Source organism: Chelonia mydas, chromosome 17 (assembly GCF_015237465.2).
Source record: "Chelonia mydas isolate rCheMyd1 chromosome 17, rCheMyd1.pri.v2, whole genome shotgun sequence".
Lineage (NCBI taxonomy): Eukaryota > Metazoa > Chordata > Testudines > Cheloniidae > Chelonia > Chelonia mydas.
In genome coordinates, this window is record NC_051257.2 from 24955154 (window position 1) to 25026465 (window position 71312).

The window sequence follows — 71312 nt, forward strand, 5'->3', positions numbered from 1 at the left end:
GGGATCTCACCAGATGCCCCAAAGGATGGACCAGGTCACCACTGGAAGGGATCACTCTTAGAACACTTTTTCAGACCCATCTCTTTGTGAGGGCTTCCCACAATGAGAAATGAAAAGCACCCCCCCACCCAGCCACCCACACAGCTCTTGGTGGTGGGAGAGGAGCAGGGGAAAAGGACAAAAGAAGCAAGAGAAGAAAAGAAAGGAGGGAGGGACGGAGGAAGGAAAATAAAAAAGAACAAACCCCAATGTCCTCCGTGATTCTAAGAGACAAAGTCCTAGGTGGGAAATAAAATTCTGCCACCTTAACCTCGTGTTTGCTGTGCCTAGAATTCAGCTGGTACCTGGCGGATCAGACTGAGCAGGCTCCAAACCTCTCTGAGACTCTTTCCTGCTAAACCAGGGATGTTTGTTTTCTAGCAAAATCAGTAGTAGGAAAGGAGCAAACTCCGAAGAGGTTCCTCCTCATACTCACGTACGTGAACCTGAATTCTCTCTCAGTCCTCAAGGAGAGACCTTGAGAGAGAAACTTGCTGCAGCAAAGCCACAGGGGTCTCTGAGGTTGCCCCAGCCCTGCACCCCTTTCTTGCCTGGCTGTCAGGGGCTCTCTGTGAGGTCACCGCCTCCCCACCACCTTTGGCTGAGGAGGTGAGGTTGAGGTCCTGAAAAAGGCTTTCGTGATGTCACTGTCACAACCACCCCTTCCATGCAAGGCTGATGTCCTGCCCCTGGCCAGCCTCTTTGGATGTTTGAGCTGCTCCCTGTGGATCATGCTGCACATTCACTGTTGAGAGTGGGGAACAAACCAGCTACCCAGAGGCTGCTCCCCCTGCCACACTGTTTTTCATAGATTTGTAGACTTTAAGGCCAGAGGAGACCAATAGACTAGAGCGTCTCATCTTAACCCCTACATATCACAGGCTTCCTGTATAGCACAATAACTGTTTTCTGACCAAAGCACCTCCCAGAAAGGCATCTAGTCTTCATTAGAAGACATCAAAAGATGGAGAATCCACTACTTCCTTTGGTAGTTTGTTCCGGTGGTGAATCATTCTCACTGTTAAATATCTGTGCCTTATTTCTAATGAATTGGTCTGTTTTCACCTTCCAGCCATTGGGTCTTTTTATGCCTTTCTCAACTAGATTAAAGGGCCCTTAAATACCTGATATTTTCTCTCCATGAAGGTACTTAAACACTGCAATCTGTTCACCTCTCAATCTTTTCTACAAGCTAAACAGATTGAACTCTTTCAATAGCTCACTAGAAGACATTTTTCTCCAACCCTCAAAATTTTTGATGACTCTTTGCTGCACCTTCTCCAATTTTGCAACATCTTTTTAAATACATGGCCACCCAAACTGGCTGCAATATTCCAATAACAGTCTTACTAATGCTGTGTCACCTCCCTACCCAATCAATACTCTGTGCATACATCTAATGGTGGCTTTCACCTTGTTCTCCACAGCATCACACTGGGAGCTCATGTTGAGTGGCTTGCCCAGTAAGACCCCTAAATCCTTTTCAAAGTCACTGCTTTTCTGGTGTGACAGGGTCGGGCCAGATGGCTATAGGAGAGTAGTAGAAGGCAGATATATTAGCCCCAGGCTAAGTAGGTCCCTTTTCCCTGGGTAAGGTAACAGGGAAAGTTCCAGAACAATCAGGAACCTTCTGGAGACAATTAAGGCTGGCTAATCAGGACACCTGGGTTTTAAAAAGGAGCTCACTTCAGTTTGTGGTGTGCGTGTGAGGAGCTGGGAGCAAGCGGCACGAGGAGCTAAGAGTGAGAACGTGGACTGTTGGAGGACTGAGGAGTACAAGCATTATCAGACACCAGGAGGAAGGTCCTATGGTGAGGATAAAGAAGGTGTTGGGAGGAGGCCATGGGGAAGTAGCCCAGGGAGTTGTAGCTGTCGCACAGCTGTTCCAGGAGGCACTCTAGACAGCTGCAGTCCACAGGGCCCTGGGCTGGAACCCGGAGTAGAGAGTGGGCCCAGGTTCCCCCCAAATCCTCCCAACTCCTGGTCAGACACAGGAGGAGTCGACCCGGACTGTGGGTTCAGAAAAGTGGCCAAGCTGAGGGCTGCCGTGAAGCTCCAAGGCGAGCAAATCTGCCAATAAGCGCAAGACCCACCAAAGGAGAGCAGGAACTTTGTCACACTGCATACAGTTCCCCATAAGTGAGCTGTAGCTCACGAAAGCTCATGCTCAAATAAATTGGTTAGTCTCTAAGGTGCCACAAGTCCTCCTTTTCTTTTTGTGAATACAAACTAACACGGCTGTTACTCTGAAACCAGTTCCCCATTTGTGTGGCTGGCATGCTTTGTCATTAGGTATATCACTTTGCAGTTGGTGCTGTTAAAACATGTTTTGTTTGAATGGGTCCAGCTTACCAAGTGATCCACTTCACTCTGTATGACTGCCCTGTCATCGTTATATACCACTCTGCCATCCACCAATGGTATCAACAGTTATTTTATATTTTCTTCCAGTTCAGATAAAAATCATTAAAAAAAAATTAGTTCTTGAGAGCATCTGCAGACCCCTAGTACCAAGAACTTGCTCCCCACAGCACAGTAGGAAAAGGCCATCCAGCCCTGCTCTTACATAGGGGCTAAGCATAGAACAAACAGATGCTCAGGAGCTGTCTTACCCATAGGCTCTGAACAACATGTGGGGTCTGCAGCTTATAGATGCACTACAGACCTGTAGACTAGACAGGTCTCAACTGTTAGTATAAAATGGGAATAATGAAACTCGATTTTCTCTATTTTATAGTTGGGGAAACTGAGGCACGCAGCGGTAAAGAGACCTGCTCATGGTCACAAAGGCAGGAATAGAAAATGGCAGATTTTCTGATTGACAGTTCTGGGCCCTTGCCCTGGTTACACTGGCCTCTCTGCTCTAACTTTAGTCACAGCCCAACAAAATGTTTTCTTCTCTATGTCCCTTAACTCCACACCGCTGCAGAAGAGATTCTCTGCTGGCCAGCTGGCTCTAATGCAACGGGTGTCTTTCCGAAAGATGTGCTCTGGCTCTGACATGTTATGGGTTCGATGGAGGAACCACTCGGTGACACTCTACGACCAGTGTTGTGCAGGAGGTCAGACTAGATGGGCATAATGGTCCTTTCTGACCTTAAAGTTGATGAATCTATACATTTCTCTGCTGCTACGAAGAAAACTCCGGATATATTTTCTCTCATTCAGTTTTAGTTGGAATAATTTAAATCCAGTCTAAAGCATTTCCTTTTCAATTGTGTCTTCAGCCACTTTGATCGCAAACAGTTACTGTTAGACTGAAGCTTTCCAGTTTCAGATGTCCCAGGGTTAGATGGCCATTAAAGGGGCTGGAGCTCAACTGCCCTATCCCAGGTTATGTCAACTCCCCAGGTGAAGGGAATAAGTGTAGGGGTCACATGACAAGGAGCAGCATGTGACTAGGACCCAGGCCTGCTGCAGATATAAGAGCAGCCTGTGCTCAGCCAGGAGAGAGACCCCAACAGGACCAGTCTTGGGAGGGGCTTGGATAGTCCTTTAAAGGTCAGGGGAAAGTCAGGAAGGGCCCAGGCTGAGCACATAGGACAAGGACCTAATTGGAAAAGACAGGACACTTTAGGTGATGGGGCAGATAGTCCAGTTGGTTTAGGCTCCAAGGTCCAGACACCCACAGGTGAAGGTGATTGTTGGGACATATGTCCTACTTCCCTAGGGTAGATTTTGTAGTGGAGAAAACAGATACTCCAAGGGGAAGTGAGTTAACCACCAAGGTCACCCAGTGAGTTTGTATTACAGTACATGCTCACAAGGGGGCTGAATTAAGAGTTCACAGCCAACCTTAAATCTGGCATTTCCTAACTTCTGAGTCGTCAAACATGCAACCTTAATGAAGTTCTTTTAATTCAGGTTTTGTGTAATATCCTAGGTTTGCAAAAAGCAAACAAACAAATTCCATCACATGGCATTGTATTGCCACACATGGGTCATCACCAGGGCTGGAGCCTTTTGATCTGTTCCACATATGAGCCTCTATTATGGTGTTTTTAAAATAGTTTCCATGCAGCTTGCAGGCATTTCACTCTTTTGACTGTTCCTTTTAATTTCCATTTAACTAGCTTCCTCATTTTTATATAGGTTTCAGAGCAGCAGCTGTGTTAGTCTGTATTCGAAAAAAGAAAAGGAGTACTTGTGGCACCTTAGAGACTAAACAATTTATTTGAGCATAAGCTTTTGTGAGCTACAGCTCACTTCATCAGATGCATTCAATGGAAAATACAGTGGGGAGATTTATATACATAGAGAACATGAAAAAATGGGTGTTACCATACCCACTGTAGCAAGAGTTATCACTTAAGGTGAGCTATTACCAGCGGGGGGGGGGGAGGGGAGGGAAACCTTTTGTAGTGATAATCAAGGTGGGCCATTTCCAGCAGTTAACAGGAACGTCGGGGGTGGGGGAATAAACATGGGGAAATAGTTTTACTTTGTGTAATGACCCATCCACTCCCAGTCTCTATTGAAGCCTAAGTTAAGTGTATCCAGTTTGCAAATTAATTGCAATTCCACAGTGTCTGGTTGGAGTCTGTTTCTGAAGTTTTTTTGTTGAAGAATTGCAACTTTTAGGTCTGTAATCGAGTGGTCAGAGAGATTGAAGTGTTCTCCAACTGGTTTCTGAATGTTCGCAAAAAGAAAAGGAGGACTTGTGGCACCTTAGAGACTAACCAATTTATTTGAGCATGAGCTTTCGTGAGCTACAGCTCACTTCATCGGATGCATACTGTGGAAATCGCAGAAGACATTATATACACAGACACCATGAATTCCCTTGAGGAATTCCACCATGATTTCAACAATTTCCATCCCACCATCAACCTCAGCCTGGTCCAGTCCACACAAGAGATCCACTTCCTGGACACTACAGTGCTAATAAACAATGGTCACATAAACACCACCCTATACCGGAAACCTACTGACCGCTATTCCTACCTACATGCCTCCAGCTTTCACCCTGACCACACCACACGATCCATCGTCTACAGCCAAGCTCTGCGATACAACCGCATTTGCTCCAATCCCTCAGACAGAGACAAACACCTACAAGATCTCTATCAAGCATTCTTACAACTACAATACCCACCTGCGGAAGTGAAGAAACAGATTGATAGAGCCAGAAGAGTTCCCAGAAGTCACCTACTACAGGACAGGCCTAACAAAGAAAATAACAGAACGCCACTAGCTGTCACCTTCAGCCCCCAACTAAAACCCCTCCAACGCATTATTAAGGATCTACAACCTATCCTGAAGGATGACCCAACACTCTCACAAATCTTGGGAGACAGGCCAGTCCTTGCCTACAGACAACCCCCCAACCTGAAGCGAATACTCACCAACAACCACATACCACACAACAGAACCACTAACCCAGGAACCTATCCTTGCAACAAAGCCCGTTGCCAACTGTGCCCACATATCTATTCAGGGGACACCATCACAGGGCCTAATAACATCAGCCACACTATCAGAGGCTCGTTCACCTGCACATCCACCAATGTGATATATGCCATCATGTGCCAGCAATGCCCCTCTGCCATGTACATTGGTCAAACTGGACAGTCTCTACGTAAAAGAATAAATGGACACAAATCAGATGTCAAGAATTATAACATTCATAAACCAGTCGGAGAACACTTCCATCTCTCTGGTCACGCAATTACAGACATGAAGGTCGCTATCTTACAACAAAAAAACTTCAAATCCAGACTCCAGCGAGAAACTGCTGAATTGGAATTCATTTGCAAATTGGATACTATTAATTTAGGCTTAAATAGAGACTGGGAGTGGCTAAGTCATTATGCAAGGTAGCCTATTTCCCCTTGTTTTTTCCTCCCCCCCCCCCCCAGACATTCTGGTTAAACTTGGATTTATGCTGGAAGTGGCCCACCTTGATTGTCATGCACAGTGTGGGGAGAGTGGTCAGTTTGGATGAGCTATTGCCAGCAGGAGAGTGAGTTTGTGTGGGGGGGGGGGGGTGAGAAAACCTGGATTTGTGCTGGAAATGGCCCACCTTGATTATCATGCACATTGTAGGGGGAGTGGTCACTTCGGATGAGCTATTACCAGCAGGAGAGTGAGTTTGTGTGAGTATGGGGGTGGGGGAGTGAGAAAACCTGGATTTGTGCTGGAAATGGCCCACTTTGATTTTCATGCAGGTTGTAAGGAGAGTGGTCACTTTGGATAGGCTATTAAAAGCAGGAGAGTGAGTTTGTGTGTGTGGTTTTTGGAGGGGGGTGAGGGGGTGAGAGAACCTGGATTTCTGCAGGAAATGGCCCACCTTGATTATCATACGCATTGTGAAGACAGTGGTCACTTTGGATGGGCTATTACCAGCAAGAGAGTGAGTTTGTTTGTGGGAGGGCGGAGGGTGAGAAAACCTGGATTTGTGCTGGAAATGGCCCAACTTGATGATCACTTTAGATAAGCTATTACCAGCAGGAGAGTGGGGTGGGAGGAGGTATTGTTTCATGGTGTCTGTGTATATAATGTCTTCTGCGATTTCCACAGTATGCATCCGATGAAGTGACCTGTAGCTCACGAAAGCTCATGCTCAAATAAATTGGTTAGTCTCTAAGGTGCCACAAGTCCTCCTTTTCTTTTTGCGAATACAGGCTAACACGGCTGTTACTCTGAAACCTTTCTGAATGTTATAATTCTTGACGTCTGATTTGCGTCCATTTATTCTTTTACATAGAGACTGTCCAGTTTGACCAATGTACATGGCAGAGGGGGCATTGCTGGCACATGATGGCATATATCACATTGGTAGATGTGCAGGTGAACGAGCCTCTGATAGTGTGGCTGATGTGATTAGGCCCTATGATGGTGTCCCCTGAATAGATATGTGGACACAGGTGGCAACGGGCTTTGTTGCAAGGATAGGTTCCTGAGTTAGGTTTCAGAGTAGCAACCATGTTAGTCTGTATTTGCAAAAAGAAAAGGAGGGCTTGTGGCACCTTAGAGACTAACCAATTTATTTGAGCATAAGCTTTCGTGAGCTACAGCTCACTTCATCGGATGCATTCAGTGGTAAATACAGTGAGGAGATTTATATACACACAGAACATGAAAAAATGGGTTGTAGATCCTTGATGATGCGTTGGAGAGGTTTTAGTTGGAGGCTGAAGGTGATGACTAGTAGCGTTCTGTTATTTTCCTTGTTGGGCCTGTCCTGTAGTAGGTGACTTCTGGGTACTCTTCTGGCTCTGTCAATCTGTTTCTTCACTTCAGCAGGTGGGTATTGTAGTTGTAAGAACGCTTGATAGAGATCTTGTAGGTGTTTGTCTCTGTCTGAGGGGTTGGAGCAAATGCGGTTGTATCGTAGAGCTTGGCTGTAAACGATGGATCGTGTGATGTGGTCTGGGTGAAAGCTGGAGGCATGTAGGTCGGAATAGCGGTCAGTAGGTTTCTGGTATAGGGTGGTGTTTATGTGACCATTGTTTATTAGCACTGTAGTGTCCAGGAAGTGGATCTCTTGTGTGGACTGGTCCAGGCTGAGGTTGATGGTGGGATGGAAATTGTTGAAATCATGGTGGAATTCCTCAAGGGCTTCTTTTCCATGGGTCCAGATGATGAAGATGTCATCAATATAGCGCAAGTAGAGTAGGGGCGTTAGGGGACGAGAGCTGAGGAAGCGCTGTTCTAAGTCAGCCATAAAAATGTTGGCATACTATGGGGCCACGTGGGTACCCATAGCAGTGCCACTGATTTGAAGGTATACATTGTCCCCAAATGTGAAATAGTTATGGGTGAGGACAAAGTCACAAAGTTCAGCCACCACGTTTGCCGTGACATTATCGGGGATACTGTTCCTGACGGCTTGTAGTCCATCTTTGTGTGGAATGTTGGTGTAGAGGGCTTCTACATCCATAGTGGCCAGGATGGTGTTTTCAGGAAGATCACCGATGGATTGTAGTTTCCTCAGGAAGTCAGTGGTGTCTCCAAGATAGCTGGGAGTGCTGGTAGCACAGGGCCTGAGGAGGGAGTCCACATAGCCAGACAATCCTGCTGTCAGGGTGCCAATGCCTGAGATGATGGGGAGTCCAGGATTTCCAGGTTTATGGATCTTGGGTAGCAGATAGAATATCCCAGGTCATGGTTCCAGGGGTGTGTCTGTGCGGATTTGTTCTTGTGCTTTTTCAGGGAGTTTCTTGAGCAAATGCTGTAGTTTCTTTTGGTAACCCTCAGTGGGATCAGAGGGTAATGGCTTGTAGAAAGTGGTGTTGGAGAGCTGCCTAGCAGCCTCCTGTTCATATTCCGACCTATTCATGATGACGACAGCACCTCCTTTGTCAGCCTTTTTTGATTATGATGTCAGAGTTGTTATATAGTTCCCCTTTTTGAAGTTAAATGCTACTGTGATGGTATTTCCCCCCCCCCCCCAAAGATGGTGAGTTTAATTACATTATTGTAATTACTATTACTGAGTGGTTCAGTTACATTCATCTCCTGTACTCCACTTAGGACTGAATCAAGAATCGCTTCTCCCCTCGTCGGTCCAGGACTAGCTGCTCCAAGTTTGAGGTTCTCATTTGTAGTGAGATATGTTTATTTATATTTTAATTTTAAGTATTTTTTATCTTTCCTACTATGAAACAGTATATTTTCATGAGAAAGGAGTATGCTTTCTGTTTACAAGGTAACCACAAACTCTCTAAAGAGAAATAAATTAAAAAGCACCAGTAAGTTAGTATTATACTACTATTGTTTTCATTAATAGACCAAATCCTTCTGTCTTCACCATAGGCAAAACTTCCAGTGAATATCATATTAAATATTTAAAGATATTAGCCATAGTTAAGCTCTAATTAGTTTTGAATTACAAGCCAAATTCTGCCTTCAAAACTATGGTCCATTTCTACTGATTTTGTTCGCAGCACATATATGTACATGAGGGCAGAAGTTGGATCCAAATTTATTTTGAAAGGGAAGTAAAGCTAAAATAATAGCTAGATGAAACAAAAAGTTGAGGTGCCCGTATTTATTTTGGGCATATGGATAGTGAGTTCTGAGGACAGGACTGAATCAGAGTGCAGGGCTTTGGTTACTAGAAACACCTGTTTATTGATGGCCACTAACAGCAACTTGCAATTAAATAGCCAATCAGACATCTGAGTTTTACTGAGGCCCAATTTTCACAGGTAGGGACCTTAATGAAATGTCCAAATCCCACATTTGGATGCTGAAATAGGTGCTAAGGTGCATAAAGTGAGCAGCATTACATAGTCAGTGGGACAGAAGTAGAGCTGCTGTGTAATTATTTATTAATACTTTATATTGACTGGGTTATCAGGATGGTCACTCTATGGATACGCTGGGTCAATTTAATAATGGGATGTGACGCTGTATGGAATATGTGGGATACTTTAGAATATTGTTGATACCAATATTATAAAACTGCAAGGAATCTGACTAGATATGACATGTGTGGTATTTGTGAGATGTTATAATTTGCCAAATATGGTAATCTTGCATATATGTTTGTATCATCTTTGTATTATGAGTTAGATGAGTAGGATCACAGAATATCAGGGTTGGAAGGGACTTCAGGAGGTCATCTAGTCCAACCCCCTGCTCAAAGCAGGACCAATCCCCAACTAAATCATCCCAGCCAGGGCTTTGTCAAGCCTGATATATCTGTATTTCCAAACTTGTGTTGTGTTTCTGGGTGATGGCCCACTAAGGGTCATCAACTGTACAATGAACCCATTGAAAGGAACCAGGGAAGACACCTTATGAGTCAGCAAGGCATGTGGTATGCCTGTGGACAGAGAACTCTAAGGCTTTCATGCCATGTGCTGGGCAGCTTATGTTTGGGACAAAGCTGCATGGCAAAAGACTATAAAAGGCAGCTGCATCGTCTCCATTTGTCCTCAATCCTGCTTCTTACCTCTGGAGTAACTTTTCTACAAACCAAGCTCTGAACAAAGGACTGACCGACCCATCCAAGCTGTGGATGTGTTCCAGACGGACTTTCAAGCTAGCAAACTCACCAATACTGCTAAGAATCTGATATAAGGACATATGTATGTATGTGAATGCTTTACCATTTAACAACCCTCTTCTTGTTCTTTTTTTTTTCTTTGTAATAAACCTTTCGTTTTAGACACTAAAGGATTGGCTGGCAGAGTGGTATTTAGGGTAAGATCCAAACTAACATTGACCTGGTAACATGGCTGATCCTTTGGAGTCAGAAGAACATTTTGTATAGTGAGCAAAGTTTTCAAATAACCTCTCACTGTACTGGACCTATGTACTGAGTGGGGTCCAGAGACTGGAATGCAATGAAGGGGACTGTGTGATTCCTTTTTCTTTTTTTTTTTTGGGGGGGGGGAGGGGGGGCGGCTTCTTGATAATCAGTGTGGGGAATCACAGTTTGTGACTGGTTGAAGAGTTTAACTTCAGTGTTAACCACCAGTTTTAGGAGTGTCTCCTCTCCCTTTTGCAGCCTTCCCTGACCATGGCATTTCCAGTGAGGGCTGCCCCAGGCACCCCAGGTCACATGGGACATAAAGAAAAATAAGCAGGAAGGGAAGAAGAGTGCCTCAAGATAAGATGAAAAGGAGTACTTGTGGCACCTTAGAGACTAACCAATTTATTTGAGCATAAGCTTTCGTGAGCTACAGCTCACTTCTTCGGATGCATCCGATGAAGTGAGATGTAGCTCACGAAAGCTTATGCTCAAATAAATTGGTTAGTCTCTAAGGTGCCACAAGTACTCCTTTTCTTTTTGCGAATACAGACTAACACAGCTGCTACTCTGAAACCTGTCAAGATAAGATGCCCCTCAGCAAACACTTGAGGGTTGTTACAAGACAGTGGCAGAGCCATTGGCTCCGAGGAGTCTGGCTCAACTTCCTGAAGGACCTACCAAACTGGTTTAGAGAAGCAGGGCTGGAATTTGGGAAATTACAGGAACAAAGAAACTTGCTGGATAAAAAGGGACTCTTTCTAGGAGGCTGTTTGGGAAAACCAGACTAATGCAGGCACCTCCTGGGGTGGCTGAAGAAGATTGGCTTGTGTAGGCCTCTATCATACAAGATTAGGGTTGGAAGAGACCTCAGGAGGTCATCTAGTCCAACCCCCTGCTCAAAGCAGGACCAACCCCAACTAAATCATCCCAGCCAGGGCTTTGTCAAGCCGGGCCTTAAAAACCTCTAAGGATGGAGTTCCACCATCTCCCTAGGAAACCCATTTCAGTGCTTCACCATCCTCCTAGTGAAATAGTGTTTCCTAATATCCAACCTAGACCCCACCCCCCACTGCAACTTGAGACCATTGCTTCTTGTTCTGTCATCTACCACCACTGAGAACAGTCGAGCTCCATCCTCTCTGGAACCCCCCTTCTGGTAGTTGAAGGCTGCTATCAAATCCCCCCTCACTCTTCTCTTCTGCAGACTAAACAAGTCCAGTTCCCTCAGCTTCTCTTCGTAAGTCATGTGCCTCAGCCCCCTAATCATTTTCATTGCCCTCCGCTGGACTCTCTCCAGTTTGTTCACATCCTTTCTGTAGTGGGGGGGCCCAAAACTGGATGCAATACTCCAGATGTGGCCTCACCAGTGCCAAATAGAGGGGAATAATCACAGGCTGGACATGTATGTAAGACTGTTATTCTAAAACCTCTCTTCTCTTAGTCTTTGTCCTTATGGATAAAATAAGTAACACTTTTATTTTAAGAAGGCTGTCTGGTCACTGTGTCACAGTTACCAAGTCTCATGAGATAAACAGGTTACCCTGCCTTTCAAAAACAAGCCCAAGCTACCCCAAAACAACCAGCTTGATAAGAGGTGACTTGAGCTCACCCCGGGCCAGTCGGCCACCTGCGGGCTCCTGGCTGGTTCCCCTCCACCTCTTCACATATCCGCTCCACCCCTCACACCTCTCAACCCCTCCCCCATCCACTGCTCACACCTCTCTGGCCCCTCCTGCCAGGTTCCCAACCGCCCACCCCTCACCCTCTCCAGGCCCTCCATCCAGGCTCCCCCATCCACTGCTCACACATATGTGGCCCCTCCCCCCAACTGCCCACCGCTGGCTCGCTCCTTTCTCCACTTCCCCCCCCCCCACCACCACCGTAGGAGCACTAAGTAAACACATGGCCTGCAGATACAGCGCTACGGTTTTAATTTAAAAGACGGGGTGTGTGTGGGGGGGAGTAAACTGGCCCCTTCTAGTTGAATTTAGAAACCTGCCAAAGGCACTAATCAGAGTTTCCCACAGATTAGGTTCCTTTGAAACAAATGGTTATGAAAGGACTAAACCTCCCATAGTTTAGCAGAAAGGGAACTCTGAGCCTTCCTCTGCACCACGTGCAGTCCTCCCCCCACAGCTGCTAAGGCATCAACAGCATGCCAGGCTCTTTAGAAGGGTAATAAGATCCAGTCCCTGTAGGTTTACAGGAGGTAGGCAACATACCACTGAAGGGAGATGGAAAGAAAGGCAATAGACAGCCACATACCTGAACATCAAAGTAAGGCACAGTGCCTGGTTAGTTCCCTAATTTTTTTTTTTTTAAACCATGTGTTGGGTGGGAAGTCAAAGGAATGGTGGGAAAATAATGGTTTGAAGGAAGACAAGCTTATTAAAGTAGGGCATGGAAGAGACAGTGGGTACATGGCAGCTTGGTGCTGAAAGGGGGATCCAAAGAGCCTGGAGTAAGAGTTGGGGCTGCTATTTCTCCTTCCACCCTTCCCCCAAAAATCTCTATGGCTCCTGAGGGGTGGGAGACGAGTGCCTGTCAGTCTGTCCCATGGAGCACCTGGCACCTGCCTGTCTTACCCCATGGAATGGAAGCTTCTTGCTGCTGGTTCTCATACTGCGCCTTGCATAATGGGGCCCCAAGCCTGACTGGGGCCTCTAGGTCCACCCTAAGACAGCTTATGACAGCCAGGGCTCAGCAGTTCTGGTCTCACTCCTCAGTGTCCCTTGGCAGGCCAAGGAAAGGGTTTGGATGCAGAGTTCAGATAATAGGCAGAGACCCTGGTCGCCAGGGAGGCCCCACTACTGCTGAATGGCTCCCATGGCAGCACAGAGAGCCCCTAGCCATGAGTGGAGCCATGACAGCCAAGATGCAGAGAGCTCCCTGTGCTGCTGCTTCCGCCTCTCAATTATCCAAACTCCCAATTATCTCAATGAAATCCATGTCCCCTCTGGTGTTGTCTGGACTGGTGATCTGAGAGATCACACCAATCCTTGACCCTGGGAGCCAGCCTGACCCTGCTCTGCTGTGAGAACCCCCACTCCTGGGCTGTTCATGCTCAGCCTCTGGCATGTCAGCTGCTCCTTGGATTGTGCAACCGAATGACATTAGCCAATATCTCCGGTCCTCGACACAACCTAGGAACCTCCATCTTGCAGTGTCCCGTTATGCCTGTTGGACGCTGCAAGCTTATATGAGTTAATCAATTTAACAAAGAAATTGATATGTACCAGGCTTGTTATCCTAAGGGGAGCCTCTGGCGTGGCCTCACACAGGTGAGTCACTGCATTGTAGCTCCCTTGCTGGACAATGGCTGTTGATGGGTTGTTTCACACCCCACCTGGGCATTGGTCACTTTCCTTGCTGTTGCCTCTGGGGAGCTAATATCTGGCTGATTCCCCCAACTTACAGCATGTTTTAGTGATAACCATACTACACAATTCTCAACTTCATATGCATTAATGATACACATCTATGGATAGAGAAATGACTTTCAGCAGATCATGACCTTTCCCTGATACCTTACAAGGCATGCTTTATACACAAGATCACGACTATATGAAAATGAGGAATATGGGGGCTACAGCACGCTCCCCCAAGGTATAGACTGTCACACCCTGCTATTTGGCTAACTGGGAGAATTCTGCACTTAACTGGCTAATCAATCCTAAGTGAATAGACTCCCAAGATAAGGTCCCTTATATTACTTTGGACAGTAACATAAAAGAACTGATACAGCTGGTGCCAGGGTAGGGCATCCCCTTTCCCAGGTCGCTCCGCAGGGTGGGAGATATGACACTCACCTCCCCAATGCATCTCTGCTGGATGCGCATGGCAGCCATGGACTCTGCCGACAGCAGCACGGAGACGCCCAGCACCAGCTTGAAGACCATCAACATCCCCCTTCCCCACCTGGCTGCTGAGCACGAGCCCAAATGGTCAGCATGCACATGCTTCTGCTGCCTGGAGCAGGGCTAGCTGCACAGGCCACCCCTGCCAGCACACCAACAAATAGAGCACAGACTGCATCTAGCCCTCCCCCTCCCAGGCCAAAAGAAGAGACACCAGAGAAAGGGATGGGGGTGGCTGGGCCAAGCAGGAGAGGGGGCATTGCTGTTGTGGGAAACAGCATTATTAAATCAAGCCAAGAAGTTGTTTTGCTTATGAACAGGCGTGTTCTGACATACTAGAACTTACACAGCAGGTAACCTGCTCAGTCTGGAACGGTCTCTGCCAGTCTGAGACAACTGGAGGCCACCTAAACCAAAATTCTGGCAGGTGACCCCAAACTGCAAGATTCCCATTTTCTGGGTGCACAGTGAGAGACAGCTGAGGCCTGGTTTGCAAAAGTGCTGAGTGCTCACAGCTGAATTCTATTGGGACCATAATTGCTCAACCCCTCCAGCAGTGTGCTATAGAGGAATAAGTACAGGGTTGGGAAGCAGGAAGTCCCAATTTCTAATCTGCACCCACTCAGCATGTGGCATCAGGCCAGTCTATTTGTGTCTCCCCCCGTAAAACAGGGACAATATTCTCCTCATGCATTGCTGGCAAGCTGTGAGGAGAAGTTAATGCAGGCTTGTGAAGCACTCACATCATGATAAGCACCATCGAGGAAACAATTCTGTATTTGGAGAAGGGTTTGGAGGGTGTGCAGGACATACAGTTCAGGGCAACACACTGAATGATAGGGATAAAAATAAAGAATAGCTACCCACTCAGCAAGCACTGTCAATCCTATGCATTGAATGAGGCAGTCTCCTTTACAAAAAATAGTTTTATGTCATTAAAACTGTAACAGTTACACACAAGAAGGATTAATTAAAATTGCCCAGGCAACCTTAATTCTCACATTTTCTAACATATGAGTCCTTTATTTTGAAACTTTAATAACTTTAATGTACTTGTTGGTACGTGATATATTTCAAGAGAGAAGACTGGGCTTGTACCATTCTGACCCAGCCCAGGGAGATTACACCCTCCTTGGCTGGCCACGCTGCTTTTTGAGAGAACATTTTCTTCCCTCAAGGCTGGTTGGGAATGGAAACCCTCTTCCAGGGTAAAATCTCCAGGTAGATGCCAGGTTTGGATCTGGAAGCAGAGCTCAGAACCAAGGTTTTTGCACTCTCCACATAAGCTGAACCCACTACTAAGTTTAGGGCTATCCAGGGCTGGAGCCCACCTTAGAAAATCCAGATGTTCCATTGCCCCAAGGACGTCTTGCACTGGTGATTCCCAATCCTGTCCAAGGCGAAAGCAGACATGGAGAAGGAGAGAGGCCAATCCCTATTTTACAGCTAGCCCATAGGTTGTAGTTCTGTGGCCCATGTGGCATATTTTGCAGAAACTCAGTTTTTTTCTATCTCTCATTTACAAAAAGTTTAACCAGATGGAGCAGTGTCTGCCTGGATTTGTGTGTTCCCCCATTAATCTCATTGCAGAGTTAGCATTAAGGCCTAATTATGGCCCGTTCCCTTGACTCTTTCACCACTAATCATTTTTGCGGGTGGGATGGGAGTGATGTACAGAGGCTAGGCACTGGGAGTTCCTGAAGTGAAGGAGGGAAGACAGACACAGGGAAGATGGAAAGAAACAGGTTGATGGTAATTAAGACCAACAAAGGACAGAAATAGTGGGATCCCAGAGGGAAGCATGTTTCCACACAGTGACTGATGGGGCACACTCACCTCTCATGAGCAGCTCCAGTCGACTGGGTGTGATCCTGCATTCTTTCCCTTTCCTCCTCCCCCCAAAATCAGCTGTTGCCCTCATCAGGAGAATCTTCAGTGCTTCAGCTCTCCAGCTAAGTCATACAAAGTCTAAAATGGATGGACCCCTTCCAGAGTAACACAGTCCAACAAATGATTGGCCCTTTCTGGGGTTTTCAGCCCCATGGCTAGGCCTGTTTAAATTCTAGTTCCTTTCTCAGGCTTTTGGTATCGAGTCTGATCCCCTTCTTGGGGCTTAGGCCTCCTTCCTCAGTGGCAGGACCCAGGCCTGCCCACTACTCTGGATCTCAACCCAGGGACCCTACAAATAGCAGCTACGTATTATTTTAATAGCTGCTGCAGCATTCCCTGGCTGCTTCCCATTCAGTCCCATCACCTTCTTGCATTCTCTGTCCGTTCCCTGTTTGAGCAGGGTCTCTCCCAGATGTCCTTGCCTGGAGAGTGTCTCTGTCTTTGTCCTGATGTCTCAGGGTCTTCTCTAAGGCATCTCTGCCCCCTTTTTATCAGGGTTCGCTCTCCCAGGCCGCTGCAGAGCTTCCCAGTCCTGTCCCTGCTTGAGCAGGGTTTCTCCCCAGTCCTTTTACCTGGGGAGTGTCACAGCCTCTCAGTCCTCGTCACTCTTCTGATCCTAGTAAGCAACTGACCTGCTCAGGCCCTTCAGCTCCTTTGGCTCTGATTGGCTGCTTCCCTGCAACCTTTCTAGGCTGGCCTGGAGGATCTACCTTTACTGCTCTTCTTTTGGGCAGGGTGTAATAGGATTGCAAGCAGAGAGCCTCAAAGGGCCTCAAAGGGCCCAGTGCACCCTGTCACAGTGAGATGGAACAACTAATAGAATGGCGATAACTGAAACGGCCAGGCAGAGCTCTGCTGTGAACTGAGGGGAACAGGGAATTCTGCATTTATAACCCAGTCCAAAGGTCCTTTCTGCGAACAACTTCACAGACTACAGGGCAGACACACTCTGGATACAGCAGCATAATGGGGTCTTGTACCCTTGGGAGCTTCAGAGACAGAAGCTAGAGTATATGAGCCCCGAACCCACTCCTATCGTGATTCTGAGTCCATGTCATATTTTTGGCTGGCTTGCAGGTATAACTGGTAGGCAGCAGCACTGCACTTGAGAAATGATCCAGTCATAAGGCTCAGGTGGAGACAATCACTTTTAGTAGCAACAGACTTGGTTTCTACAAAGAACTGTATCACTGCCAACAACTAGCATTTCTCAAGGACCTACCTGCTTACTCATTCAGTTAAACAGAACTTCTGCAACGTCACCATCCCGTGACCTCCACCATCATCCCCCTTCACACAGTAGGAAAGAGAACTTATCAGGTCAGTTACTAATATAGCCCAGAGATTTGCTGCTTGCTCACTAATCGCTATAGAAATAACAAGTGCTCCTCCATCCAGTCTCTCAGACGGTTTCACAGCCTGCCCAGCAGGGATGATGGAATGATTGTCCATGGCTTTTAGGCTTTGGCAACAAATCTCTAAATGTGGCCAGCAGTGAGTGCTGCTGGTAAAGAGAACTGCCATGTGGTCAGGAAAAAGGATTCCTCAAGTGTCATCAGAACCATTCGGGCTAGAATTAACTCTTGGCAATTTGATCAAACATCTCATTTCTATTGCACAGTCCTCACTGTACATGTACAGCAGGGAGGATCGCAGGGGGTGTGACATGATTCTGACAGTGCAGAGATGCCACTGCCCATCAGCATTCTGCATGCATGCTCTCACCTTGGCTGGGCATCTGTGCTCCTACTGTAACCCCAGCACTCATGGACCTGGGGCCTCCAGTTTTCCCCAACTTGATGGGTCTGGAAGGAGGGGATTGCTGGTACCAAACCCTGGGGGTTGCTGGAAAGGAAGGGGAGGGGCTTGTTTGCACCTATCTTTGGTGATATATGAAACTTCACTTAGGCACTACCCTAGAGGAAACAGGGTGCTACCGAAGCCAGGGCCTGAGTGCCCCTCAAGGCTTTGGGAGGCTCTCTGAATCCCTCCCGTGAGCAAGTGAAAGCCCAGAGCTTTAACCTCATACCAAACACGTATGGAGTTCTCTAAAACACTGCTTGGACATCAGCACCAGCCATTTTGGTGGGGTGTGCCTCTGGCTCTAGTTTGGACACCAGATGGGATCCAGAGGCAGACATCACCTTACAGGGAAGATGCCCCCTTTACTGGGGCCAGTAGGGATGCAAGAGAAGAGTATGGAGGCTGGGCATCCTAGAGACACTGACAACTGCAGTGGGAGGCACTTGCAAAGCCTGAAGGGGCTGGAGCTGAGACTCCTGCAGCACAAGGTGCTTTTAGAAGAGAGGCTGCTGCGCCCAGCCAGGCCTGGTGCCAGTGGCGCTGCTGGGAACACAATGCTCATGGCTGCTGCACGGTGGAGGAAGAGGTGCTGATCAGGTCCTGGGGGAGGCTCTCACGTGCTTCCTGCATCCGGCGCCGTGCCCTCTGGAATGCCTCTGCAACAGAGCATCCAAGAAGGGGCTCAGCACCCACTGACACTCCTGCTAAGGCAGTCTGTCGGGGGAGGGGAGGGATGGGGGCCTGTCTAGCTAACACGGTCGCTCTCTCTCTGGCTGGCTATGACAAACTCTCCCATCCACAAAGCATGAGACCTTGGGTGCTCTCTCGGCCTTCCTTCCCCTCCTACCGTGACTACACCACAGCACCCCACAGCCAGCCTGCACGACATAAATGCCGACTACTTACTTGTAACTGGTGTTCTTCGAGGTGGACTTGGCACATTCACACTCTTGGAACTTGTGTGGACCAGTGCAGCATGACGGTAGAACCTTCCGGAAGCAGTGCCCTGTTCGGTTGCCCACAGGCCCTTCCCTGCTGCAGTGCTCGAGTGCACTCTGAGAAAACGGGTATAAAAAGGGCATAGCCCCGATGCCAAACTCAGTTGCTTCCACTGCTGAAGCGTAATACCAAGATACTTGAATTTGGACTCCGCAGTAGTAAGGAATGTGAATATACAGAATCCATCTAGAAGAACTCTGGTTACAAGTAAGTAATCTTCCTTTCTCCTTTGTGTGTCCTCTGCATATTCCCACTCTTGGGATAATCTGGTAAGCAGTACAGTAGATTGGAAGGAGGGATGTGGAGTCTTAATTAAACAGAGACTGGAGCACTGCTTAATGAGTATCAGACCTGTGAGCCAAATTCAATGCATAATGTGCGGTCAATGTCCTCCATGTAGCAGCTTTGCATATTTCAGTAAGAGGAATATGTTTAGCAAATGCCATAGATGCAGCCACAGCTCTAGAAGAATGAACTCTAGGCCTCTACAATGCTCTTCAATATGCTGGCTAACCCATCTAGAGAGGGACTGGGATGAAATGGCCTTACTCTTGCAGTTACATACATACAAAATAAACAATCTGGAAGAGGACCTAAAGCTTTTAATTCTATCCAGATCTGATCCCAAAGCACCAGATGATACCACTGAGGTAGGGATCTGAGATATATAAAGAGGTGATTAATTCTTTCTTAGTGAACTCACTGGGTCTTAGGTGCTGAAGATCCCGCTTGCTGGGGATCCTCCTCACTCAACGTCCTGTTTCAGTTTCTTCTTGGGAGAGCAATGCGATATGGATAGCCATCTGTCTCGGATGGTGTAGACCAGGGGTCTCAAACTCAATTTACCTTAGGGCCAGTGCCAGTACTCAAATCCTCCCAGCACGCCAATAATGTCATTCATGCTGCCCAGAACCTGCACCCGCAAACTCCGCCCCCCACCTGCCTAAGGCTCTGGGAGGCAGTTGGGTGGGGGGGGAGAAGATCTGGGGTAAGGGATTGGAGTGCAGGCTCTGGGAGGGAGTTTGGGTGCAGAAGGGGTGAGAGGTTGGGCTCTGGGAGGGGATCTGGGATGCAGGCTCTGGGCTGGGGTGCAGCAGGAGGGGGTGGGGTTGCAGGCTCTGGGAGGGAGTTTGGGGGTGGGAGAGGGTGCAGGGCTCTGGGAGGGAGTTTGGGGGCTGGGGGTGTGTGGGAAGGGGGCGCAGGCTCTGGGAGGGAGTTTGGGGTCGGGATGGGGTGTGTGGGAAGGGGGGAGGGATGCAGGCTCTGAGAGGGGGTCGGGGGGTGTGGCGCTTACCTGGGGCTCCAAGGTGGGGCAGGCCGGGGGGGCCTCTGTGTGCTACTGCCCCAGGCACTGCCCCCGCAGCTTCCCATTGGCTGCAGGGGCGCTCGGGGTGGGAGCAGCATGCGGAGGCAACAGCCACTGCCCCAGGGCCGCAGGGAAGGGCCGGCAGCCACGTGGAGCAAGCAACAGGAAGCCGCTCAGTTCCACGGGGCTGCCGGTGGTGGGTGGGGCCCCGAGCCATTGTAAATCGCCCAGGGGACACGTAGGGCCAAGGGAGAGATCCAGCCCCAAAACTGCTGGAGCCCCGCAGGCCACACTGGGGAGATTCTTGGGCCGCAGATGGCACATGGACCAGGAGTTTGAGACCCGTGGTGTAGACACAACAATCCTGAAACTTGGCAGGGGGTTATACTAGATGACTGTTTGGGTCCCTTCTAACTCTATTATTCTCTGAATACAGCTGGATCTGAGAGAAGATGCAGGTCTGAGTGATTCTGTGCTGTGACTCTGATCGTATGCTGTTGAGCTGCCATGCTTGGATCCGATGGTCTTTTCTTCAGGTTTGAGTAACTGGAACAATCCAGAGATCTAACATTGCTAGATCTCAGATCCACATCTGAATGGTGTGAAGACTTACCTGATGCATGCTTAAATTTAGTCTTTCTTTTCCAGGGGACCAAAGTAGTAGGTTCCAGTAAGTCATCTGAATACTTTGGATGTCTGTCTGGTAGCGGTCCCAAGGGAGATCTTAGAAGTTTTGGAGCCAGATCTGAGGAGTGGGGTCCAGTAAGATCAGTCAGCCTGGAACTGAACCGCATCATCAAGGCCAAAGACTTAGTTATTGCCATTTTCTTAAATCCGGATGTATTCGGTGCTGATTCCAGTCTCCTATCCTTATTTTCAGATCCTTTAGAACTATCCAAGAAGCTCGACTGACAAGGCCTCTTTGTAATAGAAGAGCCTGAAGTCTATTTTGTTTCTCCTTGCAGGCCCAAAGTGTGAATGTGCTACAGGTAGCAAAACATGTTGGTGAATGATTCTTACCTCAGCAGCATTTTAGACAATGAACATGGATGCCAGGAAGACCACTGGCACAGACACGCAGCATTTGAACCCGTGTTTCTTCACCCTAGGGTCCACCATATTGAAAATATATAAAGATCTTCTTATCTAACTAACCTATAATTTACTCAAAAAACTACTACTGATAAAAACTATCTAATTATGAGCACTAAACAGGTCTATGAACCTAGGAGACCCAAAGAGGTTCACGTCCTTTTGCGGCTGTGGTTGGATGGAGGAGGACTGAGGTGGCAACCAGTATCACTCCCCTTTTAGACCCAAACTCTCAGAGCACGCTTGGGCGGGGCAGAGGGCACATGGGCGCCCTAACAGGGCACTGCTGCTTACTGTCTTGCTGCACCTCGGCACAAGTCCGAAGATTGGGAAGATACAGAGGACACTTGAACAGCCACTCTCAGCACCTGGGGGTTCGATCTGCTCCGACTTCAACAGCAGATGACAGGGAGCAGTCTCCTCTTGGGAGCTGGTGTCAGAACAGCTAGTCATGCTGGTCCCAGGTGCTGGCAGGCCTGGATAGACAATTCTCTAGCTTTGCTAGCTCAGACAGAAACTCCATCCTGCCACTTTCTTGACATTCCTTTGCCATTTCCAGCAACTCCCTGTCTCATGGTTTAACCTCTGCCCTGCTGAAGTCAGGCACAAGGAGCCTGCAGGGACGAGGGGAGATGCAGGGGGAGGGTCAGAGGGGCCCTCTGGGGAATGACAGCTTCTTCACTCCTTATGCAAGGAGCAAGCTGAGCTGTGGGTTCTCCACATGGTAGAGACTGACAGGAAAGAGCCTCACCCAGGACATTGTAGAAGGAGCTCTGCTGGCTGAAGCCCCCAAGTCGGTCCAGCACACTCTGCATGCGCTTCCTCTGGGCACTGGACTCCAGGAAGGCTCTGCAGGGAAGCACAAACATCAGGCCAGGGCTGGGCAGGAGCCACCGGCGCACCAGCCGGAGGTGAGGCAGCACTTACTTGGACTGCTGCAGGCAGTGGAGCCGGAACGTGACGCTCCCTGTCGTCTCTGTGCGGAAGCCAAAGCGGCTCAGGCACTCTCCCTGTGGGGAAAGCACAAGTCAGAGCAGCCCTTGTCTGCAGTCACTAGTGCCAGGCTGACCACCAGGGAGAGGGAGCATGGCCCCTGCAAGAGGGGTAGCGACAGGGTAGGTGCATGGAGTCTCCTTTCCCTGCAGCAGGTCACAAGCACTAAGGTCAGACACCCCTGTGTGGTGCTGAGAAGGGCACAGAGTTCCAGGCCATGCTGGGGCAGGGCTCACTGCTTAGGGCTCCTGATTCCAGCCTCCTACTGAGTCCACCTTGTTTGTTCCCCCACAAACTGCTGTGAGTCTCCAGAGCACATGGGCATCCTGCCTGCCTCTCCCCACAATGAGTCCCATCTCCAGGGAGCAAGCTCAGCTACAGCACAGCTCCATTTCTCAAGGGGAATTGCACCTGCTTTTCTACACATGCAAGGGAGTTTAGTGCTGGTGAAAGGAAAGATGCAGGATCAACAGCCACTCTGCAGAGAGCAAGCCCAGAACATGCCAGGGCAGTGCAAGCCTCCTACAGACATCCCATGGTAATGTGCCCAGGCCCTGGAAAGCAAAGTTCAGTCTCTGTGGCCCATTTGATCCTGTTCAGACAACCAACGAAGAGGCTCATGATGGTTCTGGCAATGCCCACTGGCAGCAGGCTGGAATCTGGTCCAAGTAGCCCCAAGGGTTTCCTGTGAGAGGAGCAGAATCTGACTCAGAGTGAGTGGCACAAGCCTCGAAGCTGAACTCACCTTGAAGGTTCCCGGCACCCTGATGTAGGTCATGTCCTCCAATTCAGGGGACCCACCAATGAAAAACCTCCTCAGCTCAGAGACCGTCCCCAGCTCAATGGGTCGCCAGGTGGGGGCTGTCAGGGTGTGGAACCCTGTTCCAGGAGGATGAGGCCAGTTAGAAAGGTATGTCCACAAACCCGTTGAAAAATCACAGGGGAGGAAGGTAGGTAGGAAGGACTGACGTCCACTGATTCCCTCCCCCCCACAAACAGGCTGGAATAGATCATGTGAGACAGACCTCCCCATCCTGCTCTCACACAGCTAACAATGGAAATACCACATGTGACAGAGCCTACCCTTGCCCCCCCACGCACACACAGCTAACAATGGAGATACCATAGGCACTTAATAACTCAGGCCCCTCAGACCAAGCCAAGCTTTGCATTTTCCTGACTAGAACAGTTATATTTCCCTGTTCAACATGAGGGAAATGACCTGTGTTTCTGTAGGGCCTTCTGCCCATGGGCCTCAGTGGCAAACAGCCCCCTGTGGGGTAGGGAAGGGTAACTCCCCTCGTATGGAGGGCGGGGATGGTGAGTAATAGAAGTATTTTATCAGGGCTGGCTGCCTGATGTTACCAAGGGAACAGCCAGGCAAAACAAAGGTCACCTCTGCCTCTTGCTCCCCAGCAGCAGCACTGAACGCCCACGTGACTCCTTCTCACTGTTTCAGAGAAGGCCCACTGTGCCCCCTCAATGCATAGTAGGGGAAATCCTTTCCCAGTGCCTGATGATCAGCTGAGCCCCAGGCCCAGGAGGAGCTGGCCATCTGGGGAGGCTTTACCTGGAGCTGCTGGCAGCACCACAGAGCCGTAACCTTCAACACGATGCCTCTGCCAATAATCCAGCGAAAGAATCTCAAAATAGATCACAGGCCACTGCGGAAGAGAGCCTAAAAGGAGGGACAGCAATGTCATAAATGAGCCAACGAGAGCTCTGCTGGCCACAGAGAACTGAGCACTCAGGACCTCGCTAGCAGAAATGTCCTATCCCTGCATATTCCCTGGCATGGGAAGCGACTGTTCGCCAGATGCCCCAGGTCCATGCGGCATGGGGAGAATGTTTGCCAGATACAAAATTTTGCTCCTCTCTGGGTGAGGGAGAACCTAGATGCAGGGCTGTCTGCATCAGGCTGTGCAGTGCCTACGGTGTAATGCCCCTGGCAGATTCTGGCAAACAAGGCTTGAGCAGCAAGGGACTCACCTTCTGACTCATCCTCTTGGGTGAAAAACATCTCCAGAGTAAAGGGGTAGGAGAAGTATGCCACATTGTCCTGGGAATGGGGAACAAGAATAAGATGAGAGGGCAGAGATCAGACCCTGGGCAGGGTCACCAGCATCATGCAGCACATGGCAAGGGCTTGAGAGAACCAGCTGTGCGGGATGAGGATCCTGCTGGGGATTGACCCCGGCCAAGATCAGTCATAAAGAGGGCATTCAATGTGCTCCCAGCACTGGAAAATCCCCAAGATAATGCCAGGCCTGAGACCTCTATCCCACTGAGCTGTATGAGGGACCCCCGTAACACCCCTCACTGTAACACTCCACACACGGAGCCAGAGTGGGCACACGGAGTTCCTCGCAAGCGGTAGGAAGCCCCATCAGCCTACAAAACCACACCATCAAAAAGTGCCCTATTTTGCCCCTTACCCTGCCCAGGGTCTTGGTGGCACAGGTCTGCGTCACCCCAGAGAGCTGCTGGAACGCTGGGCTCGACCAACCTGGCAGAAGAAGAGGAGGCCATGAGGGGAATGACTAGTGCTGTAAGAAAGCAGCGTGGGCTGTCCTGGAGCAGCCGAGAGGAGTGTTAGTCCTTTCCCACTGAGCTCCCCTTAGGCACTTTGTTGCCCTCTCACCTTTCCAGCTGTGTCTCCTGGGAGAGCCCCCAAATTGGGAACTTCGGCGCCAACTTAACTCAGATTTAAGAGATCAAACTTACTTAAATCTGACCTGAAAACAGAATGTAGGCAAGGCCTGTATCCCCAGAGAGACAGACAGCCACCTGGGCTATAATCCCATAGAGAGGAGGGACATGGGCTATAGCCTCACAGAGACAAAAAGCCAAGGGTTTAAAACAGGGTAAGACGAACTAACCCACTAACACTGACCAAAGCCTGCTGGGCAGGCTGCAGAGTGATGCAGCACAAAGCTGAGAGCATCCTGCACACACAACTCCAACCTACAGCGACCCTAGGGCCAGTGGCCTGCCTCTCTCAGCCTCAGGAAAGCAGGATTGATGGCTCAGTGTTATTGCAGCACATGGAAACTGGACACCACCAGGCAGCGAGATCTGAGTGGGGCCCAGGGCTGAAGGGGAAGAGGTGTCAAGCTCTGCTCTCTACAGTTTGCTCAGGAGGGGGCTCAGGGAGCCTACAGGACCACAACACTACAAAGGGAAGAGTAAGGGTAATCCACTGATCAGCGTGTGTTACACGTCCTTGTGAACCAGGGACACCTTGGTGCTGACTGGCCAAGAGCATAAGGGGTGCATGGGGTTTTAAAGGGTTCACCTGAGTCTGACATCTGTATAATAGCTAGCTAAATGGAGGCATGTTAACTCTTTACTGAGAGCCTGTAGCCTACTGGTCATCATAATCACTGTAAAATGTTTGTAAGGATGTTATTTAAAAAGCTATGCGTCTATACTGAAAACTATGCTTTTAAGATATGTAAGTTAAGCAGGTCACCACAAGAGAATAAAACAATTCTGGTCAGGCAGGGGGTAGTACACACATATCTCCCTGGCTGTTCATTGTGCATCTAACAGCATAAGTCTATTTTCACACAGAGTCACCTGCTAATCAAGTTTGTGAAGTCAAGAGATCACAACCTACAGGATGGAACACATAGCAGCAGGGTGTCCTGTTTACGATTAAGATCAAAGAAACAGTCTGGTACATCAGGACAGTTCAGAGAGACACACGGTATCCTTCACTGAGCAGACAAGCTGAGAGTGTGACTTTTTTTTAAGAAAAAGGGATCACAGCCTGCCTGGCTGAAAAATGCTGATGAGCAACGCAAAGACATGACAGTACCTAGTTAAGTAAGTCTAGGTTCCAGAATGTGTGTTGTGATTTTATTTTACTTCTAACCATTTCTTTCTAATATTTCTACTTGCTATCACTTAAATCTCTACACTTTGTTAAATAAACTTTTACTTGTTTTCACTATACTCATATCGAAGTGCTGTGCATTAAATAGAGCAGTGAACTGAAGGGAAACTGGTAAACTACTGTGTACTGCTTCTTTGGGAACACCAGATCTGTGAATCCTGAGAGTGTCCAGGACTAGGGGCTGGTCACTCCAGGGGAATGCTTGGAGGAGTTGGGGGTTGCTAACCTGGAGAGAGACAGCAGGAGGGGACTGCTTGTATTGGGAAGCTGTCCCCCAGCAGGCACAGATAAGGCTTCTTCACACTAAAGTTAGGTGGTAGTGAGCTGCCTCACAACCACGGGTACCCCCAGATGCATCAAGCTTGGCTCAAGCCATAGAGACTCATGCTCTGAAGGTGTCTGGTTCAATCCCTGGTGCCAACCAAGATGGTGGCCAACACATTGCTTGCTTGCTTGCTTGCTGCTATGCTTGCTTTTAGGAAGGACTGATCTGCTGGACCCTATAGCAGAGCAGAGTTCCTAATGCTGCGGTGTGGCAGGGACACTGGCTCAGGAACCAGACCACGGCTACTCACGGCTGGGCAGCTCCAGGAAGTAATGAACATAGAGACGGTCATACTCGTAGCCCTGGGCTGAAACTGAGAAGAAAAGACAATGACAATGGTGTCTCCTAACCACAGCCCAAGCCCTCCAGAAACCCTCGTTTGCACAGGCTGGGACAGTCCCATAAGAGGGTTCCCGAAGGTCCCAGTAAGGAGAGGAGATTACTGCGGATGGTGGGGACGAGCCAGGGTCTTCTCAAAGGGGCCTTCCTTGTGTGACTGCAACACCCCTCCCCACCAGCAGCATACTAGCCTTGGAGGTTCTATGCGAAGTTCTGTTCTTTGCTATGGTCTCCATTACTGCCGTTGCACACCTATATGGCTAAAGGCACCCTCCAATATGCAAACACTGCTCCTGGGATTAGTCAGCAGAGATGTGGGGCACTGGCAGGGAATCAGCTCACATCCTTCCCAGCAGACAAAGCACTTCTGACCTAGACTGAACTATTGACCTGAGTCTCCAGATCTCTGCTGAGTGCAGGGCCCTACATGGCAGCATGCTGCCCCCTTACCAGAGTGAGAATCTATAATAGGCACTCACCTATCTCTCCATTCACAAACAGCCGAAGTGCACCAGGGAGAGTCTATGACAGAGAGAACACAGGCAGAATGGTGAGAAGCAGCTCAGCAATAGCTGATTGATCACTGTGCGCTCGCTTCCCTAGAGAGCCCTGCCCTAAGCCAGAGCATCACTGCAGGACACTTCATAGTCACTTACACTAAAAGCCCCAGCCAGGGGATTCTCTCTGCCGGTCATAGGGAGACAAGACTCCCTGGGGGAATGTCCTGGCTTCCCACAGGATCCAGCCAAGATTTCCAAAAGCGACCAGCCAATCTGAGTGCCCACCTCAACTTTCCTTGGAGAGTTCAACCCTCTCTAAAACCAGGCCCCTTACAGCACTTCAAGCTGGTCACAGTCACTAGCACTCAGGAAATCCTTGCTCTCGTCCCTTCCACTCAAGCCTGCCTGTAAAAACGAGCCAGAAGTTTTGCTGAAGCAGAGAAAACATTTGGTTCCCGCTCAGCTCGAACACGTGCCACCCACCTGGGGCTGAGACCAAGCAGAAGAGATTCCAAAAAAAATGAGCAATAAACATGAGACTGAAAATAGGGGCTTTCAATAGAACACCCTGGGCTCTAGCTGAGCCTTCCACAGCTCTGAGAACGCAATGGCAGCTGATTCCCAGAACAAAGTGGTGTTCCTTTTGTCTCACAGAACCTAATTCCAAGGCCTACAAAGAGTTCAGTCCCACAGAGACTACAACTCTCAGCAGGCAGTGGGGCATTTGGATCCTGGCAGCTCTGTCTTGGACTAAGGCATGCTGGACTGGTATTCTCTACAGGCCAAGTATCCATATAAAAGGTAAGGGCTGCTACAATCAACTCTACTTCATGCAAGTCAGCAGACAGAGATCACAGCGCTGCGAGTTGCCAGCATGCTGCCCAAGCCAAGCAATCTTTGGATGCCCTGGCACAATGGCATCCATGCTAAGATCAGGAGAAAATTCAGATACAACGTCTGTGCCCCTTCAGCCATAGCTGTAACCAAGGACATGTCTACACTAGAAATGTAAGTCGACCTATGTTAAATCAACTTACAGCCACCGCAGTAATGACTGTGGTGGTTCATGTCCACACTACCCTCCTTCTGTTGGTGGTGCGTGTCCTCACCAGGAGCACTTCTCACCGATCTAAGAGGGGCAGTGTGGGGGGCTGAGAACCTGGGCTCTCAGCTTCCCACTGGGAGCCCAGCTGCCCACAGGGCTTCCAGCCCCCTGCCAGCTGTCCCCTCACCCACTCTCAGCTCCCTGCTCCCCCCGGGAGCCCAGCTGCCCCCCACCCGCTCTGGATTCCCTGCTCCCGGCTGTCTGGACTCTCGGTTCTGTGCTCCCTGCCGGGAGCCTGGCTGCCAGATGCTCAGGCTCTCAGCTCTATGCTCCCCGCCTTGAGACCAAGTGTCTGCCATCCTCCCAGTGGGGAGCCTCAGTACAGTGGGGACCAGGGAGCCGGGACCCCAAGAGCAGCCCGGCTCCAAGCAGGGAGCCTGAGCAGCAGCCCAACAGAGAGGGTGGAGCCCGGAGGCATCCGGGCTATAGTTGGAGCCCCCTACCCACCCTGAGGTGACAGCCTGGCTTTCTTGTCAATTTCACGGCTCCAGCATGACACAAAAATGACAGTCAACAGCCAATGTAAGTAACTCGCAGTGTCTATATGCAAAAAGAAAAGGAGTACTTGTAGCACCTTAGAGACTAACAAATTTATTTGAGCATAAGCTTTCCTGAGCTACAGCTCACTTCATCGGATGCATTCAATGGAAAATACAGTGAATGCATCCGATGAAGTGAGCTGTAGCTCAGGAAAGCTTATGCTCAAATAAATTTGTTAGTCTCTAAGGTGCCACAAGTACTCCTTTTCTTTTTGTGAATACAGACTAACACGGCTGCTACTCTGAAAAGTGTCTATATGGACACTGTGTTTCCCTAACAACAGCAACAAAAGCCCTATGCCTTTCGTGGAGATGGAGTTATTATGTCAGTGTACTATAGGGCACTTACATCAGTGGAAGCAAGGCTGTAGTGTGTACACTGAAATAATTAGATCAACGTAAGCTGCCTTAATTGACCTAACTCTGTAGGGTAGACCAGGGCCAAGACTGCCCCATGAGACTTGGAGTCACCATTCTCCAAAGGCAATTTATTAACAATTCTGGCCTCAGGTCACTGATTAATTCATATTCTTACCACATCTGTTACTCACCATCTCAAAGTCTGAGCCAACAAGGCCATTGAGATATTCCTTGTGCCGACTATACAACTAAAGAAAAACAGTGGATTAGAAAAAGTCCATCATGCAGCAATCATTTCAACTTCCAAACACGTTACAGAGAACAGCCCCAAACTAGGAGACGTATGAGAAACACGGCACGAGACAACCAGGACCCAGATAAAGAAAAACAGATAAAGAAGCCAGTGCTGCAGAAGTATCTGAAAGGGTGACAGAGTTCCTCGGTTGGGTGCAGCCCATGTGGGAACAAGTGACAGGGTGAAGACACCTACAACAATCCAGTGTTTTTAGGGACCTGGGAAATCAGCTAGAGATGGGCTGGACGTATGAACTTCTCCGCTTTCTGGTGCCTGACAATAGAGTCCATCTGACTCAAGTGCTGATGGTGTGGAAAGGAGTTTCAGATTCTTGGCAGATCGGAATCCCCCCTGCAGTGAGATTGCCTCTTGAATTACAGTCTCTCTACATTAGCAGATAGGGTACCAACCCCTATGCTTAAACAGCAAGGCTGATGATTAGGCAGGCTACAAATTAGGTGGGGAAAAGGGAAAGCAGCAAGCAACTAGGAGCAGCAAATGGGGGAGTTTTGTGCTCAGACTTTTGGGAAACTGGAAGATTACTACATCTCTGCTACCATTTGGAAACAGAGACTATGACACACACGTACATACATTTTTACCTGCTTTAACCTCTCAATAACTCTCATTTTTTCTTAGCTAATAAACTTAAGTTAGTTTACTAAAGAATTGGCTACCAGCATTGTTTTTGGTGTAGGATACAAATCAACATGGGTGAGTGAGTGGTCTCTTGGGACTGGGAGTAACCTGGAATATTTGTGATTTTTTTGTGTAAGTGACCATCTATCACATAGTCCAGCTTGCCTGGGTGGCAAGATAGACTGGAGGGTCTATGGGGACTGTCTGTGACTCCATTATAAAACTACGGTGGTATTTTAGGAATGCACATTTTGTACGGAGTTGGTGAAATCTAATTATGGAACATACCCCCTACTTTTGACAGTTTGTCCTGAGGTAGGCACTCATGGTAACGAGCCTCCAGACAGCGTGACAAGGGGGACGGAACAGCTTCCATATGAGGAGAAATTAAAAAGACTGGGACTGTTCATATTGGAAAAGAGACAACTAAGGGGGGAATATGACAGATGCCTATAAAATCATGAGTGGTGTGGAGAACGTGAATAAGGAAGTGTTATTTACCCCTTTATATAACACAAGAACCAGGGGTAACTCAATGAATTAGTAGTGAGCAGGTTTAAAATAAATAGAAGGAAGTCCTTCACACAACGCACAGTCAACCTGTATAACTCATTGCCAGTGGATGATGTGAAGGCCAAAAGTATAACTGGGTTCAAAAAAGTTCAAGATAAATTGCTGGTGGACAGGTTCAACAATGGCTATTAGCCAAGATGATCAGGGATACAACACCTGACTCCAGGTGTCCCTAAATCTCCCAGAAGCTGGGACTGGACAACAGGGGATGAATATTGCCCTGTTCTGTTCATTTCCTCTGAAGCATCCGGCTCTGGCCACTGTCGGAAGACAGGATACTGGGCTAGAAGGACAATTGGTCTGATCCAGTATGGCCATTCTTGTTAATATTTACTGTACTTCCATGATAATCCAGAAGGGGGAGTTAACCTGAAACTGAAAGTTAAGAATAAGAGTTCAAAATGAAACATTCATGCACTTAAACATCTTACACACACATGCAAGGAGCACAAAAACTCTGCAAATGGAAAGAATGACCCAACACTTATATGAGACTGGTGCATGGAAGAGGGCTAATTTAGCTGGATAAGAGGTTGAGGAAAGCAGCAGGAAGAGCTGGTAAAGGTTACATCAGCTGCCTAGAGTGCAGGAACACGTCCACCATTTATAACTCTAGTTTGCAATCTGCGTGTTTTCTTAGCTCCTGAGTTACTACTGGACCCCAAGACAGCAGCAGTCCCCAGAGGGTGTCCCCATCTGTGCTCTGCTAGAAAAACATCCTTTCCCTCCAGATACATGACTCTACTACTGTCCAGGCCTTACTCCCCTCCAGACTGGGCTGAGGCAATGGGCTCCACAGCAAGACCATTCAGAAAATGAAGCTAGTGCAAAATGTGCCGGCCTGCTTATCAAGCTGTGTCAGAGCACATGAGAGCTGTGCTTCGAGGCCTTCTGTAGGCATCTCAGTGGAACTCAGGGTGCTGGAATTAGCCTAGCTTAAGATCCGGCTACCTGAGAGACCAGCTGTCAGTGTGATGCGGCAGAGTTACAGTCAGTGAGGGGCTTGATCTGGAGCTGCCTCCATTTAAACAGGAGGGAGCTAGAGGCAGGGCGTTTTCTGGGAAGGTCTCTCCACTTCAGAAACAGTTTGTGATGGGATCAGTCTCTTGAGCTGAGTCCCCAAGGGCCTTAGTCAAAGCTGATCCTTACATCTCTGAACATGCGCTGCTCCCGCTCCTCCTCCTCTCGCTGCGCCTGGGCTGAGGCATTCTCAATGGTGTATCTCCACAGCTCCCGCTTCTCGCCATCCAGCTCAATCCTGCACATCCCCAGAGCACCAGGGGCAAGATTCAGAGCAGGACAGGCAGTGCCCACAGCCGCGATACCACCCCTAAGGCTGAGGTGATGGCTCCAGGAGCAGCCAGGCCCCACCACGCGCACTCTGGGGGCTTGCCCAGCAAGGGATCATTAAAGAAACCCCCAGGATGTCCCTGCTCCTACATTTCCTACATGCCCATGGGGGTGACTGCCTGCTCGAGAGGCTCAGCAGATCCCACGACGTATCAGAGAGGAGCATGCTATGACCCTGCCTGAGGAGTTCCGGAGCCCATGCTTCCCAGTCTACGTGCTAGGCTTCAGGGTCCCCCATTCCACAGTATATAAGGTAACCCTGGGAAAAGTGATTTCAGCCCCTCTGCACCAATCCCACCTGCAGCACTAGCCCCACACTGCCTTGCTCACCTGTAAGCACCTTTAGTGCCCGTGAAATCAGGCTTCACTGTAATCACCCCATTGCCATCCACCTTGACTGTGCAAAGAACGTGTTCGTACTCCCTGCGGCCGAGCCTGAGGGGAGAGACCATAAAACAGACACCCAGTCTTAACAGAGTCCATGCGCACCGGCTGCCAGTGGACTTATGGCCCTGCCTGTGGACGTGGGGGATGGGAAACAAACCCAGTCATACCCCCACTGATCAGAATAAGAAGGTTGGGGTGGGGGGACAGTACAACGCTTCCCACTGAGATAAGGGATAGAAGGCAACAGCAGCTGGAATTGCTGATGATCTCGGAATTCCCCTCCTGGGACTGGTGCCAAGGGATTGTGGTTTCATAAGGGAGTGGGAGAGCACAGGTTTTCCATCCAGGACACCAGATTACTCCGAGTCTTTACTTACATCCCATATGGTCCCAAGTCTCCCATGATGTACATGGTCTGAACAGGGGTGTTGATGACGTGGTTATTCTTAATAAATTCTTCTGACGGCTCCCAGGTGATGACTCGGGACTTCAGAACACTTCCTTCCCTGCCAAGGAAGCCACAGCACAGTATTATCCATGCTCTTCAAGATGCCAGGTACATAATCCCACAACGCCAGTGCAATACAGTGCCAACACAGAAGATAACATGCATGGTGGGATCCACACGCTGGGGCACCAGAGCAAGGAGCTACAATCCCAGGCTCCAGAAGCCAGACCCTTGGGGGCACCCATGCTGAAATCCACACCGCCAGCTCCCCCGGGCAGGGGTACTCAAACTCCCCAGGCACCGGTGCTGGCAATCTTGCATTAGTGAGTTCTGAGGCGGGGCTTAAGTGAGCTCTGAGCTCTTCTCTGCACTTACGTTGGCCTGTGGTCCTGCCTTCTCCTCCTTAAATTGGCCATCCTCTCTGCCAGGAACGAAGGCACCTCCTGCTCTGAGCTGGTCACTTTCTGACAGTGCTGGAAGAGAGGGCAGGGAGTGGAACTATTACAGTTATAGACAGAGCCTCTCCTTCCCCTTGGAAAGGCCAGGGCATTCACACCACAAGAGATTTCTCCTTCCCCTTTCCTAGCTGCAGGCAGACCTGACTTCAGTCCTGGAACAGGCACATACATGTGTCCACAGCCACACATGCACACAAAGCACCCTTCTCAGTTGATCCAGAGTCAAAGTGAATGTGGGAAGGCCTTCGACTGGCTCCCCTCTTAGGGGAGAGCCCAGTTCCTGATCTGAGCCATAAAAGTGCTATCGATCCATCCTCCATTCTTTGAACAGGGCACACTTAAGACTCTACGTGTTATGGCAGCGGCCATTATAACAGGGAACAAACAGTGGAGTTTGGACTCTTGACAGCTTCCTCTAGACTTTCAACGTGCATCTTTCTGAAAGGCCCAGAACTCAGCCTGGAGTTGGGACAGTGGCTGGAGGTGTCTTGCGTGAAAATGTATTATGCCCTTGAGCTGGCCTCTCAGAGTCCTCATCTTCAGTTCCTTGAGCCCACCACCTGGTAACGTATCCCTCTTTCCTAAAGACTGAAGACCTGGCCATGTGGAGAGCTACCACTGCACAGACAGCAGCAGCTTAGGCACAACTAAGAGCAGGTACCTCCTCCAGGTTGGTGAATCGGTCATGGTCCGTGTAAGTGAAGATGCGGTAGTTCTTCCGGCCTCCTGACTTCTCCAGCTTCAGTATCTCCTGGTGGTACTGCCGGTCCAAGGGGGTCTGACAGGCTGACTCATGTTGGTACAGATCCACCTCAAACTGAGAACAGCACAGAGAAAGTATAAGGGCTGCTTTGGCATAAAACATATCGCAGAGATCAGAGACACAAAGGGCCTTTAGGCTGGGATTCTTAAAGGATCCTCAGGGAGCTAAGTTCCTTTTAAAATCCCAACCTCCAGCCTTACTTCCAACCTAGTCAGAGATTCATAGAACGCAAGGCCAGAAGGGCCTACTGGGATCACCTGGCCTGATCTCCTGCACAACACAGGCCAGAGATCTTCTCCAAATAATTTCTGTTTGAACTAGAGCATACCTAGTCCATCCCTCAGGGGCTGACATGACTTTAATAGATTCCTAGATTCTAAGACCAGAAGGGACTGTCTATTCTGACCTCCTGTGTAACACAGGCCAGAGACTTGCCTCACAGTACTTCCTAGAGCAGAGCTTTTATTAAAACATCCAATTTTGATTTAAAAATGGTCAGTGATGGAGAATCCACCACGACCCTTGGTGAATTGTTCCAGTAGTTAATGACCCTCACTGTTAAATATGAACACCTTATTTCCAGTCTGAACTTGTCTAGCTTCAACTTCCAGCCATTGGATCATGTTATACCTTCTCTGCTAGACTGAAGAGCCCATTATTGTCTGTTCTTCATGAAGGTACTTATAGACTCTCTCTTTGTTAGACAAAATAAATAGAGCTCCTTGAGTCTATAACTATAAGGAATGTTTTCTAATAATCTTTTATGGCTCTTCTCTGATCCCTCTCCAATTTACTAACATTCTTCCTGAATTATGGACACCAGAACTTATGGACGCAGAAATTATGGATGCAGTACTCCAGTAACAGTTACACCAGTGTCAAATACAGAGATAGAAGAACTTCTCTATTCTATTGGGGGGGAGGGATAGCTCAGTGGTTTGAGCATTGGCCTGCTAAACCCATGGTTGTGAGCTCAATCCCTGAGGGGGCCATTTAGGGATCTGGGGCAAAAATTGGGGATTGGTCCTGCTTTGGGGGGGTTGGATTAGATGACCTCCTGAGGTCCCTTCCAACCCTGATATTCTATGATTCCCGCTCAAGATTCCTATTTATGCATCCAAGAATCGCATTACCCCTGTTCCCCAAAACATTGCACCGGGAGCTTAAGAGCTCCCCATCCCCAAACCTTTTTCAGAGTCACTGCTTCCCAGGATAGTGTCCCCTATCCTGTAAGTATACACTATATTTTTTGTTCCCTAGATGTATACATTTATGTTTAGCTGCATTAAAACACATATTGTCTGCTTGTGCTCAGCTTACCAAGCAGTCCTCTTTACTATTTCTCACTCCCCCAATTTGGGTGTCATCTGCAAACTTTGCAGTGATGATTTTGTTTTCTTCCACATCACTGATAAAGATGTTAAATAGTGTGTGCCTGGGGTCAGACACAATCAGTGACAGAAATAGGAACAAAACCCACTTAGTATCTGTAGTTCAGTCTTGACCTTTAACCCCCTCCCCCCCATGACATGTCCACTCCCTCCTGGGCTTGGTCTGGTTTCATTTTTAGTGTGCACCAAAGGATCCAGCATCCCCCACTCCCCTGGGGTGTGATTCCGCAGTGTGACACACCTCCCTGCCAGCTAGTGGTGCTCTGCATTTAGCCTCCATTTTCTCTGTCAGGTTTCATCCTGTCACTCCTAGTTATATGCTCACGTTTTTTGGGGTGGTCCTTACAAATATTACATTGGGAGTACTTGAGGCCTGATCCTGCAGATACATGAGTAACCTGACTCATGCAGGGCATCCCATTGATATCAGTGGGACTACTTGCTTGAGTAAAGCTGCTCATATGTGTTTGCAGGATTGGCCTTTAGGTAGGTCTGGTGCTTTACTCTCTAAAATCAGATAGGCTGCATAAAATCTCTGTAGTATTAAATTGGGGGCCTCCTACAGTTGGAGAGTGAAGATTAAGTTGGAGCCTGTAGTGGGGCAGTCACCCCGCTCCAGTCAGAAACGGGGTTAAAAGCAGCCAAGGGAGGCTGCTTGGATAGTCAGCCACAGGTGTGGTTGCACCCAATTAGGGCACAGCTGGCTCTGATAAAAGGGCAGGCTGAGCAAGTGAAAGATTCTTGCTCCAGCTGGGGAGCAGAGAGGACCAAGCTGCCTGGGAGATCAAGCCGGGTACGTGAGGCAGAGCAGGGCTAGGGAAGGACAGGCAGAGCTGAGGAGCTCTGTGGCCTAGGGAGTCCCCAGGCTGAGGCCTTGCTAAAGGCCAGGGGAGGTACTAGGGCTGCAGGGAGGCAGCTGGGGCTAGAAAGGCAGCAGGTCCGACCCCTTTTCTGGTGGCCATTACAGACTGCAGTTTGCCCCTGAGAGAAGGGACTAGATGATGACTGGCAGTAGTCACTGAGGCAAGGTGGGTATAAGGGATTGGGGCTCCTCTGGGAGGGGAGACCCAGAGTGGTGGGGGCACTGCTATGGGGCAGCACCCCAAGATAAGGGGTACTGGGAGTGATGTGGGGCCTGAAGGACTACAAGTGGTGGAGATTTAGAGAAAGCAGATACCAGTAGGAAGACACCAGCCAGCAGGAGGCACTCGGAGGCTGGAATCAAGCTAATTCCTGCATGATCATCAAGAGGTGCCGTGCTGGTGTGTCAGCGCTCTGCTACAGAGCCTTTTAATAAAACACAGTTCCAAACAGGATGAGATCAGTATGGAATGTAAGGGCTACACAGCAATTGGTTAACATTCAAGGGAATTCATTGTGGCTAAATATGTAAATAGAGGGTGGTCACTTCTTGCACGAGTTGCAAGGAAACATTAAAGATTTTCTGCACACATTGACACACAAGATTTCATGGAAATCAAACTGCATTCTTATTGGTTTGCTTCTTCCAAAAAATCTTTTGCCTCTAAATTGCTCTGTAAATAATAAACCTGCCAGAATGATCATGTTTGATACTTTTAATGTGATATTGGAGTAATTAGTTTGCGTTATTTTAATTTTTTTACGAGACTTAAGCCCTACATCAGCAACTACTTACAGATATGACTACCAATGGACCACTCAAGTGTGTAAAGCTACTCACATGCATAACTGTTTGCAGGATTAGGGTTTAAGATTGCTGTGGTTGTAACTATGGGGCCACAGACTGCTATTCCCGGAGCTGGATCCTGGACAGACAGTAACCATAATGCTGTTTCTCTCTCTTGGTTCAGAGTCACTTCCACAGCTTTTATGTGAACTGTCCACTCATCCCCTACAGACATGGATGAGATGGCACAGGAAAGCAGCTGGGATAATTCTAGATCAGAAACATGCTCCATTTTCTCCTTGTGTTTCAAGACTACAGTCGCCACATGAGGTTAGGGAACACAGACCCCTTTTGAATTGCAGCAGCGAGTGCCATATCTAAGGGTATGTCTAACCTTAGAGTTTTTGCACTGTAAGTTTCACGGTGACAGGGAACCAGTGAAAGTAAAGTGCTGGTTTGTGTACTCATTCAATTCCTCAGCTGTTAGAGTGTTTACACTACCAGCACTTCCATCGCCTGAGAGCAGCGCTGTAGGGCAGCTATCCCACAGTGCAGCTCTCTATAGGTCTTGTGGGAAGCAGGGGGTGAGCAGAAGGCATTCTGGGTCCCTGCTCAGTGCCCCATGCTGCCCTGCTTCACGTCTCAGGAGCTCCATTACTTCCTGGTTTCTTCATAGCATTTTTTTTTTTAAAACCTCCTGTCTGGCTGCTTTCCCCGCTACATCTACAAACAAAGGGAAAAGGCGCTTCAAACTTCCCAGGGCTTACAGGGGAGAGGGGGAGGTCCGTGTGTCAGAGCAGTGGAGATGCTGGCCAGAGTGCTCACTTTTTGGGAGACAGGCCAGTCCTTGCTTACAGACAGCCCCCCAACCTGAAGCAAATATTCACCAGCAACCACAAAACAAAAACACTAACCCAGGAACCTATCCTTGCAACAAAACCCGTTGCCAACCCTGCCCACATATCTATTCAAGGGACACCATCATAGGACCTAATCACATCAGCCACACTATCAGAGGCTCATTCACTTGCACCTCTCTACCAATGTGATATATGCCATCATGTGCCAGCAATGCCCTTCTGCCATGTACACTGGCCAAACTGGACAGTCTTGACATCTGATCTGTGTCCATTTATTCTTTTGCATAAAGAATTATAACATTCAAAAAACAGTTGGAGAACACTTCAGCCTCCCTGGACACTCAATTACAGACCTTAAAGTTGCAATTATTCAACAAAAAAAATTCAAAAACAGACAAATGAGAAACTGCAGAACTGGAATTAATTTGCAAACTGGACACCATTAAATTAAGGCTTGAATAAAGACTGGGAGTGGATGGGTCATTACACAAACTAAAAACTATTTCCCCATGCTAATTTTCCCCCTACTGTTACTCTCACCTTCTTGTCAACTGTTTGAAATGGGCCATTGTGATTATCACTAAGAGGTTTTTTTTCTTCTGCTGATAATAGCCCACCTTAATCAATTACTCTCGTTAGAGTTGGTACGGCAACCCCCATTTTTCGTGGTCTCTGTGCATGTGTATATATATCTATATCTTCCCACTGTATTTTCCACTGCATGCATCTGATGAAGTGGGCTTCAGCCCACGAAAGCTTATGCTCAAATAAATTTGTTAGTCTCTAAGGTGCCACAAGTACTCCTCGTTCTTTTTGCTAATACAGACTAACACGGCTACGACTCTAAAACTTTTGGAACTGTGGGATATCCTCTGGAGGCCAAACGGCGTTTACACTGCTAGAACGTGTCTTCACTTTCATAGCTGTGCAAAAAGAACAGCGGAAGAGTTGTACGCCTCTTGTGAAGATGGTTTTCTTTTTGTGGTGAAACTTCTGAGTTTCACAGCAAAAAATCATTAACTAATATAGACACTCCCATGGTTTTAGTGCAAAAAGGGGACTTCTGGGGCTTTAAAGGGTAAGTGTAGTCATACCCTAAGTGGAACAGGCCCTCCATTTCTCTTTGGGATCTGGAGATGAAGCCAGGGCCCCTTGCACTAGTTCCAATAGGGTACTACACTACCCAGCTGTGAAATTCTAAGTATTATCTGCCACTCAAAGGGTCACTCCCAGCCTTCCATTTGCTCACCTGACTGAAGAGTTTTTCTTGCCAGCCAATCACTGCCTTCTCTTCATCATCAGGACAATAGTCACCTGAAAGACAAAAGGGTGCTGGTCACTTCTTCACACCTGTGCCTCTTTCCCCCCCAGCAAAGAGCACTGTGCAGCACAACAGTCCTCCCAGCATCCTCTCTTCTGTTTCAACAGCAGGACCTGGAATCCAGAAGCTAGCAGCCTTGCTATACATGGGATTCCCAAGTCACCTGCACCTAATGAACAAGAAGTTTGAGACTCAGCTTCCTGCAGGCCTTTGTGAGGGATAGTGCAGCCATTAGCATCAATGGCAGCAGTGGGGGGGGCAAAAATATTATACCACCAACCCCTCCCAGGACTGGGGAATGAATGAGTGGACTAGATCTGCAAGGGGAGAGTAGAAGTGACACAGACAGGTCAGAGTCTTTCCTTAGCTGTGTAACAAACACTAGCTTAGATAATCAGTTCTCAAGTTATAGGCCACTGAAAACTAAGTAGTTACTGTACCAGCTCCTTCTCATCTTTGCTAGATGCATTAAAGAAGCTACAAATGCAACTCCTTACAAGTCCTGTCCTAATATCATTTTTCCAGGTAAGCAATTGCTGTAGCTGCAACAGGGATGTTAAGAGATAGCAGATGGGGGTGGGTAGAAAACTGTTTGATAGTGGATGGTAGGGAAAGTGTCCCCATGGTTCATGCTATTGAAGTGTTTAGGAACCCCCGACTTAGTTATTCCAAGGGAATTTACTTTTCCTCATTTATGCTCTTTGCTTTCTACAGCTCTCTGGGTTGAGAAGTAAAAACCAGCCAGGGGGTTTCACTTCACATCTGCTCAATAAGCAGCAGCAACCAAGCTAACAGAATGTTAGGAACCATTAAGAGAGGGATAAGACAGAAAATATCAGCATGCCACTATATAAATTCATGGTATGCCCACATTTTGAATACTGTGGGCAGTTCTGGTTGCCCCATCTCAAAAAATATATACTAGAAGTGGAAAAGATATAGAGATGGGCAACAAAAATGACTAAGGGTATGGAATAGCTTCCCTATGACAAGAAATCTAAAAGACTGGGATTTTTCAGCTTGGAAAAGAGATGAGTAAGGGGGAATATGACAGAGGTCTATAAAACGGTGTAGTGAAAATGAGTAAGGAAGTGTTATTTACCCCTTCACATAACACAAGAACCGGGCTTCACCTAATGAAATTAATAGGCAGCAGGTTTAAAATAAACACACGACCCACACTCAACCTGTGGAAATTGTTGCCCAGGGGTGTTGTTAAGGCCATAATTATAATGGGGTTCAAAAAAGAAGTAGATAAATTCATGGAAGATAAGTCTATTAGCCAAGATGGTCAGGGATGCAACCCCATCTCTAGCCTCTTACTCCCAGGGCTCCTGTACAGCGGCAGAAACCAGAGATGGCCATTGCGAGGTGGGTCCCCACCAGAACAGACGCTGGCCAGGAGACACCTACTTGCCGCTGGGTGGGAGCTGAAGGCGGCCAGGCTGACGAGCTCCTTCCCCTGCCGGCCAGCGGGCTGCGGGAGCTGCTGCAGGAGGAGGCTGGTGGAAGTGACCCTCTGGAGGTGAGCCCTGGCAGGGGAGAGGAAAAGGCAGGGGTCACCCGGCAGCCAGGGAGCGGAGGGGCAGCTACTGTCTGCTGGGGGCGAGAGGGGCCGCCTGCCCCAGGGGCAACGATCCCGGGGCTCTGCGGGGGGGAACAGAGGCCGCCTGCTTGGGCCCCACCCCAGGGGCACCAGCCCGCTGTGCGGCGGCGGCAGCACCCCGCAGGGGCTGGGCCGGGCTCGGTTCCCCCCCCCAGCCTGGGGCTTGGCTCTTCTTTCCCCCCCCCCCCCCCCGGGCCTGGGCTCGGCTCTCTTCCCCCCCCCCCCCCCGGGCCTGGGCTCGGCTCTCTTTCCCCCCCCCCCCCCGGGCCTGGGCTCGGCTCTCTTTCCCCCCCCCCCCCCCGGGCCTGGGCTCGGCTCTCTTTCCCCCCCCCCCCCCGGGCCTGGGCTCGGCTCTCTTTCCCCCCCCCCCCCGGGGCCTGGGCTCGGCTCCTTCTTTCCCCCCCCCCCCCCGGCCTGGGCTCGCTCTCTTTCCTTCCCCCCCCCCCCCCCCGGGCCTGGGCTCGGCTCTCTTCCCCCCCGGGCCTGGGCTCGGCTCTCTTCCCCCCCCCCACCCCCCCCCCGGGCCTGGGGCTCGGCTCTCTTCCCCCCCCCCCCCCCCCGGGCCTGGGCTCGCTCTCTTCCCCCCCCCCCCCCCCGGGCCTGGGCTCGGCTCTCTTCCCCCCCCCCCCCCCCCCCGGGCCTGGGCTCGGCTCTCTTCCCCCCCCCCCCCCCCCGGGCTCTGGCCTCCGGCGCTCTTCTTCCCCCCCCCCCCCCCCCCCCCGGGCCTGGGCTCGGCTCTCTTCCCCCCCCCCCCCCCCGGGCCTGGGCTCGGCTCTCTCTTCCCCCCCCCCCCCCCCCGGGCCTGGGCTCGGCTCTCTTCCCCCCCCCCCCCCCCCCGGGCCTGGGCTCGGCTCTCTTCCCCCCCCCCCCCCCCGGGCCTGGGCTCGGCTCTCTTCCCCCCCCCCCCCCCCGGGCCTGGGCTCGGCTCTCTTCCCCCCCCCCCCCCCCCGGGCCTGGGCTCGGCTCTCTTCCCCCCCCCCCCCCCCGGGCCTGGGCTCGGCTCTCTCCCCCCCCCCCCCCCCCGGGCCTGGGCTCGGCTCTCTTCCCCCCCCCCCCCCCCGGGCCTGGGCTCGGCTCTCTTTCCCCCCCCCCCCCCCCCCGGGCCTGGGGCTCGGCTCTCTTCCCCCCCCCCCCCCCCCCGGGCCTGGGCTCGGCTCTCTTTCCCCCCCCCCCCCCCCCCGGGCCTGGGCTCGGCTCTCTTTCCCCCCCCCCCCCCCCCCGGGCCTGGGCTCGGCTCTCTTCCCCCCCCCCCCCCCCCCGGGCCTGGGCTCGGCTCTCTTCCCCCCCCCCCCCCCCCCCGGGCCTGGGCTCGGCTCTCTTCCCCCCCCCCCCCCCGGGCCTGGGCTCGGCTCTCCCCCCCCCCCCCCCGCCCCGCCCCCGCCCCCGCCCCCGCCGCCTGGGCTCGGCTCTCTTCCCGCCCCCGCCCCCGCCGCCTGGGCTCGGCTCTCTTCCCCCCCCCCGCCGCCGCCGCCTGGGGCTGGGCTCGGCTCCCCCACTCCTGAGCGTCAGGCCCCGCCCCGGGGAGCCTGGCCGGGCCCTGACCGGATGCGCAGGTTCCGCACGGGGTCGCGGGACCGATACACCGCCCCGCCGGTCTCCGCGCTCCAGCCCGGCTCCTCCATGGGCCCGCGGCGAGCCGGCTCTGCGCGTCCCGCCGTAAAGCGCGTCTGCGTCACCATGGAGATGAGCGGGGCTTCCCACGTGCCCGCCCATGAGCACGCGCGGGGTCTGTCTCCGCGCTGAGCGTCTCCGGGCTGGGCGGGAGGCGGCGTTCGGGGCGGGCAGAGCTGTGCCCCGAGGTCAGGGGGGAGGGCTGCTCCGCCCCCCCGTCCTGCCCCGCCCCCCTCGGTCCTGCCCCGAGCGAGACTCTGCTAAAGGAGCAGCCACACCCCCATCATCTCACCGCTGGGGAAACTGCGGCAGAGAGGGGGCCGTGGCTTAGCCAAAGTCACTCAGCAGCCCAGTGGCATCGGTGCTGGAATTATGGGCGATGAGGGTGCAACAGTAAATCAACAGGTTTGATTTACAGGGTTTATAGTTTAATAGCTTTCAGCACCCCCACTGAGCAGTTCCCGTCCAGTGCCCTGACTGCTCCCCCACCCGGCTTCCCCTTCGCCTGCTTCTGGTCGCACCTCGTGCTGTCCCCTATCAAAGGGTCTGGGGGAGCCTGTCCTATGGAGGAAGGCCCCCATCTGGCACTGGGGGGCATGAAAGCTGAAGCTGGAGGATTTAGGGCCCTCATAAATAGACTTGGCAGAATTACACACACCTATCTATCTGTATGTGGGTATAAAAACGTTAATAGATCATGCTTAAAAATAAACACATTTTTATTGATTTAAATTTTCACACGTGGGAATTTGAGGGTCACACAAACAACTATTGACAGTAACTACTGAGATTCAAAAACGTACTTGTTAAAACACAAATTGTCATCATGGGACTAATGAATTCTCAAACAAGAATTCCTCTTGTATCTGTAAATTTAGATAATCATCAATGGAAGTATTTTTTTGTTGGTATGTATGTGTATGGTGAAATTATTGTATGCAGTGTTGGTTTAGCCATGTCAGTCCCAGGATATTAGGGAGGCAAGGTAGGTGTCACCATCTCCTGGGGTGATTTCTTGAGGCACCACAGCTTCTCCTAAGGTGACCAGACAGCAAGTGTGAAAAATTGGGACAGGCGGTGGGGGGGTAATAGGCGCCTATATAAGACAAAGCCCCAAATATCAGGATTGTCCCTAGAAAATTGGGACATCTGGTCACCTAGCTTCTCCTGACTGACCCTCCTTAGTTTGCTATCAGTCAGATCAGTTCCTGGACCCTCACCTTCAAATTAATCCTGTCAGTCCTTCACTTTTTGGGCTTGCTGTCGCTTTCCTGACTGTTTTCTTGGAAGCAGTCTAGCGCCATGTTGTCACCAGCTTGCTGTCCCAGGCCTTTCTGTAGCTGCATTCTCCTCTTTATAGCAAGTCCAGTTTCCTCTATTGAGTGCAGTTGTGAGTGCCTGCCTCCAGGATTGGTATCTCTGTCTGCTGTGTGATCAAGCTGCTTGCTTGTAAATAGGAGACTTAATGCATGCATCATGGCCTCTCTCTATGCTGACCCACATCTACGAGTAGTGGATGTTGCCAAAAAAAAAAAAAAACAAAAAAAAAAAAAACACACCTCTGATGCACTTCATCTCGTTAAGGAGTCATGGGCTCCTGTTCTCCTGAAGACTGTTCAAAACTGCTTCAGAAAGGGAGGGTTTGTATGAACAACAGAAAATGCTGGCTTGGTGGACATTAACGTGCTGGCCGATGTTTCAGTTCCTGACCGTCTAACAGCAAAGGAATTTGAGGCCATTGTTGAGTTTGACAGTCATTTGGAGATGGAAGGTGAGTTCACTGATGCCAAATGTGCAGACGGTAGAGGTTGTCAGGTGCCTACAGGCTGAGGCACAAGTGGACAGTGGATGGGACGACGAACCTGCGCTACGGGCAGTGGACGTTTTCTGCAGAATATGCCAGAATCATGGCTTTGAGAGTGGTTATGAGGCTGCACGCAAAATTGAGAAGGATTTACAGTTGGAGGTGGCAAACTGTATGAAGAAGATACCAGTGGACAAATGGTGTTCTTAAAGTTTTTTGTATATGAAATACAGTAAAATTTTGTGCTGCTTTACTCTGTGACACACATGAGGAACACTGTAGGCTGAACTGCACTGTATTTACAGTTAGACACACATAGTAAGTTTTCTTGGGTGCTTTTTAAATGCTTGTCATGATAGAACTGTGTGCCACTGTAGTCTTTGTGACCTATGGCAACCTAAGATTTCCTAAATCTGCTCTAAGCATTGTGGTACACTATACAATATATCCATTTATCCAATATATCCATAAGCTTATGCTCAAATAAATTGGTTAGTCTCTAAGGTGCCACAAGTACTCCTTTTCTTTTTGCGAATACAGACTAACACAGCTGTTACTCTGAAACATTTCCCAGTATGTAGGAGTCACCTCAAATGCTTAAACATTATAACAAACAAACAAAAAACCCTAGGAAATGCATTTATTTTATAAATACATTGTGAAACAGTTAAGATTGCAATACGCCTAACACATCTCACAAAGAGAAATGAAAGCAAGGAAATGAAAATCTAAAAAACTGAATAGAATGTATGTGATATAGCTTGACTTTAGCAAAGCTTTTGATACGGTCTCCCACAGTATTCTTGCCAGCAAGTTAAAAAAATATGGATTGGATGAATAGACTATAAGGTGGATAGAAAGCTGGCTAGATTGTTGGGCTCAACGGGTAGTGATCAATGGCTTGATGTCTAATTGGCAGCCAGTATCAAGCAGAGTGCTCCAGGGGCAGGGGTGAAAGTAAGGCGGTATGGGCCAGTACGGCGTATGGGTAAAAAGTAGCTGCCAATACCAGCCCTACCGCTGACTTTGAAGTGCTGCCTGCCCCACTCTTTTGCCCCCCACCCCCCGTCACCAACAGGGGGGAGGAGAGTAGTAGCTTCCACAGGGCCACAATTTAAAAGGGCCCGGGCCCTTTAAATTGCCATTCCACCACCCTCATAGTGAAAAAGTTTTTCCTAATATCCAACCTAAACCTCCCCCACTGCAACTTGAGACCATTCCTCCTTGTTCTATCATCTGCTACCACTGAGAACAGTCTAGATCCATCCTCTTTGGAACCCCCTTTCAGGTAGTTGAAAGCAGCTATCAAATCCCCCCTCATTCTTCTCTTCTGCAGACTAAACAATCCCAGCTCCCTCAGCCTCTCTTCATTAGTCATGTGCTCCAGCCCCCTAATCATTTCTGTTGCCCACCGCTGGACTCTTTCCAATTTTTCCACATCCTTCTTTTTTCCCCCCTTCTTCCAGCGATTGGATCTGGTTATGCCTCTCTCAGCTAGATTAAAGAGCCATTTAATATCCAGTATTTTCCCTCCATGAAGGCACTTAAACAGTGCAATCAACTCACATCTCTATCTTCTTTTCTATAAGCTAAACAGAATCAAGCTCTTTCAATGTCTCATTATGAGGCATGTTCTCCATCCCTCAAATATGGCTCTTTTCTGCACCCTCTCCTGTTTTTTTACCCTAATTCTTGAAACATGGACACCAGAACTGAATTATGTTTTTTATCATGGGCATGTAGTGGCTTGGAGTGGTTCCCCCCTGTCAGCATCAGAGGGAAGCCACTCCACCCCACTATGCAAAGCTGATCAACAGGGAATTAGCAAAAAACAGTCAGTGTGTTTCAGCAGGATCCCTGCTCACCCAGTAGTGGGATTCCTTGCAATTGTTAGGGTCCTGTCCTGGGACCTGATAGAATAGGGTGGGTGGGTCCAGGTCTGCCTATCAGGTCCCAGGACAGGACCCTAACAATTGCAGGGAATCCCACTACTGGGTGAGCAGGGATCCTGCTGAAACACACTGACTGTTTTTTGTTTTTTTACACTGACTGTAGCTTCAGCAAATACAACCAGACTAATGCTTGGTTTCCCTAGGCTACTTCCTACCTGTTCATAGGGTATCATCACTCACAGGCCCTCAGGCTCCTTGGTAGCCAGCCATTCAAGCAGCTCCTTGGGGTAGTCACCCAGTGGAAGGAATTGGTACAACTCAGTCCCTGATTCAGAAAACAGCACATGTGACTCCCCTTCAACTGAGCTGGAGGACCCACCTCTTATACTTCCTGTTCCAACCCTCCACTTCTGGTACAAGGGGCGGGCCCATCCTGGCTCCACCCACCTGGTTTAAGTAGGTAAGAACCTCAGAGGGGTTTGGAGCCTGTTCAGTCTGATCCACCAGGTACCTGCTGAATTCTAGGCACAGCAAACACTAGGTTAACATGGCAGAATTTATTTCCCACCTAGGACTTTGTCCTTTAGAATCACTGGAGACACTGAGGTTTGTCCTTTTCCTCCGTCCCTCCCTCCTTTTTCTTCTTCTCTTGTGTCTTTTGTCCTTTTCTCCTGCTCCCTCCCTCCACTGGGTAGGAGGGAGTTGCTCTCCAGGTCTCATTGTTGGAGACCCTCACAAAGAAATGGGTCTGGAATAGTGATCCCCCCAGTGACCTGGACCATCCTTTGTAGGGTAACAAGATGTCCTGATTTTATAGGGACAGTCCCAATTTTCAGGGCTTTGTCTTATATAAGATCCTGTAAGCCCCTGTCCTAATTTTTCATATTTGCTATCTGGTCACCCTAATCCTTTGGGACATCTGGTGAGAGCCCTCAGCCTCTCACCTCTGAGTCTCAATGTTGATTGGCCAAGCAGAGAGCTATTGACAAGGAGAAAACTCAGATCCTTGTTCTCTCTCTCTCTCTCTCTCTCTTTTTATTTTTAAACCCAGCAAGTAAGTCCTAACCAATCATGTATGTGATTAATCTTGCTGCTTCTCCATTAATTGTCTCTGCGCAGTTCATGGTTCTCTCTAATATTCTAGTTCACACCTGCTTGGTTCCAGGATGGCCAGGTTCCTGAGGATGTTCAGGAAGAAGGCTCTGCAGGTGGCCCTAGAGCCTGAGGGAGGCAGCTGCCATCTTCCCCAGGAGTAGAGCAGCCCCTCTGTCCCTGCTGGTGGGGAAGCAGCTCTCGGCCTGGCCTTCTGTAGGAGGAAACCAGCTCCTGGTGCAGGCGCTGAGGGAGAGAGGCACTGGCGAGGCCCAAATGGAGCTGGCCCAGGATGCAGCTGGGCAGGCGGGACCAAGCCCAGGAGGGGAGCCAGGCAGGGTGGCTCTGGGGCTTCTTGTGTGGGAAGCACTGGCACCAGGAACCCAGCCCTGATTCCCAGCAGGAGACATTGCCGTGCCTGGTCATTGAGGACATTCCAGCCTCCCCAGGGCAGGAGGTGGAGGATCCCTGTCCCAGCACCAGCAGCTCAGTCCACTCCCCATGGGACAGCAGCAGATCCTGGGAGTCTGAGGAGGTAAGGAGCAGTGGGAGCTGCTGCCACTTGGGTCCCTGATTCCCCGGGGGGGCAGGCACCTCTTAGGGAGTCCAGGATAGTGAGAGGGGCTCACTGATACAGGCTCTTGAAGCTGCTGGGGGCCGAACGCATCCTTAAGAGGGGGGAGTGTGGGGCCTGCTCTGCCCTGGGTCTTTGAGGTGGGAAGGGGGGATATTAACACTGCTCTCCCCACCACGCCCCTGTCCTTCCCCTGAGTGGCAACAGGATTCACTCTGTCCCCTTCTCTCCCTGGTGCAGGGACCCCCAGGAACTCATTAGAGGAGATGGAGAAAGGGGTGGACATGGCCACAGAGGAAGCTGCCCTCCAGGTCCTGCTGGAGCAGCTCCAAGGCAGAGAACAGGTACAAACATTTCCCAGCTGGGCTGGAACCAACATTGTCCTGCCCCTTCCCAGCATCCCGACCCCCTGCAGGGGGTCATGTACCAGCTGATCCACCACCCCAATAGGGATTTATCCCACCTGATCCGGGACCCCCAGGATGGGATGTTTGTTTCACACAATCTGGTGTCCCCTCCCCAGTTCCTGACCCTGCCTGTGCAGGAATCATGAGTGATTTTTGAGAATGAGGGGATTTTCACTGTCCCCCCTCGAGGCCTGAGCCCTGGAGCTGGTGTGGATGAGGAATCCCATTGTACTTGTGCTAAAGCTCAATGGATCAACGCATTTTTCCATGGATTTCTGGAAGATAAATGCACTATTGAAATTCGACCCATATCCTATGTCGAGATTGGAGGAGTTGCTGGAAAGATCAGTGGCCACCAAATATATCTCCCCTTTGTCAGGTCAAGAGTGGGACTGGCAGATTCCTTTGATACCTGAGTCTGTGGTGTTTAGATGCTGCTTGTAATTTTTAGAACTGGGAGCACTGGCTGTTGGGAGTCTGAAAGGACAGAAAACAGGAAGCAGGGGGGGAGTTGAGGAGGCGGAGTGAGAACTATACAGGGTGCAGCAGCAGCTTGGTAAAGAAGTTTCCACTTTAAAAATAAAGTCCTGTTGAAGTTTGTTAGTAACTTGTCTGGTTGCTAGAACAGGGTCACAGGAAAAGACCTTATTCTCCATCCCATTTGGCCAATACTAATTCAAGATCAGGGCCGACCTTAGTGATGGGCAACGTGGGCGACCACCTAGGGTGCTGTGGTTGGAAGGTGCTGTGATCAAGATGCAAGGGGTTTGGGCTCCCTCTTGCTGCCTGCGGGGCATGGCCCAGCACAGCAAGAATGCCAGCCTGCTTGCTCTCGAGTGGAGGCCCCTGCTTGCCATCCCACCTGGTTTCCCAGCCTTGCTCTTAGTCCCATCTCCGCACTCTGCGAACTGGTGGGCTCTCCCCCCCGCACTCTCGCACCTTCTGGGACTGTCCCAAGCCCGGGCTGTTCCTCCTTCCCGCCAGCAGGCCAGTGAACTCTGTCCCCGTGCAGCGCAGCCGGCTGCGGCCCAGGAGGAAACGCTGCTCACAAGGGCCCCACACCCAGCCCGGACAGCAGCAGGACCCAGGTCCAGCCTTACAGGTAAGTGATGTGGTCAGGGGGGCACCAGGGTAAGCCTGGGGTGTAAGGATTTAGTAGGGGCCTTGGGACAATGGGGTGAGGAGGAAGCACGGCCCAGCAGTGATGGGGGGCTGTGGGGGGAGACCCAGGGAGGCAGCAGAGACCTGGGGGCAATGAGCAGCCAGGGAGCCCCAAGAGGGAGCGAGGCCTAGGGGCACCAAAATACAAGATCACCCAGGATGCCATTTTCCCTAAGGCCAGCCCTGTTCTAAAGAGCTAAGGTCGGGGAGGTGATATCTTTTCTTGTACCAACTTCTGTTGGGGAAAGAGACAAGCTTTTGAGCTGTACAGAACTTCTTTCTCCTAAGGAGCTGTAAGCCTGAGACTTGTTTTATTTCTGTAATTTTTTGTAATCTCACAGATGTTAACTAATTATTTGTCTAATTTTAAATAATGCTCTTCTTGCTCCTGGGGTTATTTTCTTTGGGGAAACATATTTCCTCAAAACTTTAAAGGCTTTGTAAAGATAAGGCCTTTGTCTGCAGTCATATTGTAAGGTCTAAAGCCTAAGGCCTTCGTCCCAAGCAGCAGCCATTAGCTGAGAAGCAGGAAGTCACATCCTCACAGTCCATCTAAATTACATGAGAACGATGTAATATCAGGCTGTTAAGAAGGAGACCCCGTCTTAACGGCCCCCACTATCACCAGATAAAGAAACAGATCTTAAGATGGTTAAAGAAAACTTAAAAAGAAAAGGAGTACTTGTGGCACCTTAGAGACTAACCAATTTATTTGAGCATAAGCTTTCGTGAGCTACAGCTCACTTCATCGGATGCATACTGTGGAAAGTGTAGAAGATCTTTTTATACACACAAAGCATGAAAAAATACCTCCCCTCACCCCACTCTCCTGCTGGTAATAGCTTATCTAAAGTGATCACTCTCCTTACAATGTGTATGATAATCAAGTTGGGCCATTTCCAGCACAAATCCAGGTTTTCTCACCTCTCAGCAGGAGAGTGGGGTGAGGGGAGATATTTTTTCATGCTTTGTGTGTATAAAAAGATCTTCTACACTTTCCACAGTATGCATCCGATGAAGTGAGCTGTAGCTCACGAAAGCTTATGCTCAAATAAATTGGTTAGTCTCTAAGGTGCCACAAGTACTCCTTTTCTTTTTGCGAATACAGACTAACACGGCTGCTACTCTGAAAGAAAACTTAGTTTGATAGCATTCTGTCTGTCAAGAGAACAGGAGTACTTGTGGCACCTTAGAGACTAACAAATTTATTAGAGCATAAGCTTTCGTGGGCTACAGCCCACTTCATTGGATGCATAGAATGGAACATATAGTAAGAAAATATATATATACATCTGTCTGTCAAGAAATGAGTTCTCAATAGTTGTGGTTGTGAAATCCTCATTCCTTTCATTATGGTTCCCACTTCTCTATTGTTTATCTGTATGGTCTCTGTCTGGTTCTTTAATTGTTTCTGTCTGCTGTATAATTAATTTTGCTAGGTGTAAGTTAATTAGGGTAGTGGGGTATAATTGGTCAGAGAATTATGTTACAGTATGTTCGGATTGGTTAGATAGATTCAGTAAAATGATTGGTTAAGGCAGGGCTGGTTCTAGGTTTTTTGCCGCTCCAAGGAAACGCCCCCCCCCCCCGCACTTTTTTTTTTTTTTTGGCTTTTACACATGTTTGCACTTTGCAATTTTTGTTTTGGTTTGGGTTTTTTTGACTGTTTAAAATTTTTAAAAAAATGAAAACAGAGAATTTGTAGTAAGTGAAATAAAACAATTTCCTACTAGTGTACTCATTTAGTTTTAACAAAATCACAATTGCAAATAATTTGGGTTCAACTATACACTGTAATGAAAAACGTTAGTGTCTTCCAGTGCGCCCAGTTTCTCATAAATTAAAAGAATTTATATGAACTGAATTTTTCTGGTTTTTATACTTGCGTAGTCTTTTAATAATTCAGTGAAATTTAATTTTTTTGCAGTGGTACTTTCAATTGAAATTAATATGAGTCCTGACAAACAATTTTGAGAAATGGTGGACCTCAAATAATTTTTTAGTAATTTCAGTTTTGAGAAACTGCGCTCACCAGAAGCCACTGATAGTGGTAATGTTAAAAGAAAGTGTAATGCTATAGCAGTGTTTAGAGTGAAAAAATAATTTCTTGCTATAAATTCTAATACTTTTAGAGGAGAAGTTTTAGGACTTATTAGCTCAGATAAAGCTATTAATTCATCATACAATTCTACTCCATCAATGTCAGCAGCATTATCAGTACTGAGCGCTAAATGTAGGTCTTGGCAGTGCTTCATGATGTCTTCTTTGGAAAACGGATTTTTAATATTTCAGATATCATATAAAAATTCAAAAGTTTCACAATGACCGTACAACTGATAAAATCTTTCTTCAATGGAAGTTATAGTTACATCCAAAATACAATAGAAACATTCAACTTTAAACCTTCCTTTTGGATTGAGAATAGGATCATCATGAGCCTCATAACAAAACTGTCTTGTTTTTTTTCGAGGACGAATGAATTGTTGAGGTGCAAACATCGGTTCAAAATCAAGATCCTGAAATCTGCTATTGTTGTTGCTTCTTTGACAGTTTCTTCAAATCCTTCATCTGAACAGTATTTTTTTAAATATTCCAGCATTTTATTCAAAATCGTCTTTGCCTCGGTTATGTCATGGTTATGTTCTGCATAACTTTGCTGGTCAAATTAATTTGATTTAGAATATTATGCCAAATAACTGTGCAACATGAAAATTGAAACTGCATCATTTTCTGAGCCAATGTTTCAGCTTCATGTCAAAATGAAGGATCATACAACAAGTCCTGGCTTATTTCGAATAGTGCATTGTAAATCTCTCCTGATGAATATCGGAATGGTCTAATAACATCTATCCTGCTTTCCCATCTAGTTTGACTTAGAGGTTTAAGTTTGAAATTTTGTTCAAGATGCTTCTTCAAAACTTCAAAACTGCCCAACAGTGTGTGGAAGCACTAATGAAGTTGTAAATTGCTTGCACTGTGGTAAAATATGAAATGGCATCTTTAGATGATTTGGTGGCATCACTGATAACCAGATTGAGCGAATGTGCATGGCAAGGAATGAAAAAAGCTCGATTATTTAAATTCAGTATTCTTTGCTGTACACCTGCGTGTCGTCCTCGCATGTTTGAGCCGTTATCGTACCCTTGGCTGCGCATATTTTCTAAAGGTATTCCATAGTGTTCCAATCTCTGTAGAATTACATCTGTGAGAGCTTTCCCAGTAGTTTTGTTCACTGGTATAAATTCTAGAAACTGTTCACGAATTTTCACTTCTGCATTTTCATCAGTTTTCACAAATCATAAAACTATTGACATTTACTCGGTTTTGCTCAGATCCTGAGTACAATCAACTATAATTGAGTAATATTTGGCATGTTTCAAATCCGATAAAATTTCATTACGCACTCCATTAGAAATTAATTGTATTATCTCATTTTGTGTATTTTTACCCAAATAATGGGTGTGAATCTCTCCATCTTTCACTCTTCGTACATGCTCAGCCATAACACTATCAAATTTGGCCAATAACTCAGCCAATTTCAAGAAATTTCCATTGTTATTCTCATATAAAATATCTGAGGATTAACGGAATGCGAGGCACCGTACGGCAAGGAAACTAATGATTGCCAGTAAATGTTCCAACACAGCTTGCAAACATAGAATTTCTGAATTTAGTAGATGTTGCTGTACCGCATTGATTTTTGTACTGGGACATAATCTGTTTGATAGCTCAATCCAATTTGTCAACGAGCGTAAATTATTTTTTGATGTTTCATGTTCTTTCAAATGCTGATGCAAATTTCACCAGTCATTAAAACCTGCAGTTGCCAGAAGAATGTCCGAGTTACAGAACAGTTTGCAGCAAAAACAAAAAACTACATCTTTGGTCTGTGAATACACTAACCACAATCTATTAATTTGTTCCCCATTTTTCATTTTTTTCTTCATACTGGATAGCATAAATCGACAATTTGACTCATTAAATGGATATTCAAATGTAGGATCTAGTTTTGAAGGACCTTTTTTCACAATAATCATTCACATTGCATCAGTAATTATTGTCAGCCATGTACTTGGATCCGATCCTATGTCAGTCTCGCCATCTTTCAATATTTTGTTCTTCAGTTTTAGATTTGGATAACAGTTCTTCATTTATGGACTCTTTAGCTGAAGAAGTAAATCTTTGGATGGTTTGTGATTGTTCGTCTTTATCAGTTAGCGTAGATAATCTTTGGTCAGATTGTTGTTCATCTTTATCAGTTGATAAAGATAATCTTTGGTTCAACTGGTCTTCATCAGTTGATGAATTATCACTTTCCATGCATTGCGTAGAGCTTTCTCCTTGATTGTCGACTTTTTAAAAATACTTATATGAAGTACGAGATAGTTTTTCTTATTCTTTTTGCCGTTTCTCTCTTTGTTGCGGTAGGCAGCACTGGAAAGTTGTTTTCGTTTTTGTCCCGGCATTTTAGCCCTATAACCACTGGCACCAATGTGACATGGAAATTGGGGCAAATGGCGCCGATAGGGTGGCACAGTACACACAAGTAATTGTGATTCCTGATTTAATTAATCAATAACCCTTAACATTAACACATTTACGCACGTTCACATTGAGTGACCATGTCACGACGTGACGTGATATTATTCACGTCACACTCCTATTGCACTACTGTACTTGGCCATAGGTAAGGCGCTAGTCATTAAGGGCGAGAGAGCTCCCTACGAGCTGGGACACACACTGGACCCAGCCCTGCCTGGCATTTTCCCAGCACTGAGGCCACCCAGCTGGGACTCGGAGCCTGAGGGACATGCAATGGAGAGAGCTTTAGGGCTGGGCTTCGGCCAAGGAAGAGGCGCTGGACTGGCTGGACGGATGCTGCCCCTCTCTGCCCGGTCGCTCGCCCTCTATAAGGGGGAGGCAGGAGGAGACCCCAGGCACTGGCATGCTGTGTGGGGCTGGGGAGGGACGCGGCAGCCTCTGGGACTCCAGCAGGCAGAAGCTCCCCAGGTGTCCTGGGGACCATCCCGCCCAGCCCGGCTCTTACCTTGCTGTGGATCTGGCCTGAGGTGGACACTTTCTGGACGAGTTTCTGGGGGCCCTCATGCTCCCCCTTGCTGTCCGAGGACTCATCTCCTGCCGCCGGGGCCTGGGGCTGCTGCTGGATCCTGGCCTCGCTCATCCTCGCCTCGGCCCCGGCCATCTTCTCAGACTCCTGCCGAGAGAGAACACATGAGTTCGGCTCAGCCCGGGCTGCCACTCCCCTCCCCTCCACAGGCAGGAGGCAGCGCAGGGGAGAGGAGGAGGAGGCGGCGGCAGGGACACGCAAGGAGGAGCCCACAGCCGGCGCTGGAGGAGCGGCCCACCTGGCCGCCATGGTCCGCCACCACCCCTTGCGCTCTGCAGCCGGGGCAGGGCCGCGCTACCAGCGGCCGCCTGAGGGGGTGTGGCCGCTGCCCGTGGGAGAGTGGTGGGGACATGCTCCCCACTGAGTCGGTTCCCTCTGCCCCACCGCACAGCCCTGGCGGCACCCGGTCAGAGCAACAGGCTGGTTACCACCCCCGGAGCGGTCAGGATCCAGCCCAGGACGCTGCCTCAGGTCGGAGCTGTGGCCCCAGCATTATGCCGCCCTTGGTAATTTGCCGCCCCAAGCTCCTGCTTGCTTTGCTGGTGTCTAGAGCTGCCCCTGGGTTAAGGTATAGCTAAGCAGGACTCAAGTTTCGCTATATAAACTGGGGTCCAAGAAGGAGACCAACTGGGAAGAGAAGAATAAGAAGAGGGAAAGACCTGGAAGAAGAAGAACTCACCCCCAAGACTCAGCCTAAGATCAGAGCTGTTAAGAATCCTCTGCAGCAACTAGGACCCAGACAAGACCAACCTTGCCTGGCCAACAGGTAAAGTCCGCCTGCATGACCAGGATTGGTGAGCATTGTATGCTTAATGTTTATTCTGCTTGGTAATTGTTAATAAATAGAGAATCAGGATATTACTGTGTAAGGCTCTTTCACTGGTAAAAGGTCCTGCACACCTGCAGAAGTAGTATACACCCGGAGCTCCACATATTGGGAAAGGGTGTGGGTACTTAAATTGATCAGGTTAGTTACACCCTGAGCCCTACAAATTGGGTACGGGTAGCCCTGAGCCCTACGGATTGGGTAACGGTAGGTGCTTTTCATCTGGAGCCCTATGAATTGGGAAAAGGTGGGGGTGCCTAAATTAACCAGGTTACACCTGGAGCCCTATGGACTGGGAAAAGGTGGGGTGCCCTATTGTGTGCAGGTAACAAATTGGTAGAGAATGCAGGCAGCCTAAGGTCATTTGGACCAAATCAATAGAGCCTCACACAGTGAATAGTCGTACAAAGGTAAGAACAGCAGAAAGGGTTGCTACCTGCTTGACAGAATGAACACTCTGAAGCTTCAGGAGGGAATAAAGAAAAGGAACCAGGAGGGGTAGGGGTTAGTTGAGGAACCCACCCTCCTTGCTAGCACAACGGGGTCCATGCCCATGGGAACAAGATTCCTTCCAGGAGTCTGCTTTTAAGGTGTTTGAAGCATTCTGTAAGTGCATGAAGCCAAAACCAAAGAAAAAGGCTATAAAAGCAGCCGCTGGTTGGGCATTATGGAAAGCTGTCACTAATCTCTCCAGCTTGGTAGTACTCCAGGAAACGCAATTGCAGGATTACAAATTGGAGTTGGATAGAGTTCAGGATAATTTGGCTCAGGATAAGGCATCTCAGTGTGCTAGTGCGGCTTCAGCATTACAGAATGCAACAGCTCTACAGTCAAAAGCAGGAGAATGTGAACAGCTGACACTGAAAGTAGAAAACCTGAATGGGGAGGTATCTACATTGCAAATGAAGCTGGGGGATGCTTGTGCTGCTGTTAGAACAGGGTTACGAGAAAGGCAGGATCGGGCCCAGACAAGCAGCGAGCACACAGCCTACAGGCAGCAAATAGACTGTTGGGAGCCCAGAGGGGCAGAGTTGCAGCAGTAAGGGGAGGAGTAAGTGCGAGCACTGGGGATACCGACACCTGGGATGATACTTGGAATGGGAATGGGAATAGTTGGATCAATCGCAAATGGAAAGATCCTGGATGGCCATACTCCCTCGCCCCCATGCCTTTCCTGAAGGGCCCTATGCCCCTGTGCAAAGGGAATTGCAGGATTTGAAATTAAAGGCACAACAAGTCAATCCTGTGGCTCCAGTTCCCAGGAGGGTGACAACAAAAACAGAACCTAACCCAGATGATGCACAACATCAAGGGGAAACAAGGCAAAATATTACAGAAGTTTCTGATTTTACTCCGAATCAGGTACGGGTGACTGCTCAGTTATTGGGACTCCTAGATAAAGATACATGTCTGGACTGGTGTTGGTGCGAACTGGGTGGAGGCTGGCAGATTATAAAGTTTTAGCCCAGGCCTGTACTAATGCTTCTGACTGGGCAGTAATACGGGATGCTGAGGAGCATTTATTTGCAGACAGCAATTTTTTGCTGCTGCTAGCATGTGGAACTGGGTGAAGGAAGTAATGAAGGTAGTGATGTCTGCCCGACAACTGGGGAGGTTGTTCTATGCAACAGAACAGGGGCCCCAGGAGTCCCCAGAACTGTATTTTACTAAAAAGGAGTTGTCAGAACTTGTCAGAAGCTACCGGTGTGGTGCTCTGCTCGTGTTTGGTGATGATAACAGTTGGCTGCGTGCATGTTCCCTCTGTGTGCTCTCCCAGCTCTGCGCAGATAGCTAACACAGCAGACCCCGAGAGAACCCCCAATAACCACAGACTCTAGTAAGGTACGAAGGCACGTCGGCCAGGTTTATTGCTCAAACGAAGCACAGTGATAGTTCCCCATAGACTCTACAGGGCATACTACGAATTTGTGCTCCCTGGCAATGGACTCAGCTCAGTCAGTGGCAGGACTTTCCACTGCCCCCTAGGCCGGACAAAGACACCACCCCAGGGATGCATTCTTATACACAGGTACAAACAAGTTACATAACGCTCCTGACGCATTGAGGTGCAACCCCTTTACGTAACTATGCACCACCCTTCTACGTAGTGAGGTGCCGCCTCTCACCTTGTACATGTTGGTTCGAACAAAACAACTCTCTCCATCATACTAGCCTTTTGCCCCGTCCTTGTTATCTATGTGGATGGTATAAGAATGTTCTTGTACCATTTGTATACAGTTCTGCTATCGAATACACTTTAGATATATGTTTGTGCAACAGCATATGTTTATGCAACCTCAGCCTTTTCCTTGACAGCTTCTCTGAGCAGGGCCTGCCTCTGGCTCACAGCTTAACTTTGCTTTATATTAGCAAAGTCTTGACCATTACTTTAGCTCAGGCCTTAGGTCTCATACCGGGCTCCTGATACCAAGGGTTTATGTTTCAGGGCCTCATCTTACTACACTAGTCCTGGCTGCAGGATTGTGCCAACGGTAATTGGGACTCCCCCCCAATTACAGTGTGTTAGGTTTTAAGGTTGGAGTATTAGACGGTTTGAATTAAAAAATGAAAGTAATTTTAGAACCCATAGATCCAGCTAGGGGATACCCCGAGTTCAAACAGGACATTTCTCGCGCAGCTGTAATTTTCCGAGACACACAGGGACAAGTGGGAAAAGGAAATAAGGACAGGAAAATAGAACCGGTCCAGGCAGTAACTTTTGCCAACAATGAGCCCCCGTTTGACCAAGGGAATCTGGGGACAGAAGGGCCCGATGCACAATGGTATGCTAGAGGAAGAGGACGGGGAGGAGTTCCAGGCAGCAAGGGGAGCAAGAAGGAGAAATGGATATTGTCACACCCCCATGACACCCCCCTCAGGCAGTACTCTGGCAAGGCAGATCAGCACTGCATGTTGCTAATGCTGTTGCAAGCGTCGCAAAGCATTTTGGGGAGGGTCAAAGGTGTGAGTGGGGAGTGGAAGATTCCTTTGCAGGTTGCGAGAGGCCAAAGGGGGAAGGAGGGAGAGAGCAGAGAACAAGTTAACTCAACACTTCGGCTAGCTCGGTCCAAAGATAAGACGCTGGCTCCAGTACAAGGCCACAGCACACAACTGACGCTCGGCAGCCTGCCAAGAAAGACTGGCGGGGGGGAGCCTGGATACCAGCCACAAGAAAAGAAGATTCAACTGCATAAATCTGCAGTGGCTGCAAAACCGAGCGAGACAGTGAAGGCTGACGAGGGGGAAAACAACTGATGTAGTGTCCCTAAAGCCAGGATGTTTTGGGAAAACCAAAGAAGTCACGAAAGGCCAGCTGGGTTTTCCCCCTCGTCAGCCTCCCCTCACTTATGAGGCCAGTACAAAGAGCATTGGGGGGGGGGGGCAGAAGTCCTGGACCGAGACGCCCCCAAAGGACCCTAAGGTTTAAAACCCTCCTGAGAGCTGAAGCAAACTGGAGATTGACAGTGGACCCTGGATGACCTGTGCGTACAGGACAGAACTCCCATCCACCCCTCCCCTTCTCCTTCTTACATTACACCCAGGCCTGGCCAGCCTCGGGTAGTGCGGGTGTGAGTATGAAAGTGGGTTAGGGCTTGGGGCACTAACACTTTCTTCCTTCCTCTGAGTGACATGGGGAACCCCTCCCCCCCAGCACTCTCGGCTGTTATTTTATTATTTTGTCAATAAAGCTTTAAAACTTAGACACTTGGTGTGTTCCGTCATCTCTTCCCTTAATGATCCCGTGGCCTCAGCCTGATCACCTGACGCCTCAGGCAGACTGGTAACAGAAATCTGTCACAATTTTGGTGGAGAATTGCGGAGGTGGGGGAGCCCTATGGAGCGCACCAACTGCTTTGCCCTTGTTATTTCATGTTTGCGGTGTCTGGCACTGTTGGTATTGCATGTTGGGGATTTTATGATTAAAGGTGAGCCCCACCCTCAGTCGTAGTATGACAGAGAACCGGAGGGAGGTTTAGCATTCCTCTCTCCACCCCGGTTGGCGGGGGAAGGGTGCAGGTGGGTCTACCCCTGGTCGTAGAAGTACCGGGCAATAGGAGGTGGTCTTAGAGACCCTCGCTCCACGCGACAGGTATCCTCAGTGCATACGCCCTCAGTTGTAATATGACTGAGTTGAAGAGGAGAACATGGGAGTATTAGGATGCAGATACTCAAGCCTGTCTGCAAAGGCCTATACTTTAAGAATTTAGGTGTATGTTTATCATTTAGCTAGTTATAGAGGTATAAAAGAAAGAATCTGTGTAAGGGCCTTCTCCCACTGTGACAGTCTGAGGCCCTGTTCTTAGGCCAATGCCTTTGGCTAAGCAGCGGAGGCAGCCATAAGCTGGGAAGCGAACAGTCACCTCCTCACATTCCAACCTAGTCATATTGAAATAAGGCAATCTGGGGCTGTTAGGAAGGTGATCCAATCTATCACCTCCAAAGAAAGGGAAGAGCCTAGAAGATGTAAAAGGAAATTTAGTTTGATAGTTTTCTGTCTGGTAAGCACTCACTTATCAATAGACACAGCTGGGAAACCCTTATGTCTTTATAGCTGTAGTTGTGAAATCCTCACTTCTGTATTGTTTTGTCCCACTTTGCTATTGTTTATTTTCATGGTCTCTGTCTGGTTCTATGATCGTTTCTGTCTGCTGTATAATTAATTTTGCTGGGTGTAAACTAATTAAGGTGGTGGGATATAATTGGTTAGCTAATCATGTTACAATATGTTAGGATTGGTTAAGTAAATTTCAGTAGAATGATTGGTTAAGGTATAGCTAAGTATATTACTATATAAATTAGGGGCAAACAGGAAGTAAGCTGGGATTTGAAAATAAGGAAAAAGGAACTTGGATTTAAGCTTGCTGGAAGTTCACCCCAATAAACATCGAATTGTTTGCACCTTTGGACTTTGGGTATTGTTGCTCTCTGTTCATGGAAGAAGGACCAGGGATGTGAGAGGGTGAAGGAATAAGCCCCATAACAAGGGTGTCTCACTCTGCCCGGGAAGGGTTGTGGTGTATGTACCCTGAGTGGGATCAGACCGAGTAATATGGAGGGAGGCTTAGCATCTCTCCTTCCGGCCCCGCAAAGGGGGGGGGTGAGGGGGGGGACATTGTAAGCCCTGGTGCCGGTGTGGGCAACGTGAAATCTCAAAGTGATTAAAAGACCTTCAGAGTTGTATTAAGGGATTGTGACAGCATGTTCAGGAAACAGAAGGGTACAGCTGCGGACTTGGGAGTCCCACAGTCATGGATGATGGGTTCAAGGCCGGACGTATGGGCATTAGGGAGCGCGGACACTGTAGTCCAGCTGCCCGGTCAGCTGGCGTCACGGGAGGCAGGTGGACCTGATGCCTGAGCCACGGGGGAGGCAGCAAAGAGGGACGGGACCCTGCTGCCTCTTTCAAAGGGGGAGTGAGGTGAAGACAAGGGAAAAAAATCTAGGGGCAGCTGTGGGATTAATTTGGACTGCAGCAGCTATGTGGTATCAAATGTTGTTGGGACAAAAAGAGGAGTTGGGGAAAAGGAAAGAGGTGTGTACCCGACAGCTGTTGGAAATGGAGCAACTGAAAGTGCAGATTACTAACCAGGCTGCAACCCAAGCCTATGCCCAGGACAAGTTGCATGCCTTGAGACAGGACTTCCAGGCTGAAAAGGCAGAATGCACCCACCTGGAAGCACTGGCTAAGCAAGTACCAGTCCTTCAGGGACTAGTCAAAGACTTGACTATTCGTGCTCAGCATACACCACAACGGCAGCTTGCTCACCATGAAAAGAAAATTAAACAGTTTAAACGTCAGTTGGCCATGTGTTCAGTCCAGGTGGCGAGCCTCACGGCAGATGAATCGGGTGACCCTTGTGGGGGTTTGATCTCTCCCTTTGTGAGGATCCTCAATTGTTGCACCCCTATAGCAGCCCTCATTAAGACCGAGGAGAAGTCCAGTGGGTGAAGGGGGAGAAGGCCATATGTACGGCACCCCCAACTACGAGGAGAGCACCCCGTGGGGTGATTATGAAGAGGAAAGGAACCAGGAGGGGTGGGGGCTAATTATGGAGCCCACCTTCCTTGCTAAATTGGTAGTGGAACAAAGCCTGTGCCCATGGAAAGGGACGGTGCAGTGAGAAAAAAAGGATTGGGCCCAGACAAGCAGGCAGGCAACAGATAAGGAAATTGGAAAACAAGTTGGAAGCCCTAAGGGCAAAGTCGCAGGAGTAAGGGAAGCAGTAAATACAGGCATGGGAAATTCAGATCCCTGAAACAGTACTTGGAATGGTAAAATCTGAGTTGATAACGGTGTCATTTTGGGAGATAAGCAAGTGATTTAAGGAAAGAGAGTGAGAAGTTAACTCTGCAGAGGCTGGAGGGAATTAAGCAGTTAAACGTTGTAACAGTGTTAAAAAGGAAAAGTGTTATAAAAAGAAAATTCTTGGTTTCTTTGCAGCCATTCTGAAAGGAAAATGGGCCCTTTTCCAAAGGAATGTCTGTAAATAATCCAGGCAAAGAGACTATCTAATTGAAATCATTTGACTGTGGACAATTTAGTCAAATTTGTTAAAAGAATATAAGGGGGTTCTGTTGAAACTTAGCTGCCCCAAATGTATAAGTGGAATGTAATTTATATACAGCTATGTAAAAACAGAGCAGTGTATATTGTAAAAGGGGTAAAAGAAATGCAAACATAAACATGCTACTTAATTAAAATCCTTTTAGGGCTTCAAGAGCCACAATAGGCTGTGTTTTCTTTTTCAAATTTTTGTATGTTTTAAAAGCAGGAGTTGAGAGTGAAAAGTAATCAAAACTCTGGTGAAACTTGATTGTGTCCCTTTTAAGACAGAGTCTATGAGCTGCTAATGGCTTTGAATCCAAAAGCAAGCCAGAAAGCTCTGTGTTAATGCAAATTACCTAACTGATAAAGGTAGAAGCCATTGAAATCTGGCCTGCCTATAGAACAAACAGGGTAATTCTTCTGTTTTGCCTGCAACCAGCAAGGGTATTTGTAAAAGAAAGGAATATTTTAAGCAATAATATGCCACCCCCAAAGCGGTAGAAATATGTTTTTCTTGTCTTTCAGAACAACAGGAAAAGCTAATGCTGGCTGAAAAGCAACCCAGAATACCATGAATCTACTGTCACAATAAAAATTGTGTTTTGTGTTCTATGGTTTGTCTTGTGTTGTTTGTCTTGTTGCTAGCACTGTTGTGTATCAATTGTAGGGATACCTCCTCAGATAGCAGACACCATATTAGGAGAAATTGGTTTTGGAGCAGTGATCATAAATACTGTAGACCTGGAGGTGATTAAGAATAAATTAAGCTCTCTGTCCCAGCTACAGGACAGCCTAATACAAAAACAAATGAAAAGGAAAATCATACTGCTATTGCACGTGGGATGTACTGGAATGCAGATACTTGCTTTGTTCACCTTGGAACGTAAAATGTTTTGGGTAGTATCAGGATACACTAAGGTTTTGATACACTTGCTAAAGCAAAGCAAAAGATCACTGTTTGATACTTATCAATACGAATGGATGCAGTATGTTTCTGGCATAGTAAGACCAGACCTTTTAATTGGGGAAATTGTTAAAAATGCACACCAACAAGCTCTGGAAGCAAGGATATGGAAAGTTAGCCCACTCCTCATATGGCACATGGAATCTTTCTGGCTACCCCAGGCCTCGAGCCAGTGGGCTGGGGAGGGAGGGAAGCTATTGGACACCAGGGGTTGTACCGAGTGGACTCCTCGGGTGTGCTTGTCTTTGCCTGTTGCTCCAGAGCCTTGTAGTGACGACATTTCACTAGGATCCTGTATGTAGGATGAATTGGATAATGAGACCAAAGTACTGTATAATGGACAATGTGTATGTGTTAATTCCTGGAAAGAAGTGTTTTGGGAGGATGGAAGTGTTAGCAACCCGCTAGTAGACAGATGTAAATCTAATGTAAATACTGTGTTTACCAATAATCACATTTACTATTTGCCACAACCAAAAAAGTCTCAGCTTTGCCCAATTGAAGGAGGAGCTATGTGAAACCCACGAAGCCATAGAGACTGCTTTAGATAAGGAAAAGGCCGAGCGTAAGGGGATCGTCGTTAAAGACATCCGGCGATGGCAAATTAGAAACAAGGTAATGTCGCAAAAGCTGGGGAAGGCAGCCCACAATCTGGACATCAAGTGGGTGGGTCCGTACTCCATCGTGAACCGCATCTCCCTGGTAGTGTACCAGCTTCAGCTACCAGGCAAACTAAAATGAGTGTATGCCAATCAGCTCAAAACATATGCTTCCCCCTAGGTTTCTGGTCATGGCATCGTGGGCCTTGGTTGTGGACCAGCCACCTGCCAGGACCATCCGGGTTTCCAGCTGTCCATGGGATTATCTGGATGATTACAATTATCAGGAGAAAAAATACCTCCCCTGGATTCCATGGGGATGAACCCTGTTCCTCTTTTATCTTTGAAAACTCATGGCGAACGGGGAAGTCCCAGATGACTGGAAAAAAGGCTAATGTAGTGCCAATCTTTAAAAAAGGGAAGAAGGAGGATCCTGGGAACTACAGGCCAGTCAGCCTCACCTCAGTCCCTGGAAAAATCATGGAGCAGGTCCTCAAAGAATCAATCCTAAAGCACTTACATGAGTGGAAAGTGATCAGGAACAGTCAGCATGGATTCACCAAGGGTAGGTCATGCCTGACTAATCTAATTGCCTTCTATGATGAGATTACTGGTTCTGTGGATGAAGGGAAAGCAGTGGATGTATTGTTTCTTGACTTTAGCAAAGCTTTTGACACGGTCTCCCACAGTATTCTTGTCAGCAAGTTAAAGAAGTATGGGCTGGATGAATGCACTATAAGGTGGGTAGAAAGTTGGCTAGATTGTCGGGCTCAACGAGTAGTGATCAATGGCTCCATGTCTAGTTGGGAGCCGGTGTCAAGTGGAGTGCCCCAGGGGTTGATCCTGGGGCCGGTTTTGTTCAATATTTTCATAAATGATCTGGAGGATGGTGTGGATTGCACTCTCAGCAAATTTGCGGATGATACTAAACTGGGAGGTGTGGTAGATACGCTGGAGGGCAGGGATAGGATACAGAGGGACCTAGACAAATTGGAGGATTGGGCCAAAAGAAATCTGATGAGATTCAATAAGGATAAGTGCAGGGCCCTGCACTTAGGACGGAAGAACCCAATGCACAGCTACAGACTAGGGACCGAATGGCTCGGCAGCAGTTCTGCGGAAAAGGACCTAGGGGTGACAGTGGACGAGAAGCTGGATATGAGTCAGCAGTGTGCCCTTGTTGCCAAGAAGGCCAATGGCATTTTGGGATGTATAAGTAGGGGCATAGCGAGCAGATCGAGGGACGTGATCGTTCCCCTCTATTCGACATTGGTGAGGCCTCATCTGGAGTACTGTGTCCAGTTTTGGGCCCCACACTACAAGAAGGATGTGGAAAAATTGGAGAGAGTCCAGCGAAGGGCAATAAAAATGATTAGGGGTCTGGAACACATGACTTATGAGGAGAGGCTGAGGGAACTGGGATTGTTTAGTCTGCAGAAGAGAAGAATGAGGGAGGATTTGATAGCTGCTTTCAACTACCTGAGAGGTGCTTCCAGAGAGGATGGTTCTAGACTATTCTCAGTGGTAGAAGATGACAGGACAAGGAGTAATGGTCTCAAGTTGCAGTGGGGGAGGTTTAGGTCGGATATTTAGGGAGGTGGTAGAATCTCCTTCCTTAGAAGTTTTTAAGGTCAGGCTTGACAAAGCCCTGGCTGGGATGATTTAATTGGGGATTGGTCCTGCTTTGAGCAGGGGGTTGGACTAAATGACCTCCTGAGGTCCCTTCCAACCCTGATATTCTATGATTCTATGATTCTTGTGGTGGCCTGGAGTGGAAATGGAATGGGAAGCCTAATAGCAATTACTGATCTCGGGATGTAATATTTTTGTTTCAGGGTAACAGCCGTGTTAGTCTGTATTCGCAAAAAGAAAAGGAGTACTTGTGGCACCTTAGAGACTAACCTATTTATTTGAGCATTGGAATATATAATTGGACGATCCAAAGTCATAGTACAAACAATACATTCCCCATTGAAATACATAATATAAGGAAAAGCACAGGAAGGGCAGGTATCTAATCCTAGGTTGGCAAAATGGACTTTGGCCCTTGTAAATCGAGGGATAACTGTAGAAAAGGGAAAGGTACTATCCCTGTACCATATGGCCCTGTAGTGCAAGGACAAGACCATGAGTGTCCTCTCCCAGAGCATAAAATGCTGGAGTGGCCAGTGAAATCAGGACTCACCCTAAAGAAAGCCCAGGAGAAAAATGCACAAATGTGGTTCATGGATGGGTCTAGCTATTTTAATGCTGGGAGAGCTAAAACAGGATGTGGAGCTGTAAAGATAAATACTAACCAGGAACTAAAGGGACCAGTAAAGCCACACTCGGCACAAGCTGCAGAAGTGGTGGTGGCCTGCTTGTCTGGGCCCAATTCTGCCTTTCTTGTAGTACTGTTCTGAAGGTGTTACAGGTGGAGGCTCAGGAAGCCACCCTGGCGATATTTACCGATTCGGACTGTGTGTGCAGAGCCGTAGTGGGGTGGCTACCCATGTGGACAGCTAGGGACATGTACATGGGAGACGGAAAGCTAGTAGCTCAGGCACAGTACTGGAAGCAAGTGGTGGCTTTAATAAAGGGTAGAAGGGGGGATACGTATGTAACACATGTGAAAGCACATCAGAAAACAGGGAGTGAGGAAGGACTTTGGAATAAAAGGGAAGATGTGTTAGCCAAACAAGGGGCCCTGTTAACACAAAGCAAGGAAGAGGAGTGTAGTAACCAGAACACAAAAACAGGTGACAAGCCCAGAGATGTTGGATTTGCAAACCCTGCAAGAAGGAGACGAAGAAATTAAACAATTACTGAAGCAAAAAACAATCAGAGGAAAATGGCATGTACAAAAAGACCCACAAGGGGTAGTGTGGGTCACAAAGCATGACTCAGACCTTGGGAAACAGCCTACAAGATTACTAGTACCTAAGAAAGTTAGGACTGAATTGATTCAATATATGCATGAGCAAGGGCATTTTGGGGTGGACAAAACTTTGGAAAGGGTCAAAGCTACAGGGTGGTGGCCCACCCTAAAGGAAGATGTAAAGCAATGGTATAATAATTGTTTGCAATGTGCTATGGTCAATGCAGACCCACAGGTACAAAAGGGTCCCATTGCTCACCAAAGATTTGAGGGTCCATGGACCCGGTTACAAATAGACTATATTGGACCTTTACCGGTTACCCCCAAGAAACAACAAGTATTGTTTGCAAAAGGAAAAGGAGTACTTGTGGCACCTTAGAGACTAACACATTTATCTGAGCATAAGCTTTCGTGAGCTACAGCTCACTTCATCAGTGGAAAATACAGTGGGGAGATTTATAATTTGGTAAGTATAGATCCCTTTACAAAATGGATAGAAGCCATCCCAACAAAGACTAACACAGCTTTGACTACAGCCTGACAATCGTTTAATATGGTGTTTAGCCAGTGGGGGCTGCCCAAGGAAATCAATTCAGACCAAGGGCCACACTTCATTGGGGAAACTCTGCAGGAAATGTGTAAATTATTAGGCATTAAGCAAAGGTTCCATATTGCAGGCCACCCCCAATCCTCAGGACAAGTGGAACAAACTCACCGCACTCTAAAGGAGGCTTTAAGAAAAATGGTAAAAGAAAATGGAAAAGATTGGGATGAAAAACTGCCTCTGATTCTAATCGCCCTAAGGTCAGTCCCAGCAAGTCACGGGTATACTCCTTTGTAGCAATGACAGGAAGAGACGTGCGAACACCCCAACAATGGTGGCTAGATATAGATATTCCAGATGGGTGGCAACCCAAAGTGCTAAATGAAAATAGCAGACCAATTGGGCCTTAATGTAAAAAAAGGTGGATAAAATTCTGGGCTGGGTGAAGAAGCACGGTTGAGTGGGAGGTTGGGGACCAGGTGCTGCATCGGAAATGTGCAGAACAAGCTCACTCTTCGGGTATGAAATGGGAAGGCCGCAGGAAACACTGTGGAGAAGGCCAGCCCAACAGCATACCATGTAGAAATCTGGTCAAAAAGGCTAAACAAGCTATTCTTCACAGTTTAAACCATGGAAAGGGGATTCCAAGCAGTAACCTCTAATTGTTACCACCACCAAGGGGGGGTGGTTAGAAAAATGTCTATTTTGTCTTTCAGAGTTCCAAAAAAAAAGAAAAAAAAATGGCTGGTGCGAGCAGAAGATCACAAGTAACCCGGACACCCTAATGAAAAAGCTTCTGTCACAACTCTGTGTGTGTGTGTGTTTTTTACGTTACATGTTGTTTGTCTGGTAGCCAACCCTATTCGCTGGCCTGTCGACATCCATGCAGTAAACGTATGGAAAATAATTTCTGGGTGATGGTACAATGTTGGCTTAATCCATTAGTATTCAATCACACCAGCTGCTGCTTGTTTTGGGAAAAGGGGTTGCCCATTACCGTAACAAAATGACCAGCGGGCTATCACCAGATGCCCCATCCAAATCTAGGTTGTCTTTGATGACTGGATACTCTAACATTATGATGGGAAATTGTATGGGCCCTAAAGCCACAATATATAATATTGATTGCCTGAAGCTAGTGTGGGAACAAAGAGGGGTCAGTCCTTTTAGGGTCCCTCTGTTCACCCCAACATGTGGAATACTGAAGATCATGGAGTTTGCTTGGCAGCCAGGAGGGGCCATTGACATTAGAATGTTAGTGGGGTTCAATGAGCCTCATCTGCTTCAAGACTGGGAACCAAGGCCCAGCACACTCACTATTCCCTCAGGGCAACATGTGCAAGTATCAGGAAACTGCACTAACGCGCCTTGGCAGGTGGGTATCTGGGATATAGGGGAACTATGGATGAATGGACTATAAGATGGATAGAAAGTTGGCTAGATCATTGGGCTCAACAGGAAGTGATCAATAGCTCCATGTCTAGTTGGCAGCCGGTATCAAGCGGAGTGCCCCAAGGGTTGGTCCTGGGGTTGGTTTTGTTCAATATCTTCATTAATGATCTGGAGGATGGCGTGGATTGCACCCTCAGCAAGTTTGCAGATGACACTAAACTGGGAGGAGAGGTAGATACGCTGGAGGGTAGGGGTAGGATACAGAGGGACCTAGTCAAATGAGAGGAATGGGCCAAAAGAAATCTGATGAGGTTCAACAAGGACAAGTGCAGAGTCCTACAGTTAGGAAGGAAGAATCCCATGCACCGCTACAGACTAGGGACCGAATGGCTCGGCAGCAGTTCTGCAGAAAGGGACCTAGGGGTTACAGTGGACGAGAAGCTGGATATGAGTCAACAGTGTACCCTTGTTGCCAAGAAGGCTAACGGCATTTTGGGCTGTATAAGTAGGGGCATTGCCAGCAGATCGAGGGATGTGATCATTCCCCTCTATTTGGCATTGGTGAGGCCTCATCTGGAGTACTGTGTCCGGTTTTGGGCCCCACACTACAAGAAGGATGTGGAAAAATTGGAAAGAGTCCAGCGGAGGGCAACAAAAATGATTAGGGGGCTGGAGCACATGACTTATGAGGAGAGGCTGAGGGAACTGGGATTATTTCGTCTGTGGAAGAGAAGAATGAGGGGGCATTTGATAGCTGCTTTCAGCTATCTGAAAGGGGGTTCCAAAGGGAATGGATCTAGACTGTTCTCAGTGGTACCAGATGAGATAACAAGGAGTAATGGTCTCAAGTTGCAGTGGGGGAGGTTTAGGTTGGATATTAGGAAAAACTTTTTCACTAGGAGGGTGGTGAAGCACTGGAATGCGTTACCTAGGGAAGTGGTGGAATCTCCTTCCTTAGAGGTTTTTAAGGTCAGGCTTGACAAAGCCCTGGCTAGGATGATTTAGTTGGGGATTAGGTCCTGCTTTGAGCAGGAGGTTGGACTAGATGACCTTCTGAGGTCCCTTCCAACCCTGATATTCTATGAATCTATGATTCTATGAACTGGGGCCCCCAGAATGGATCAAAGAAACCCAGGGCAGCGAATGTACTAAAAAACAGCCTAAAGTTCAACTACAATATGAGTGTCTGACGAATTTTCATAATATCCCTGCCCAAGTAGGTGAATATGTTGCAAAATATCTGGGTAAAATTAAACTTTGAAGTAATTGCCACTGAATCTGATATGCAAAAATCAAGAAGACACCCACTGAATGGACCACATGTGGTAAAATTGGATCACAGGGAACAAGTTATTGTAATACCAATATGATCTCTAAAACAAATTGATCTGGACCTCACTGGGTTGAATGTATCCAAGGTCATAGCTCAATGCGCCCCATATGTGCAAACTCTCCATAAGGGGTTGGCAGCATGGTTAAAATTATGGTATATCGAAAAATCCATAAAAAAAAGGACCGCAAGGGGTGTATTGGAAATTGCTTTGGGTGGAACTGGATTAGGAGTTGGAATACTGGATGCTACTAACATAGAGGTATTGGCAAACAAATTAAGTTATGTTACAGGTGAAATACAAGAATTGGGAAAGCCCATCAGTGTATCCTTGTCAGAATTAGGAATGGGACAACAATTATTTTCTAAAATACTGCCAGTATGGCAACAGCAAGGGGAAAAGGATCTGTTACTTTTAGCAGGGACTATGGATACAATAGAAGAAAATGTATCGTTAGCATTAGCCTGTACACAGGCCCCGGGAATGAGTCAGCAGTTAGTTATTCAAATAATTCAGGAAGGCATGCAAGGAAATTTGCCTTTGGAAAAAAAAAAGTTGTGGGAAAATGTTATGGAACGGGAGAAGCAATTAATGGTGTGGTGGAAATTGGTAAACTTTACATTGAATAAAGATCAGATGGTCCTACGGGCATATGTAGTAAGTAACTGTACACCCCAGCCTGACTACTGATATATACCCATTGGTACGTGTGGCAATCCAGCTAATGGAAAATTTGGTTATGTATTCCACTGATCATCACTCATGGGCATATAAAGAAAACCAACAATGGAAAACCATTGACATGTTTCAGTGTGTGGCCCATGAGAATCTGGGATATGTCTGCGAGGATCAAAATTTACAAGAAAGAGATGAATGTTTTTATGTAAAAGACAAAGGAACCCAAAGATGTATGTTTGATATAGTCACTGAACAAAAGTCAGCTGTTGTGTATGCGGGAAAGGGACATGTTTATGTTAGAAGTCATTGTCCTACGATAGTCATAGAGGATAATGAACTGTATTTTATGACTTATTTAGTTAATAGATGTTTTTGCAATATTAGGAAAATTATAAGTTGTGATTTTTAATACTATGTACCTGTATGGACTTTAAACTACTTGAAGTTTAAACCACAGTTGTATCATAACGTAACGCCTGTAACTTTAGGCAAGAATATGACCATGATAAGAAAATTCTTGGTCCATCCTATGTTATATTCACATTTACAATATGTTGCACAGATAGGAAAACAAATACGTATTGAAGTACAACATAATACAAAAATCAGCCAAGTGCTGAAAACTATTGCAGATGCAGGACTTCACTCTTGGTGGGAAACGTTATTAGGGTGGTTGCCTTCTGCAACTGGTATGCTAAATATCATGGTTCACCCCATTGTGGTGATCATTGGAATCCAACTGGCTTTATTAGTGAGCATAATAGCTTTGGCTTGCTGGACGAAAAGAACAGTTCGAAGACTACAGGAAGCTGGCATGCAAAGTCAAATAAGGCCCTTGTTAATTATACCCAGGAGGCAAGCTCAAGCTTAGCCGGTCTGAGTATTGGACTCCTGGAATAGTAATGACGGCTTTGGTA

At 48.3% G+C, this 71312-nt stretch overlaps 1 protein-coding gene across 6 annotated transcripts; it reads right to left on the minus strand.

The window, feature by feature from the left end:
* Positions 1–15011: 15011 nt before the first annotated feature.
* On the minus strand, positions 15012–55262 carry MKS1 (MKS transition zone complex subunit 1). 6 transcript variants are annotated; one of them, XM_037880374.2, is made up of 19 exons: positions 42531–42735; positions 40796–40914; positions 39311–39375; positions 34061–34216; positions 33317–33414; positions 32871–32999; positions 32437–32541; positions 31906–32014; positions 31126–31131; positions 29441–29497; positions 27225–27267; positions 26657–26719; positions 24619–24689; positions 24173–24242; positions 23754–23861; positions 22929–23062; positions 22118–22200; positions 21942–22039; positions 15012–18449 (listed from the first exon to the last, which is right to left on the minus strand). In XM_037880374.2, exons 1-19 carry the CDS (start codon positions 42665–42667, stop codon positions 18352–18354), a joined length of 1749 nt encoding a protein of 582 aa, XP_037736302.1. In that variant the 5' UTR covers positions 42668–42735; the 3' UTR covers positions 15012–18351. The 6 variants fall into 6 exon arrangements, with proteins under 6 accessions (XP_037736302.1, XP_043386851.1, XP_037736303.1 ...); XM_043530916.1 differs by lacking the exon at positions 42531–42735 and adding an exon at positions 54577–55262 and having other exon boundaries at positions 15012–22039; XM_037880375.2 differs by lacking the exon at positions 31126–31131 and having other exon boundaries at positions 42531–42753.
* Between the last annotated feature and the right edge of the window lie 16050 nt (positions 55263–71312).

Bases quoted from the DNA above. Each gene is read 5' to 3' on its own strand.
- MKS1 (XM_037880372.2), bottom strand. From the start codon at position 42,667: ATGGTGACGCAGACGCGCTTTACGGCGGGACGCGCAGAGCCGGCTCGC. The intron at 34,217-39,310 runs GTGAGCAAATGG...TGCTGTTCTCAG, and splicing joins AAGAAAAACTCTTCAGTCAG to TTTGAGGTGGATCTGTACCA. The intron at 27,268-29,440 runs GTGAGTAACAGA...TCTCTGTCATAG, and splicing joins TTGGCTCAGACTTTGAGATG to ACTCTCCCTGGTGCACTTCG.